Source organism: Zingiber officinale, chromosome 6B (genome assembly GCF_018446385.1).
Source record: "Zingiber officinale cultivar Zhangliang chromosome 6B, Zo_v1.1, whole genome shotgun sequence".
Lineage (NCBI taxonomy): Eukaryota > Viridiplantae > Streptophyta > Magnoliopsida > Zingiberales > Zingiberaceae > Zingiber > Zingiber officinale.
In genome coordinates, this window is record NC_055996.1 from 48,350,549 (window position 1) to 48,422,478 (window position 71,930).

General features: G+C 38.2%; 3 protein-coding genes, 1 long non-coding RNA gene and 1 pseudogene across 6 annotated transcripts; 2 read left to right on the forward strand and 3 right to left on the reverse strand.

The window, feature by feature from the left end:
* Positions 1 to 5,719: 5,719 nt before the first annotated feature.
* LOC121992406 (cleavage stimulating factor 64-like) lies at positions 5,720 to 10,792 on the reverse strand. Of its 3 annotated transcripts, XM_042546732.1 has the most exons (8): positions 10,660 to 10,792; positions 10,259 to 10,496; positions 10,091 to 10,168; positions 8,247 to 8,285; positions 7,604 to 8,164; positions 7,442 to 7,522; positions 6,398 to 6,595; positions 5,720 to 6,284 (listed from the first exon to the last, which is right to left on the reverse strand). In XM_042546732.1, exons 2-8 carry the CDS (start codon positions 10,376 to 10,378, stop codon positions 6,162 to 6,164), a joined length of 1,200 nt encoding a protein of 399 aa, XP_042402666.1. In that variant the 5' UTR covers positions 10,379 to 10,496; positions 10,660 to 10,792; the 3' UTR covers positions 5,720 to 6,161. The 3 variants fall into 3 exon arrangements, with proteins under 3 accessions (XP_042402666.1, XP_042402669.1, XP_042402668.1); XM_042546735.1 differs by lacking the exon at positions 10,660 to 10,792 and having other exon boundaries at positions 6,398 to 6,589; positions 10,259 to 10,578; XM_042546734.1 differs by lacking the exon at positions 10,660 to 10,792 and having other exon boundaries at positions 6,398 to 6,592; positions 10,259 to 10,578.
* Positions 10,793 to 30,319: 19,527 nt separating this feature from the next.
* LOC121990138 lies at positions 30,320 to 48,501 on the forward strand. The gene is made up of 3 exons (XR_006114473.1): positions 30,320 to 30,466; positions 30,800 to 30,863; positions 48,444 to 48,501. It is a non-coding gene; the product is annotated as an uncharacterized LOC121990138 (long non-coding RNA).
* An 18,011-nt stretch (positions 48,502 to 66,512) lies between these two features.
* Positions 66,513 to 68,233, reverse strand: LOC121992407 (2-methylene-furan-3-one reductase-like). Its single transcript, XM_042546736.1, has 4 exons — positions 67,720 to 68,233; positions 67,302 to 67,625; positions 67,060 to 67,219; positions 66,513 to 66,991 (listed from the first exon to the last, which is right to left on the reverse strand). Exons 1-4 carry the CDS (start codon positions 68,128 to 68,130, stop codon positions 66,726 to 66,728), a joined length of 1,161 nt encoding a protein of 386 aa, XP_042402670.1. The 5' UTR covers positions 68,131 to 68,233; the 3' UTR covers positions 66,513 to 66,725.
* A 40-nt stretch (positions 68,234 to 68,273) lies between these two features.
* Positions 68,274 to 69,893, forward strand: LOC121992409 (carbonic anhydrase 2-like). Its single transcript, XM_042546737.1, has 6 exons — positions 68,274 to 68,657; positions 68,743 to 68,908; positions 69,075 to 69,128; positions 69,264 to 69,349; positions 69,441 to 69,546; positions 69,632 to 69,893. Exons 1-6 carry the CDS (start codon positions 68,437 to 68,439, stop codon positions 69,764 to 69,766), a joined length of 768 nt encoding a protein of 255 aa, XP_042402671.1. The 5' UTR covers positions 68,274 to 68,436; the 3' UTR covers positions 69,767 to 69,893.
* An 8-nt stretch (positions 69,894 to 69,901) lies between these two features.
* LOC121992408 lies at positions 69,902 to 71,234 on the reverse strand (annotated as a pseudogene).
* Positions 71,235 to 71,930: the final 696 nt, after the last annotated feature.

Below are 71,930 nucleotides of genomic sequence, written 5' to 3' on the forward strand. Positions count from 1 at the left end.
AAATTAGGAAGTTTTAATTTGTTGATTGAAACTCTCCTAATTTGCTCTTTTGATTGTGGTCGGCCATTACAAGTTGATTGGGAAATTTTATTTTATTTTTCTCAATTAATTCATGTCAAGGAAAATTAAGGAAATTTTATTGTAATTAAATTTCCTAATTTGCCTAGGCCAAGGAATATAAAAGAAGGGGTGAGGGTGCCTTCATGAGAAACAACATCTATTATTTCTCTCCCTCTTTTGCTCCTTGGTGTGGCCGGCCATCATCTCCTTCTCTTCCTCTTGTGGTGGCCGAACCTCTCCCTCTCCCTTGGAGCTCTTGTGGTGGCCGGATACTACACGGAGAAGAAGAAGAAGAAGGAGAGAAAGCTAGCATCTCTTGGAGCTTGGTTAGTGTTTTGATTTTCTTCCTTGGTGAAGCTTCCTCTTTGTTGGCCGAACCTAGCTAGGAGGAGAAGAAGGTGATTGGTGGTTTCTCGTCTCGGAAGATCATTGCCCACACAACGTCCGAGGTTAGAAGAGGAATACGGTAGAAGATCAAGAGGTTTTTCTACAAGGTATAACTAGTAATTTTTCCTTTCCGCATCATGCTAGTTATTTATGGAAATAATACCAAATACAAGAGGCTTACGTTCTAGAATTTCGAATATGTTTTTCGAAGTTGTGTTCTTTTGTCTTTTCTTTTCCTTGTGATTTGATTGCTCTCTTTGGTTAACCTAAAGTTATTTTAGGAAATTAAATATTATCTTTCTATAAAAGGTTTTGTCTAGTCGGTGGTGGTTGCTCCCATATCCAAGAAGGTCATGTGCCTCGCCACGTTAGTACTGGGAACCAATTATGGAAATTAATATTTAATGGAATTAATAACTTAAGGAGACTTGGGTCAAACGTGTTAAGTTCCGCAGGAGATCCAAGTCAAAACCTAAAAGAACAAATAGATTAAGTTTTGGATCAAACGTGTTAAGTTCCGCAGGCGATCCAAAATTTAATTTAAAAGAACACATGGTAGCTAGGAAAAGGTTCAGACCTTTGTACAAAATTTTTGTACAGTGGAACCTATAGGTTTTCCGAGTAGCAACCAACAATTTACTTCAAGGATAAGATAATGACCCGTTTCTGTGAAAGAAGAAGAAAAGAGAAGCTAGGAGGGAGGAGAAACCAGAAAAGGCTGTAGTTTAGAAGATGCACAGGCTGTTTAGAAGATGCAAAGGTAAAGAAGACGTGCTCCAACAAAACATGATATTTTGTACTATATGTGTGATATATATAAACTTTTGGCTGTGTAAACTTTTGTGATGTTTGAATGTTGATGTTTGGTACTTTAATGATGTTTGGTACTTTAATGAAATTTGCATTGTAAATATTGATTATGTAGGTTTTTTATCAATGAAATTTGCACTGGATGTTTTTTATAAACCATTGAGTAGGAAAAGATTAATAAGTTTTTTATTTATTGTCAAAATGTTGTATATTGTACCCAAAGACATCAGTTTAAATATGTCAAACTGTTGTCAATGGCGTTAAAAGACAATAGTGACAAACTGATGTTATTTAACATCGTTGCCTAAAAAGACAACGGTTTTTAACCGTTGTCAAACCGATGTCATTGGCTAAAAAGACAACGCTTTTTAGCCGTTGTCGTAGACAGTTCAAAACTGTTGTTGAAGAGCCTAGGCATATGCTCAAAGACAACGGTGAAAAACTGTTGTCTTTGTAGGAAAAGACAACAGTTTTTCACCGTTGTTAAAATGTTGTCTTTGCCTTCACAGACAACGGTTAAAAACTGTTGTCGTTTGCCACCCCTTTTAACAACACAGCCTTTAACAACAGTTAAAAATGGCCTACGACAACGGTGAAAAACCGTTGTTGTATGTCTTTTTTCTTGTAATGAGAAAAATCTCCGTTGGAATTAGTCACCAAGATTAAACCAAACATCTCATACTTGAAAGTATTTGACCAAGTTTGTTATGTACATGTACTTAACAACTTAGGGACAAACTTAATAAAAAGGGTAGACATTGCATTTTTATAAGGTATGTCTCATTTCAAAAAGGATATATACACCTTAATCCTATTACTAATAAGATACACACATTGAAGGCTATGATATTTATAGAAAATAAATTTTACTTTGCATGTCAAGAAAAGGGAAAAAATAGGGAAAGGAGAGCTTACAAATGTTCTTATATACTCCACTAGAGCCAACTATTCCTCCTCTACAATCAAGTGAGGAGGAAAATACATAATCAAAAGGGGGTAACTCGAAGATGAGAATATGGACTCTATGGTAGGAAGATATGAAACTTTTGAACAAAGAAAAGGTAGTAAACCTAACCACCCTCAAAGACTAAGGCAAGAACTAAATAAGGGGGGGATCAATCTCAAATTGACTCAACTCCTCCAAAATTAGAAAAATGAAACTGGTGGTTTACCATTTCTACCTTCCCTCAAAAAATCCACAAGGCAAAGGTTTCCTCCTCTAAATGGATAGATTATTACAACATTAAGATTCATCTCTTCCAATTGCTAATTATTATACTACTTATAATATTTTCTTAAGTCACCAAGCATTAATAAGTGGCATTGATCAAGTATAATAACCCATGGACTTTAATGAGACCAATAAGCATCCAGAATAGAAAAAAGTAATGCAAGAAGAGCTAGATGCTCTTACAAAAAAATAAGACCTAGGAAATTATAATCTTACCCTAGGGCAAGAAGGCAATAGGGTATAAATGGATCTACAAAGTTGAGTATAAAATTGACGGTTTAATAGATCACTTCAAAGCTAGACTAGTGGTTAAAGAGTTTACCCAAACTTATGGTGTTGATTACATAGAAACATTTTCTCTTGTACCTAAGATGAACATTGTAAAGGTCCTTTTATCATTGACTTCCAAAAAGAGATGGCCAATGTACCAAATGGACATCAAAAATATTTTTCTTCAAGTCAAACTAGAAGAAGAAGTATGCAATTACCTCATGGGCTCCATCAAAAAGAGGAAGGAAAGGTTTATCGACTAAGAAATGTTATCTATGGGTTGAAACAATTTCCTCAATCTTGACATGCAAAATTAAGTTCTGCACTTATTATTATCAATTTTTAAAAAAATACAATAGTGACTCTTCTCTATTTATTAAAACCAATGATAGGGAAATCGTCACAGTACTTATATACGTAGGTGACATTCTTGTTACTAAAAGTAGCATGAAGTGCATTAATTAAGCTAAAAGTTTTTTATTTCTAAATTTGAAATTAAAGATATAGGAAAAAGTATTTTCTAGGTATAAAATTAGCCTATTCTCCTAAGGGATTAGCTCTGTCTCAAAGAAAATATGCTCCTATCTTTTACAGGAGATATATAAATTGGGAGCAAAACTAGTTAACAATCCATTCTTTGTGTATAACGAAGGGAAGGATAAGGATGAGCTCTCCACTGACATATAGGGGTACCAAAGGTTAGTTGGGAGACTTATTTACTAGACTATTATCAAGCTAGATATGGCATATGTTGTTATCCAAATCAGGTAGCATATGCATGCACCCAAGATGAACCATTGAAAAATAGTTGAAAGGGTCCTCAAATATCTCAAGAGATCTCCAACAAGAAGAATTTGCACGAGAAATAATAAAAACTCATATATTATAGGCTAATGTGATGCATACTAAGCTAGAGACTCTTAATACAAGGAATCAATTATTGAATACTATATGTTTGTTGGAGGAAATGTAGTGTCCTAGAAAAGTAAGAAGCAATTAGTGGTGGCACAGTGACATAATATAGGGTTGTGGCAACCGCAAAAAGTGAAATAATTTGGTTGAAGACTCTAGTTGAAGAGTTGGGATTTATGGTCACAACTCCTATCAAACTATATCACGACAACCAATCAACCATCCCCATTGCTTCAAATCCCCTTTTTTATAAGCAAACTTAACATATTGAAGTTGACTGTCACTTTGTGTGCCAAAAGAAAGGGAACTATAGTCAACCATATGTAGAGCATTCTCATCATGTTGGACTCCATAGATATTTATTCGCCAAATTCAAGGGGAGTGTTGAAAATAAGAAAGATAATCCAACTGAAAACTAGTCATTATCTAGCTTGAAATCTCTCATTAGCTAACTAGTTGACCATCCATTGTTTGATTGTAAAATTAACCACTATTTGACTAGTCTATCAGTCATTACTTAGCTTTAAAATCAACTATTATTGCCCGCCATTATTTGGCAACAATATAGATATTATTTATCTAGTTTACAACCGCTATTTAATCATCCCTCCTCCTATAAAAAAGGGTTTTCTGTCTCTTTGAAATCATCAAGAAATCCTCTTCTTGTAGAAAGCTTGTAAGCCATTCATCTACTCTTCTTATTCTCAAACAAGTGAGACAATCTTCCTCTCTTGCAAGAGAAGTTTTAATTTCTTTTATTACAATACTGTCTTTGTAACATATCTTGTCAATATAAGAGTCAGTTTTTTGAAGAGCGATGCTTGGTCTTACGCAAATAATGCTAAAATAAGGATATTTTCAAGATGAAAAATATGCTAAAATATTATTTTGACATTTATATATATATATATATATATATATATATAAACAAAAATGATAACAAAGGGTGCCTTTTATTTTTATTCTGAATATTCATTTTTAATTTTATAATAAAATAAATTGTTTTATATTTTATATGATTTCTAAAAAAAAGTCATTTGTCTTCATTTTTATTTTCCTTCCTAAATTCACCTATACATATTTTATACACATATACGTAACAATATACCAACATGATCACAAATTGTGAGATTGAGGGAGTAACTAGTAACTCCTTTTAATAGGTGATCATTCTTTGATATGCAACTTGTGTGGTTAGAGCAAACTAGTAGCATAATGATAACTTTTAGAATGCGTATGAAAATATAAGCATTAAAAGCATTGAAATGGTATAATTTTTTCTTGTGAATACTAAAATATAAAACATTTGCAAACTTTCAAATAGCAATAACTACCCCCTCTATGTTAGTCAACCATTTTCGCAGTTATTATTAGGGCACCATTGAAAGAAAAAGGGTACTTGATAATATCTTTTGGGGCCAAACTAATCTATCCGGGTCAAACTAATCTATTTCATTCTTTGGGTCAAACTAATCCTACTTCATCATCAAGTTATTGATGACATCTTTTGTTTCTTTCACACGAGGTATGCTTGATGGACTCGTGCCAAGGCTGGATGTTCAATTCAGTGTTGTCATTGATTGATGGAGAGCACTCAAAGCGTCTCTGCTTTTTATTTATTTCATATTTTTTAATTACTAAAAGGGGCTCCCTATATCCTTAAATATCGTCCTATTTGAACTCTTGATGCCATTGGCAATCTAGGGGATGAAGGCCATCAAGACAAAAAGGAGGGCAAGGTCGATACCATGACGATGCTGGGCTGCATAGAGCAGTGACCTCTGAGCTAAGACACATGTCGAAAAGTGCAATAGAGAGGTGATGGGAAGGAGGTCTTCGACTACAAGATTGACGTAGGAACTATAACGGACATTTCAATAATGTGAACTATGGAAGATTCTCTCTACCACTATTTTCTCTAGGCACGGACATCTTTGGGGTCATTAGAAAGCATAAAATGTGACGTTAGGAAGGATGACAAGAAAAATACACATATTGGAACACATTTCAAAACCATATGCCAAATGCATTTGATTCATACCATCACAATTCTCCATCAATTCTAGTTCCACTACCATAGTAATCACTTGCTACAGTTACAGTTCATCAAACATCTGCAAATACAATTTAAAAACATTACAGGTGGAAGTCATCCCTCTAATTCAATTAGTGTTACATCAGGAGGACAAAAGCTCCAAATTCCCAAGTCCAAAGCAAACAAGAACAAAAGAAACTCATGAAACAAAATGGTGATATAGATAGTAGATTTGCCGCAGTCTTGGCGGAGGAACAAAGTAGTGACACGTCTCATTCAGGTTAGAATTCATGATCTAAACCAATCTAGTTATTACCGTCAGACCTCCCTCCGTCTATCAAATGCAGCCAAACACATCAATGCAGGAAGTTAAATCATCAATGACGACTCCGATCAAGTAGGGAACAGGCTGGCACCATAAATACATGAATCCTTAAAGGGATGACTGTATCACCACTATCTTAGCATGTCCTGAAGTTGAAACACTTGATTCCTCTGCTCTGGAGGTAAAAGATGGATCTGTTCTGGAGTAAGGCTCATAACTTGCTGAAGCAATGCCTTCTCCATTTCTGGAGTCAACTGCAGACAATGAACTATAGATCAAGCGTGGTCTTTTTTTTTGTCATAATTAAAGAAACTAGCTCAGACTTGTGAAAGAGAATAAACAAAGGCAGCATCATAAAGCCTATTACCGGTGGAGGGCGAGGTGGCTGACCACTTGAGCCTCCAGCCATCTGACCAGAAGCCATTAGCGGAGCTAGTCCTGGCACTTGAGCACCCATTTTTGATAATTCTGATGGGCCAGGTGCCCAAGGGGTTCCTCTATCAATTTGCATTGCGTTGCCAATTTGGTTGCCATAGTCTGGACCCAAGTGAGAACCTACCTGCTGCTTAAAAATTACCAACTTCGTTCAGTAGGATAATTATGCATTAAAGCAACTACATATGATGTGTTGATGTTACTGAGTTGCTTTGATTTAAATATAACGGATGGAAGTGATATGTAGCCATATATCCCAATCAAACTGCTTATGCCAACTTTTTGAGGTCAACTAGGTACATTAAAAAATTAAGAAAATTTTATTCTATGTCTACCACATAATATAACAAATTAATATCAGATAGATTAGTTTAAAAACAACATGAAGCTAAGATTAATGACTACTGCTATATCTTCTGACAGAAAACATAGGGTTTGTAGAGAAAAGGAAAAGTAATTTGAGATGTAAAGTTATCAAGATTAGATCCACAAAATCAGTCTAGTAACACATTTGGGCTGCCTATAACATACACAGCCTGAATACCTTAACATAAAGGTAGTCCTTCTACATGTGTAGTGCATATAGTTGCGGCCGCATAATCAATTTTCTAAACCATGTATTCCACCATATGCACCCTATACAAGATGATGGGTCTATCATGATGCTGCAAAGAAACCAATGTTAGGTTGATCTGATATATGCAGCCTCTCATTGCCCTCAACCTAGAAGTGGCACTGGTGCAAAATGTGAGATTCTTTACTCTCTCTTCATCTTCATCCTCTCCCTCTTGGATGTATATATCGACCAATACATGTGCAGTTCAAATAAAATATGGTCGATTAGATTAAAAAAATGATATAAAAATTAAGTTTTGGCTATCATAATTGAGTCAAGAAACCACTCTTATGAGTATGATCAACGCTACATTAAAAGTTAAATTGTTATCCTGAGCAGATGAGCAGAATAGAAATGCACCTGATAGATATGTTGAGGCAGCAGCTGGTTAGGAAGTGGAAGTTGTCCTTGCAGGAAGGAAGCTGAAGGGCCAGCACCAGGCTGAATAATTTGAAAAATGTCAAATTTTGTGACATCATTTAAACTGGAAAAAAAAAAGCAACAGACTAGTGTTTAACTTACATTGAACAAGTTGTGTAATGGAAGTTGATGAGGCACATTTGGTGGCTGAAAAGCAAGAGAATGAGCCATATGTGGTTGAAGTTGATGGTTAAAAGTTTGCATTGGTCTAGGCTGCAGCGGTAATGGTGGCTGCAGTGCCTGGTTGAATATTCCAGGATTTTGCAAAGATTGTTGTGGCTGCACAGAAACCATTGGCATATGGGATGGAAGGGTAGAATTGTGTGGAGGACCAGGAGCAGGCAAAGTCAAGCTTGGATGATGGGAAGAATGTGCAGGTACTGAAGGAATTTGCATGGGCGGAAAGCCCTTGGCTTGTGGTGCTGAAGGTGGCAAAGGAATCTGCAATGATTGGCCAGTCAATGAAGGAACAGATGCAACTGGAAGTGGCTGGGAAGGTTGTGTTAGTTGTTGTGGCCTAGCTGATGGCGGATTCTGAGATAAACTAGGTTCACCCTGTCCTACAAGTTTAGCTGACTGCTTTTGCGAATCTTGAGCATTAGATGGCTGTCCAATCTGTGCAGGTTGTGGCTGTGATATCTGTTGCTGTTGAAGGTTGGGCATCTATGAAAAAGGAAGGCAGTAATTCTTAATAAAGAGTCTTTATCAAACTGGCTATTAAAAAATTAAAGAGTATTAATATTACCACTTTTGGAGGCTGCACCATTCCAAGCATTATTTGTGCCTGAAATTAACCAAAAATCAGTCCAAACCTACAAGTATTTTATCTGCAGAAAAATAAATTATATGAAACGAAGATGTGAAAGTTTATCATAGCTAAAGTGCAACTATTGATTTCCCTGTCATCTTTTATTGAAGCGAAGGACCAAGAGAATCAGTTCTCTCAAGTCAACACGAATATTTATTAGTGCTATCACAGACCCTTGTTGGTACAACAGAAATCCAGTTTGGTAAATTGATTAGCTAACAAAGTGAAAATCTTAAATGTAATGTATTATAGAACACATAGCATCAAAACACTGACCTTCACAAAACATTGGGTCAATGTTTTATTAAATAAAAAATCTTGATTCAAAATCTACTGCCACCCAATTATAGTTCAGTTTACTAGGTCACTCACAACCATGATACTAATGAGGATCCAAAAAATAAGGATAGGTTCGGATAGATCATAAAATCTTAAATGAATACAGGACACGTTACTCCAGAAGACACTTAAAGCGAAGTGCAGAGCAACTTATATGTCCATAGACCAATACTTGAGTTTTACACAGCATAATTAATGTTATCAGGTTAAAAAGTATATTCTTCCTCTTAAGAATCTGATATCTAAATTGCTATTATATTACAGTTATTAAGCTTTCTTTTGACAATTATTTTTTAGCACATTAACACAACATATGCAACACAGAGGAGTCCTCATAAAGTAGCATTGCTTTTTTCAATCGATGAGTACAAAACCAATTATCTCTCCTTCAAGTAGATTTTTTATTTTATCCATCTAGCAACAGTAAATAGCAAACAAAAAGTGAATCTCAACTATTTGGTTTTTTCTGCACTCGGACTCTATGTAAGGCCTATCCATCTACATATCACTATAACACAAATCATCTTAAACTTTGCCTCACCATGAGCCAGCACTAATCAAGTATAACACCATGAATCCGAATATCAAACTGACTGGACATGCATTCTATTTTTTTTTCATATGCTCATAAAAATAATTATAAATGTTCCAAAACAATGTGTGCAGTTTGAAAATGTTTATGGAGCACCTTAAACATTTAAATAACACTGACAAAGCGACACCTTTTTCTTAAATTTTTCAGGTCCTAATTATAAATTAACATTTCCACAAAAATGGCTGTAATTTTTGTTAAGAATCATCTAATGCAAGGTAAAGTTTATCAAACTTAAAAATTTTGAGGGAATTATATCATACAATTTAATCTTTTTTCTCAATGTGAAAGTGATTTGTAATGCAACTTTGAAAAATACAAACAAAATTTACTAATTTATGTAGCCATAACAAAGCATACTCCACCTAGTAGGATAAGGTTTGGTTGTTGTTGTTGTTGTATGCAGCCATAACAAGCAAAATAATCAAGAAGAGTTGGCTAGAAACAGACAACAATTACTTTTCTCACCAGTAATTATATATGATGACTTTACTTAGAAACCTAATCATGGTTCCATGATCAAACCAGTAATTATTAAAATTTGTGTTGGGTTTGGCTCCATGATTTAAAATAAGATTAATTTGATTCTAGAAACTTTGATATCAACATCATCACTAGATTATGAATAAAACGAAATAAAAAGAGTAAAAGATCACCAAATGCATGAAGCACATTATTTGCAAGTAGAAAATATTATATAGAAGAATAAGTAATCACAGGATTAATGCCCGTGCAGAACTTGGATCAACTTAATAATTCAATCCCAAGCTATAAAAAAATAGATAGAAACTTGCTTTACTTTTATGTGACAGAAGGTCAAAAGGGAAGCAAGTTACAGTAGATAACTAACCTGGAAGAGAGCTCGAGTTAGCTGAGGATTATCAATGAGAATTTGCCTCGCCTGTTTTTGATTCTGATCTATTAAAACCTTCAAAAATAAGAATAAAAATATTAATGAAAAATAATTTCCTTCTTGAGTACATGAAAAAGAAAAAAGAGAAAGGGAACAAGAGCATACTTTCATTTGAGACATGATCTCATACAATTGAGCTTTTGGCAAGTTAGCGAACTGGGAAGTGAGGCCATCGCCAGCTGGCATTTGCTGTTGCTGCTGCTGTTGCGAATGCTGTGCAGCCATTGTTCTAGGCCCTTCCACCTTTCTCTCGCTGGTTTGCTCACGAACGTTCTCGTTTCCCAAAATTTATAACTCAGAAATTTATGAATTGCATGCTTGGGTAAGACCAGGACAAACCGAGCTATCAAAATCCAGAACAAAAAACTAATTGTGAACAATGCATAAGAGGAGTAAATCAAAGCCTACCCTAGTCCCAGACCCCCTTCCTGGCGTCTATCAACAGAGGAACAGGAGTGTCAATAATACGATAAAATAATTGAAAAGAAAAGGAGCAAAGAAAGTGCCTATCGTCGTCGGCGAACTAAGGTTCGATTTGGCCGGCGCTACGGAGAGAGCGTGGCGAAGAAGAAAGAGGAGAAGACTAATGGGGATTAGGGCAAAATCGGGTTCATCGGATGGTTTTATAGAGTATCGGCCTATCGGGTCGAATTGGTGCGTCCTTGTGAACCGTTTCACCTAAAATATCACGGCTTTTTACTTAGATAAGTTTGTGAAATTATTAGATCACGTAGGTTAATTTGAAAATATGGAATCATCTATGCTGTACTGATTTTATCCCTATTATTATTTCCAAACGAATCGGTTTTTTTATCAATCGAACTATTTTCATCAATAGATTTCAATTAAAATAAGTTGATCAATCAATTTAGGGATAGAGATCTTGAAATTATATGAAATTAGTTTATATATGTTTATCTAGTTATCTTGATTATATTCATGCTATTAAATATCAATTTAATCGATATATTGAGAGCAATGAGTTTTTGAATATGAAAATATATTCAAAAAATTAATTTGTATTCAAAAAGTCATTACTCTCAATATATTAGGTCAAATTGATGTTTGAAGACATGGATATAATTAAGAGAACTAAACGAACACAGAAAAATTGATTTTGTTTGTCCATCAAACAATTTTTCCCAAAATAAATTTTTCAAAAATCAACTAGAAAAAACTCAATCGAATCAATTTCGAAAAATCCATTGTGAATAATAATATTTTTTTAAAAAAATTGATTCATGTTGAAACGAACACTACGCTCAACATATTATGACAAATTGATATTTGAAAGTATTTATATAATTAGAAGAACTAGACCAACACATAGAGACATATTTCATATTATTCCGAAGTCTTTAAGTCCATCAGCCGATTTCGGACAATTTTGGCCGAAAACGGCTCATGGACCTAGAGACTTTAGAATAATATAAAACTAGGTCTCTATGAGTTCGTCTACTTCTTCTGATTATATTCATGTCCTCAAACATCAATTTGATCATATATATTAAAAGTAATAATTTTTGAACTTGAAAATGTGTTCGAAAAACTAATTGTTGGTCCTTTATTATTAAAATAATTTCAAAATTTGTTCTTAGAAATACCTTCATTTGGTGCTTCCAGTGTGCGAACTTCCTCTTGAACTTTGGTAGGTTAAGGCTTAGTCTGACCATCGATTTTTTTTGCTTCGGTCAACTATTAGTCCTTTTGAAGTGTCCTTACTCTGATACCAATTGTTGGTCTCGTATGACTGGCAAGAGGGGGTGAATTGTCCTGAAAAGACAAATATACCCTTCTCGGAACTTACGACTTTGATTAATACAAACACTTTAGAAACAAAACTGAACCGCATAAAAAGAAGTACGAGACAAAAAGGATTTACTTGGTTTACAACCAGGGAGGTTACTAATCCAAGATAAATGTAGCTCAACTAGAAGACTCCTTCTTCGACACAAGTCAGAGGTGGAGAAGCCTTGTACATGACATTGACAGTGCAGAAACTTGAGAACAGAATAAGAATTTTGAGTACTGAAATTGTTGTACTAAATCTCGAGCTCCAAGGCTCCTTTTATAGGCTCACTAATTGAAGTGACCATTTTCTAACATGACGCGGTCCTAGTACCCGGACCCTCTCCGGGCATCCCCAACTGGTCGCCTACTGGTCGTCTTAATCTGCTTCACAATGATAAAGGGATAAAAATTTATCCACTCCCGGGCACTTGAACCATCTCCGGGCGCTCGGACTGATGCCGACGTGGACCCAAATTTGATCCACTAAGAAGAGGCACTCGTTGGGCACTAAAATGGTCTTGGCACCCGTACCATCTTGTTCGAGCACCCAGAAGGTCCAGGTACATAGATTGGTCAGCTTTATGTTGATCATCCAGCACCTTCTTCGGTCGCTGGCTTTGTCTCCAGTCGCTTGGGTAATGCTTCGGCCTTCCAGAGTTGAGCTCACCGTAACTCAACTCTAGCCTTCTTCTCGTCCCTCAAAAGTGTCGTGCACGTCCTTCTGGCTCTACCGATGTACTCTTCCACAGCTTTTCATCTCTTAGAGACATTGAGCCCATCAACTTGATTCTCGTGATATCCTTCTCGTCCGTTGCGTCTTTCACTCGACTTCTTGTGATGACAAGCTCCTGCACACTTAGACACAAGAATCAAATACACAGGATCTAACGTGATTTGGTTGACCATATCAAAACCAACATAGGTACTTACACCATCAACGTGCCCTCACCTCAACTTACACCCGTCCGAGAAGCCACCTCAGCCCAATCCTCTGAGCGGACTTTATCCGCTCTTCCTTCCATTAATCTAACTCTAGAGGAGGCCATCTCATAGCCAAACGACTCTCCGACAACCTATGGACATGTATCCCCCGCTCTCCCCGCTACTCCTCTCGCCTAAGCTCCACTAGCCATAGCTTCCAACATTGAGCCAAAAGGTTTTACCAATTCTCCACCACCTACAAGCTACCATCCGCACAAGCTATATCTTCTCCATCTACTTCCCAACTGATCAATGGCCGAATATTATTAAGGGGCCTGTTAATAGAAGCCTAGAGCAAGCTATGAGCTGGCTGGATGAACACACACTAGTAGAGGCGATGGACAAGTATTTATATGATTTGACCATGGTATGCTTTAACTTTCCGATTATCTTTTACTTTGAACGCCTCTGATGATGTTTTTTCTATAACAGTGGGCGATTGGGATGGGACTGGCACAAAAATTATCTCAGCTAACCCAGGAAAATCAAGCTCTGAAGAAGCCCTTATTAGAGGTAGGCTCCATCTATGCTCCAGCCCGCTTGCCCTAGGGAAGTCAAGTGCCACTCGACCAACTAAACGAGTTGGAGAGCTAACTCCAGGAGGCTCGGTCGTCAATAACTGTTGGGGTAAAGCGAGCATAGAAGGCTAAGGTTGCTTTAAAAACTTCAGAGGATAAGCTCCACTCAGAATCAGTCCGCCGACAAAAATAGTGGTCAAGTTGGATGAGAAGATTGTAGAAGTCCAGCGCATCTCCATTCAATTAGAGGAATCAAAGGCTGCACATATTGCAGAGATGGCTACTAAAGAATCCGAGCTAGCGACCCAAACACAACTTGCGTCTAAGTGACATCAAAGTTTGGATGCCAAAAGAATGGAGCTGAAATCTTTGCGGACAGACTTAGAAGCCAGCCAAAATGCTCTGACCACCTCTAAATCTGAACTAGCTGGTTCTTCTTCTGAGCTGACAGCTGCCCAGGCAAAGCTAGTTGTCTATCAAGAGGGGGAAGATGAGCGGTTCGAGACAAAGAAGACATTCCTCTTCCAATCACATGACTTTAACTTGCTGATCGTCGACTCCATTACCAAGGCTCTCCTTCTTGGAGCTGATGGTGCGGTTAAGCAACTTAAAGAGAGGGGTTACTTGGCTTCTGAACCTCTAGTTTGTTTCCTCGACTACCAAAGGTTAATCAAGGAGTGCTCTCCCTACCTATTCCCAACCTACTATAATTCATTTCGTATTTATGCCCTTTTTTTGCGGCAAATGAAACTTTGTAATTAAGACTTTCTTCTCCTGTAACTGTGATTTTATTAAGTTTCAATGACTATTGATTTATACTTGATTGTCTGAATGTCTCTATTTCTCTCAAGTATTTGCGATGACTCCGTGCGCCTAAGTGAATGGTTGTCCCACTCCAATTTTATGTATTAAGTGACTTAGAAGTCCTATTACTCAACTATAAGTGATAAAACTTCAACGGTCTAACTAGTATTTAACCAATTAGATGTAATGTAAAGATTGCTTATGTAAGGGTAACGCCCTAACGAACCACTCAAAGTTAAGTTCGTTTAAAATAAAAGCCAGTTGAACTGTAGATCATTACCATACATTGAAAAGGTTCAATCGGTTCTCACATCAATCGAATAGGAGTCCAAGACTGCTCTCAAGATACAGGAAAGGAAAAGCCTAAAAGACTCGACCGGGAGTCGATCGACCGAGATTCTAAATGACTTACACAAAAAACAAGTTTCACCTTGATGTTTACATTGGCACTTAGGAATAATGATTTACTTGTCACATATGTTATAAAAGCGTGTCTCCTATTGGTGACACATATATACACACCTCATTCTTCTGGCACAATAATCAATGTATAATTTTTCATACGCCTATCACTTCACCTTCTCATCTAATCAGTGTCTTGGGCATTAGCCCACCTTTTTATTACCATGATCCAATGATCCTGCTTTAAAGGGGAATTTGAAGGGTTTCCTTAAAAACCCTAATGCCTTCATCCTTAGCTTGAATGAACCCCCTGAATTGTAGTGAACTTGTTTCCCCTTTGCATACTCTTCTTTGATCTCATTCCTTGCTTTTTACCATGGATGCTCCTAGCACATGGTATACACTCCTCACCTCATACTTCAATAAGGTGGACATCAATGACCTACATTTCACCTATGGGATTCCTACTCACATGCACATAATCATAGCAACCAAGCAAGAATACCCCCATCTCCCTCCCAAAGGTTATGTGCCTATCTTTAAAGAACAAATCTTGACAGGACTACATTTTCCTATTCCCCCTTTCTTTACTGAGGTGTGCTAATATTTTCACATTCCCCTCTATCAGCTAGTCCCCAATTTCATCCACCTCTTGTGTGGGGTTGTTATCATTTTTTGTTTGTTTGGAGTCTCTTTGTTCCCTCACTTGTTTCACTACGTTTTCTACCCTCAACAAGTAATGGAGGGTGTATTTCACTTTCATACTCACCCAAAGATTGCCTTATTCAATAAAATCCCTCCTCAAAGCGAGTAGAGGTATAAATATTTTTTTATCTGACTCCCCACTCCACTATCTTGGTCTATATCTAGCAACAACGTCTTCCTCTTATCCTAACCTTAGGCAATCTCAGCAGAGACTTATCTTTATGCAAAGCCATAGAGAAATTGAGTGGTCTGAAGTTTGACATTTTTGAGTTGTTTCAGGATAGACTATTATACATCTTTGGGCTAAGTTCTGTCAAAATTGGGTTGAACTCCTCCTTTGGTAAGAAATATTTCTCCTCTTCCTTCATTTTTATGAATGAAAACTCCTTTACCTCATGGTATTTAACCTTATTTTTATAGTAGAAACTATTTCCAAAACTTTTCTTTTCAAGAGTGCCCGGATAAGGGAAGAAACCAGCTAGGCCACACACTTTTGAAGAAGCGTGAGGTCGAGCAGGTATCTTCGTCTTCTGGCCTCCACCTATTAACAACGGCTTCCTCTGAGTCTACAAACTCAGATACACCACTCGCCTTTAGACATAAAAAGTGTCGATCGGGCGCTCTTATTTTGTCTGAACGACCAGTGGATGAGTGGGCTATTGTTGATACAACCTAGGCTCCTTATACTCGAGGAAAAGATCCAATCATAGCGGAGCATCCTTCGCCTAAGTCCATTATTTCAAGGTCGCATGATACCACTTCTACGCCTTCTGCATTCGTGTACGTAGGAATCCAGGCCAGCTGAGATGATACAGAAACCTTCATCATTCGTTCATTTGGTACCACCAATAGGCAGGGTTCCGGACCCCCCCTTCTTCTAGACCAAACTCTCCCCCTAACTTGAATTGCCAGTTTCACCTCACCTATGGGTTACCATCCCAATAGAGGATGATTACCACTCAACCCTCTTACGGGGTGGTGCTCTTTGGCTGAAGCTAGGACAACTACAAGAAAGCAGCCAAAGGATTCCTCAACTTTTGAGCGGGTCGACGAATATACTCAGAATGCAACTGCAGTAAGTGCTTAATTTTGATTTCTTTCATTAAATAGAATCTTTCATTGCTGTTCTTTTTAGCTTTATGTGGTTAAGCTGAATTTAAGCCACCTAGTGGTAGACTTGGAGTGGGATAATAAAATCCTACGAGAGCATGTAGAGGAACTAGAAGCTTCCACATCTAATCCAAGCACGGAGGTGGATAATTTGCAGAAAGAAGTAAGCTATCAAGCCGGGTTGCTATTTGACATGAAGAAGCCGATGAGGGACTCCCAGCAACTAGTGGAATCTTAATAGGTAGAAAAAAAGGAAACTAGAAATCCTATTGCAGACCAGCAAAACCAAGCTCCAAGCGGAATGCACACTGCAAGCCAGGGTGGTCTCCGACCTGGCGTAAAAATCTACCCTGTTGGAGGACCTGAAGTTTATTCAACCTTTGGGATCCACTGAGTGAGCTAAAGAACTATCGTCTAAAGACCTGTTAATATTAGAATAGCAGTGCAACTTGGATACATAGGAAGCCCGTCTGGAATCAATGCAGGCTGAACTAGAGTCTGCTAAATTTGGGTTGGCATCTTATAAGGCCTGGAAGGATGAGCGTTTCAATATTAGGTGGAAAGCTTATCACGAATCTCGTGAATTTAGCCAGCAATTTGCTGTACACATTGTTAGAGTGTATACTAAAAGTCTAACTTTTTATAAACATTTATTTTGAAATAAAGAATCATATTGGTCAAATGTCTACATTTATATGCTAAGTGTAGTTGTTCAAATAATTTATATTGTAGATAACATGGTGTGTGGTGTCACACACAGAAGATTATGTTATCGGTTCCTTATAATTTATAAATAGTAGCTCACGACTAAGATAGATAGGAACAAACCATTGGAATAGTCGTAGTCTAATTTGGTATTAGTTTATCTTGACTATAAAATTACACTAGTACACTATGAGTGTATTGAGTAGAACCATTTAAGGAAAGTTCTTTTTATACCGACTGTATAAAAGAATAAGACCTATGTTATTATGGAAGGGTGTGCTCTTAATCATGATATAATAACAAGCACATATACTCAATATTCATTTCTTTAATTTATCAAAGGATGTGATTTAGTTCGATAAATCAATATGCTCGATAAGTTGGGAAATTATATTATTTATATGGTGTGTTGTTGATTATAGAATGAAACTGTGTCCTAGTAATCTAGGTTGATGATGTCCCCAAGAGGAGCTCATAAGAATTATCATATAAACCCTGTAGGTAGACTTAATCTGACATGACGATAAGGTTGAGTGATACTACTCTTGGAGCTAGATATTAATTAAAGTGAGTTGTCAGTAACTCCTTTAATTAGTGGGCATTCTATATCTTAAACACAGGGAGATTAACACACTCATGATAAGAAGGAGCCCATATAGTAATATGGGATTGGTGTGGTAGTTCAATAATAACTCTTTAGTGGTATGAGTTATTATTGATGAACTCGAGTTGGGTGTTCGGGGCGAACACGAGAAGCTTAAATTCATCGGAAGACCAAAACCAATTCCTCCTCTCGGTCCCTATCGTAGCCTCTTAATTATAAAGTCTTATACCCACCTATACCCACCTTCTTACCCATCCTTACGTGGTCGGCTAAGCCAAGCATGGAGCCCAAGCAAGGGTCGGCCAAGACATGACTTGGATGGGTTGAAGTGTGGCCGGCCCTAGTTTGAACCCAAGCTTAGGTGGCCGACCACAATAAATTAAAAGGATTTTATTTTTTAAAATCTTTTTTATGTGGAAGCCATGGTTTTAAAAGAGAGTTTAAAATTTAAATCTTTCCTTTTTTAGTTTTCTACAAAAGATTAAGAGAAAGATTTGATCTTTCATTATTTGTAGTTAAAAGGAAGATTTTATTTTTTGATAAAACTTTCCTTTTTTAACCATCCTCATGATTTTAAAAGAGAGTTTTAAAATTTAAATATTTCCTTTTATAGTTTCTACAAAAGATTAAGAGAAAAGATTTGATAGCTTTCCTTATTTGTAGATTAAAAGGAAGATTTTAATTTTGAGAAAACTTTCCTTATTGTAATCATCCACATGTTTTAATAGAGATATTTTAATTTATAAATATTTCCTTTTATAACCAATCATGAAGGGAATTTTTAAAGAGAAATTTTTATTTTAAAAATTTCCAGAAACAAATTAGAAAGTTTTAATTTTGTATTTAAAACTTTCCTTGTTTGGAAGAATTGAGGTGGTCGACCACATTGATAGAGAAAAGGAAAAAAAAATTTAATCAATTAAATTTTCCTTTCTATGGCAAAGAAAATAAGGAAGTTTTTATTAAAACTTTCCTTATTTGCCAAGACCAAGGAATATAAAAGAGAAGGTAGAGGTGCCTCACCTTAATCGAACATACATCTAGTATTCCTCTCTTCTCTTCCTTGTGGTGGTCGACCCTCCCTCTCTTCTTCCTCTTCCCCTTTTCTTCTTCCTTGGCCAGCGGCATCAACTCTCTAGGAGATCCTTGGTGGCCGGATTTTGCTTGGCGAAGAAGTAGAGAAAGGAGACTTTGTTTCTTTGCATCCCTTGGAGCTTGGTTGGTGGCCGAAGACCTTCATCTCTAGGAGATTCTTGGTGGCCGAAACTTGCAAGGAGAAGAAGGAGGCTTGGGTGGATTCTCGTCTCGGTAGATCGTCGCCTGCACAACGTCCGAGATAAGAAGAGGAATACGACAGAAGATCGTGAGGTCTATAAGCTATAAAAGGTATAACTAGTTATTCGTTTCCACATCATAACTAGTTCATCCTTTTATTTAGATATTGAAATATCAAACACAAGAGGTTAATGAATCTAGGTAATCGAATTTATGTTTTCGATTTTGTGTTTCTTTTGTTTTTTGAACTTGTGATTCGATTATTTTTTTTGGTTAAACCTAGGGTTACTATAAGGAAATTAAATATTAAATTTCATTGAAAGGCTTTGTCTAGGAAGTGGTGGATGCTCACATACCCAAGAAGGCCTAGTGCCTCGCCATGTTTAACCTGGAAGCCGATCTCTGTAATTAATATTTAATTGAATTTGTAACATGAGTGGATTTGGATCAATAATGTTAAGCATCGTTTGCGATCCTAGTCTAAACCACTAAGAACAGATAAGTTGAATTTGGAATCAATAATGTTAAGTTCTGTTTGCGATTCCAAATTTAATTTCTAAAGAACACAATAGGTTGTTAGGAATGGTTCAGAACTTGTACAAAATTTTTGTACAGGGGAACCAGTATGATATTCCGAGTATCGACCAACAATTGATATCAGAGCTAGGGTTTGTCTCTGTGTGTTTGGTTTTCAGTTTAATTATGCACATGCCATACATAATTTAGGTAGGATAATAGTAGGATATGCTAACTCTGTGGTTGCAGTCTCCAACTATTATGGTTTATAGAGATTGTGTGTGATTGGACCCTTGGATATGTCAAGGGCATTTTATTTATGTGCATAATTGTATGTATTAAATACAGCAAGAGTTGTATTAGTTTTAGGATTTTATATTTTTGTTTTGATTTAGATTATATTTACATTCCTTTGTGGAATATAAGATCGATATATGTAAAATTTTATTTTTGTCGTGGATCGTATCCTTGCGAGGCGTGGTACTATTTGTGGACCAGAGGCGCAGTGGAAAAATAAGCAAGATAGATGCGGCGACTAGACCCGATTATGGTGGCTAAAGATGACAGTAACACGTTGGCAGCACACGGAGGACAGTGATGGAAAATGTCATAATAGTTGAAAAATTATTTTTCCATATTTATTGCTTTATTTGCTATGATGTGTGTGTGCATGTTAAAATTCTTCACCTTAAATAACTAAGTGGGAGAGGGATTAGTAAATAAATTCCACGGTCTCCATTACTGGTTTGTAAGTGATGCAACAAACTTGTGTGTTGGCTCTGAGTGCCTTCCTCCACAACGGATGAGTTTGTTTGCAAATCACTAGATTAAACTTCCTTTATGGTTGGTTATAGGAAATTATTTAGGAGCGTGTGATCTTCTCCAACTGAAAGGGCACCATCCTATTTAATGGACTAAATATTAAGTAATGGTATACACTTAGACACATTTAATAGTATCCTCCCCAACGGAGTCACTGCTATTATTTGTGTGACCAAAGGAATACCAACTATTAATTTTATTTGTCATAAAGTTAGAATGACAAAATTATAAAATTAATGGGTAAAACTTCCTCTTACAAATGTTGAATTTGTATACGTCCACACTAACGTGACATGCAAAATTCACAGTGTTTTGAAGTGTTGGAAATTTTAAATAATATTGTTTGAGGAATCAATATTATTCTAAATTTAAAGTCTTGACCAAAAAGTTTTTTTGTGATCCTTAAGATGACTTTCAACCCAATGACTATTATACTGAAAGAGAACAAACTTACTGGTCCCAATTACATAGATTGGAAAAAAAATCTGGATATTGTCATAACTGCTGAAGGCTATAAGTTTGTACTAATGGAGGTCTTCCCTAATGTGCCTAATAGCGATTCTAGTGAAGAGGATATTGAGTATCATAGGAAATGGGTCAAGGCAGATGAGATAGTGCGGAGTTACATTTGACTTTTATATCAAATGTGCTACAACATCAGCATCAGACTATGCCTACTGGCCATGACATGATGTACAATCTCAAGGAACTCTTCGGACAATAGAATCAGGCTGACAGGCAAGATTGTATGACCTCTAGGTACTGGACTAAAAGTGGGAATGAAGAAGTCAAAAGACAAGTGCTTCATTTGCAAGCAGTCTGGACATTTGTAGGTGGTCTGTCCTCGTAGGAAGAGAACAATATAGGTATTCTCTAGTAGTTGGAACATGTTTAGTGGTGTTATCTACCGGTACCTAGCGTGTAGATATGAGAACCACTGATCATGTCTGCAAATCTATGCAAGGGTTCCAGGAAACCCGACAACTACACGAAGGAGAAATCACTGTTTACATGGGCAATGCTACTGAAGTAGCAGTTGTTGTAGTGGGAGTTGTTTATAGGAATAAAATATTAGTTTTGAGAAATTGTCTTTACGTACCAAGTTTTAGAAAGAACTTGATTTCAGTTTCTAAATAATACAAGAATGGATATTCTGTCTATTTTGATAACAAATGTATTATCAAGAAAAATAAGAAAGTTATCTATTCTGGTACGTTGGTTAGCAATTTGTATACTCTAAAACCAATAACTCCCATAAAGCAACAAATGGAAATTAATAACATATCTTCTAATTCTAATAAGAGAAAGGAACTTTCGGAAATGAACCAAACATATCTTTGGAATCTAAGGTTTGGTCATATTAACTTGAGTAGGATTCAAAGCTATATAGCCGATGGACTCTTGGGTTCATTAGTGTTGAAAAACTTTCCAACTTACGAATCTTGATTGGAAGGTAAAATGACCAAGAGACCTTTTAAGGCCAAGGGGTATAGAGTCAAAGATGTGTTGGAACTGGTTCATTATGATTTGTGTGGTCCTATGTCTATCCAGGCAAGAGGTGGTTTCGAATATTTTATCTTTTTTATAGATGACTATTCGATATATGGATACATTTACCTGATGCGCCGCAAGTCTGAATGCTTTGATAAGTTCAAAGAGTATAAGGCTGATGTGGATAAATGTCATGGTAAAAGTATCAAGACACTAAGGTCTGATTGTGGTGGCGAATACCTCTTTGGAGAGTTTAGAAATTACTTATCAGAGGTTGGGATTCAATCCCAATTATCTACACCTGGTACACTCCAACAGAATGGTGTGGCAGAACGAAGGAATAAGACTCTTATGGAAATGGTTAGATCGATGATGAGTTATTCAGAATTACCAAATTTGTTTTGGGAATATGCTCTGGAAATAGTAGTGTACATTCTAAATATGATATCTTCTAAATCAGTACCCTTTACTCCCATGGAATTGTGGAATGGGCGTAAGCCTAGTCTGAGTCATATTCGGATATGGGGTAGTCCAACACATGTGCTGAAGGGAGATACTGACAAGTTGGAATCACGTATAGAAATTTGTCTGTTTGTAGGATATCCTAAGGGAACGAAAGGTGGTTTGTTTTATAATCCTAAAAATCATAAGATCATTGTTAGCACCAATGCTCAACTTTTAGAGGAAGATTATGTAATGAACCATAAGCCCTTGAGTGAAATTGTTCTAGAAAAATACGAGAGGACACGCCTACTTTAGTACCAACAGTGCAAGATGAAATATCACAAGAAACTGTAACACGTATCACAAATGATACACAACAACAGACAGTGCATCGTCGTAATGGGAGGGTTGTTAGGTAACCTGAAAGATTCATGTTTTTGGGAGAGCCATCGGACTTCGTCCCAGGTAAATATGAACCTGATCCTCGAACATATGACGAAGCACTCCAAGATATAGATGTAGAATCTTGGTAAAGAGCAATGAATTCAGAAATAGAATCTATGTATTCTAATAAGGTCTAGGAGCTTGTAGAACCACCAAATGGTGTAAAAGATGTTGGATGTAAATGGATCTACAAAAGGAAAAGAGAGACAGACGGGAAGGTGGAAACCTTCAAAGCAAGGCTTGTTGCGAAGGGGTATACTCAGAAAGAGGGAATCGATTATGAGGAAACCTTCAAAGCAAGGCTTTTCACCAGTAGCTATGCTTAAGTCTATCCGGATACACTTATCTATTGCTGCTCATATGAATTATGAGATTTGGCAAATGGATGTCAAGATAGTTTTCCTTAACGGAAGTCTTGAAGAAAACATCCATATGAAGTAACCAGAGGGGTTCATTGAAAAAGGCAAAGAGTATCTAGTGTGCAAGCTAAATCGGTCTATTTATGGACTGAAGCAAGCTTCAAGATCTTGGAACTCTGGTTTAATGAAGTAATCCAGTCATATGGATTTATTCAGTGTCCGGATGAGTCTTGTGTATACAAGAAGTGTGATAGAAACGTGGTGATATTTCTTGTACTATATGTAGATGACATTTTGTTAGTTGGAAACAATATCAAAGTGTTGTCGGAAGTAAAGGTATAGTTGTTCAAGCAATTCGATATGAATGACTTAAGAGAATGTACACATATTATTGGGATCAAAGTAATAAGGGATCGCAAGAAAAGGATGTTGTGCTTGTCCCAAGCTTCATATATCAATACAATCATTGCTCGTTTTAGCATGCAAAACTCCAAGAAAGGCTTTCTACCTTTTAGGCATGGAGTAGCTTTATCTAAAGAGATGTCTCCGAAGACATCAAAGGAGATAGAGGACATGAAGGCAGTTCCTTATGCTTTGACTGTTGGAAGCCTAATGTATGTTATGTTGTGCACGAGACTGGATATTTGTTTTGCTGTGGGTATGGTTAGTAGATATCAAAGTAACCCTGGACAAGGACATTGGACTGTTGTAAAGCAAATATTAAAGTACCTGAGAAGGACTAGAGATTATATGCTAGTTTACCAAGCAGATGATTTGCTCCCTGTGGGATACACGGATTCTGACTTCCAATCAGATAGGGACAATAGTAAGCCTACATCAGGCTATGCGCTTACTTTAGAAGGTGGAGCCATTGCATGGAGGAGTGTTAAGCAGAAATGCGTTTCAGACTCAACCATAGAAGCCGAGTATGTGGCAGCCTTTGAGGCAGCCAAAGAAGTTGTATGGCTTAGGAACTTCTTAATGGACTTAGATGTGATTCTTGGTTTGCCTAAAATCATCACAATTTATTGTGATAATAGTGATGCAGTAGCAAACTCGAAGGAACCACGAGCCCATAAGGCGAGTAAACACATAGAGCGCAAGTACCACCTGATACAAGACATCATAAAGCGAGGAGAAGTTGTTGTTACCAAGATTGCATCAACAGATAAGCTGGCAGATCCTTTCACTAAGGCTCTTCCGGCGAAAGTTTTTGATCGGCATATTGAAGGAATGAGAATTAGATGTATGACAGCGTTTATGATAGCATAGTCTTTTAGTATAAGTGGAAGATTGTTAGAGTGTATACTAAAAGCCTAGCTTTTTGTAAACATTTATTTTGAAATAAAGAATTACATTGGTCAAATGTCTACATTTATATGCTAAGTGTAGTTATTCAATTAATTTATATTGTAGATAACATGGTGTCACACACAGAAGGTCATGTTATCGATTCCTTATAATTTATAAACAATAGCTCACGACTAAGATGGATAAGAACAAACCATTAGAATAGTCGTAGTGTAATTTGATATTAGTTTATCTTGACTATAAAATTACACTAGTACACTCTGAGTGTATTGAGCAGGATCATTTAAGGAAAGTTCTTTTTATACTGACTATATTAAAAAATAAGACCTTTGTTATTATGGAAGTGTGTGCTCTTAATCATGATATAATAACAAACACATATACTCAATATTCATTTCTTTAATTTATCAAAGGGTACGATTTAGTTCGATAAATCAATAGGCCCGATAAGTTGGGAAATGATATTATTTATATGGTGTGTTATTGATTATAGAAGGAAACTATGTCCTAGTAATCTAGGTTGATGATGTCCCCAAGAGGAGCTCATAAGGATTGTCATGTAAACCCTGTAGGTGAACTTAGTCCGACATGACGATAAGGTTGAGTGGTCCTACTCTTGGAGCTAGATATTAATTAAAGTGAATTGTCAGTAACTCCTTTAATTAGTGGACATTCTATATCTTAAACACAGGGAGATTAACACACTCATGATAAGAAGGAGCCCATATAGTAATATGAGATTGGTGCGGTAGTTCAATAATAACTCTTTAGTGGTATGAGTTATTATTGATGAACTCGAGTTGGGTGTTCGGGGCGAACACGGGAAGCTCAAGTTCATCGAGAGACAAAAACCAATTCCTCCTCTTGGTCCCTGTCGTAGCCTCTTAATTATAAAGTCTTATACCCACCTTCTTATCCATCCTTAGGTGGCCGACCAAGCCAAGCTTGGAGCCCAAGCAAGGGTCGGCCAAGACATGGCTTGGATGGGTTAAAGTGTGGCCGGCCTTAGCTTGAACCCAACCTTAGGTGGGCGGCCACAATAAATTAAAAGGATTTTATTTTTTAAAATCTTTCTTATGTGGAAGCCATGGTTTTAAAAGAGAGTTTAAAATTTAAATCTTTCCTTTTATAGTTTTCTATAAAAGATTAAGAGAAAGATTTGATATCTTTCCTTATTTATAGTTAAAAGGAAGATTTTATTTTTTGATAAAACTTTCCTTTTTTGTAACCATCCTCATGATTTTAAAAGAGAGTTTTAAAATTTAAATATTTCCTTTTATAGTTTCTACAAAAGATTAAGAGAAAAGATTTGATATCTTTCCTTATTTGTAGATTAAAAGTAAGATTTTAATTTTGAGAAAACTTTCCTTATTATAATCATCCACATGTTTTAATAGAGAGATTTTAATTTATAAATGTTTCCTTTTATAACCAATCATGAAGGGAATTTTTAAAGAGAAATTTTTATTTTAAAAATTTCCGGAAATAAATTAGAAAGTTTTAATTTTGTGTTTAAAACTTTCCTTGTTTGGAGGAATTGAGGTGGTCGACCACATTGATAGAGAAAAGGAAAATTTTTTTTAATCAATTAAATTTTCCTTTCTACGGCAAAGAAAATAAGGAAGTTTTTATTAAAACTTTCTTTATTTGCCAAGACTAAGGAATATAAAAGAGAGGGTAGAGGTGCCTCACATTAATCGAATATACATCTAGTATTCCTCTCTTCTCTTCCTTGTGGTGGTCGGTCCTCCCTCTCTTCTTCCTCTTCCCCTTTTCTTCTTCCTTGGCCGGCGACATCAACTCTCTAGGAGATCCTTGGTGGTCGGATTTTGCTTGGAGATGAAGTAAAGAAAGGAGGCTTTGTTTCTTTGCATCCCTTGGAGTTTGGTTGGTGGCCGAAGACCTTCATCTCTAGGAGATTCTTGGTGGCCGAAACTTGCAAGGAGAAGAAGGAGGCTTGGGTGGATTCTCGTCTCTGTAGATCGTCGCCCGCACGACTTACGAGATAAGAAGAGGAATACGACAGAAGATCATGAGGTTTATAAGCTATAAAAGATATAACTAGTTATTAGTTTCCTCATCATAATTATAACTAGTTCATCCTTTTATTTAGATCTTGAAATACCAAACATAAGAGGCTAATGAATCTAGGTAATTGAATTTATGTTTTCGATTTTGTATTTCTTTTGTTTTTCGAACTTGTGATTCGATTGTTCTTTTTTGTTAAACCTAGGATTACTATAAGGAAATTAAATATTAAATTTCGTTGAAAGGCTTTCTCTAGGAAGTGGTGGATGCTCCCATACCCAAGAAGTCCTAGTGCCTCGTCATGTTTAACTTGGAAGTCGATCTCTGAAATTAATATTTAATTGAATTTGCAACATGGGTGGATTTGCAACATGGGTGGATTTGGATCAATAATGTTAAGCATTGTTTGCGATCCTAGTTTAAACCACTAAGAACAGATAAGTTGAATTTGGAATCAATAATGTTAAGTTCTGTTTGCGATTCCAAATTTAATTTCTAAAAAACACAATAGGCTGTTAGGAATGGTTCAGGACTTGTATAAAATTTTTGCACAGGGGAACTAGTACGATATTCCGAGTATCAACCAACACGCATTTCAAGGAAGCTCACCCTTAGAGCTGAAGGAGCGTCTCAACAATTGTGGGAGGATGACTACTTATCGGCAGAACCTCCCCAATGATTCATAAAACAACAACAACTTTTTAAAGAGCTCTAAAAAGTATCTCTTGAGTAAATTTGATTGAATGTATGACATACTTTTCTTTATACCTTATAATTGCTTAAGGGATTGAGACTCAAATGCTAAACATGTATTGATTATTATTAAATCATACTTGTCATCTTGTGTATATTCACACTTTCATGAATACCTCTTTTGCAAGATAAAATCTGAATGAACACTCTCTTATAAGCGATTATCATAATTAAATCGAACTGAATAATAGGTTGAGCAGGATAATGACGCTGAGTAGATTAATCAGGCAAGAAGAAATAATGAGACTCTTGTACAAGATGAAATTCAAACGAACACTTCCTCATAAGCGATTATCATAATTAAACCAAGCTGAATAATAGGATGGGCGTGATAATGACATCGAGCAGAATAATCAAGCCGGAAAGAATAATGAGACTTTGGTACAAGATAAAATTCGAATGAACACTTCCTCATAAGTGATTATTATAATTAAATCGAGTTGAATAATAGGTTGGGCGGGATAATGACATTGAACAAAATAATCAAGCCGGAAGGAATAATGAGACTCTTGTACAAGATGAAATTCGAACTAACACTTCCTCATAAATGATTATCATAATTAAACTGAGCTGAATAATATACTGAGAGAGATAATGACTAGATCTAATTTAGTTAGATCTTGCTGGAAAGGGAGACTAATCATCTCATATTTTTCAACAAAATCATAGGGATTTCTTATGAAAGAATTGACTAATTTATAGTCTGAAGAAGAAGGAACTTCTCCCACATCTTCTATAGAAATAATCGAATAGATAGAAGATACATCGTCTCTGGTATAAAGATTTTTTTTTTTATTTGGATAAACATAAGATAAGTGTTCATGTTCATTACATGCAAAACATATTATGATGTTGGAATAAGTTTTGTTTGATTTGTATTTCCTAACATGTTTGTCTGTGTTAAGATATATATGTCATTTAAGCCTTGCTCTTTCTTAAATAATACTTTGTTTTTGGCTAGCTTTTGGGTTTTGCCATTATAGCAGGCCTTGGTTTCCTATGTGGACGATGGACGATTTGTCCCATATTGTTGAGAAGTACATATTTGGTTAAAAAAAAAATCATATTGTTGATTTTTAACTGTTTTTTATCCATATATAAGTGCATTTCTATTTCAGTTTATTGATAATATGTTGTATCCTTAGCTTACTTCTATGTAATGATCAATGATACGACATATCTAACATTATTCTAAACTTCGCCTTTGATGGAAGAGAGCAACAACTAGAAGCAGGATATGAGCTACTATTTGAAGGTTGAATCTGATCTATCGCTGGAAAGCACCATAGATATATAGAAGGTTGCAGTTTTGTTGGCTGAAATGTGTTAGAGAAGATGAGAAAAGTAAGAAAATCTGCTAGCCTGGGAATAACCTGAAAGAAAAAGCTTGTTATTGGCCGGCTAGAAAATAGATGAAAAGAGACAACACTTGAAGGAGGAAAGACAATTGCAAAGCGGCTGTTGTTGGAGAGGAAGAGGTATAAAGAGAAGAGAGGGAGAGGAAGACAAAGAAAGGGAAGAAGCTTGTTGTCCTTGAAATTAAGCAGAAGGAAAGTGATGTTGCTCATGCTATAAGGAAATATAGGAAGAGGAGGAAGAAGAAATTGCAGTTGTGACTATGGGAACTACATATCCTAATCTGAATCCCAAAAGCTTTCTACAATAATCCTACTTTCTCCCTCTAATAGAGGAGAAGGGAGACGTCGCAGCGGTAAAGTATATGTTTGCAGCCGGAGGAAGAGGGATACTTGTAGCTGGAAGATGAGGGGATATATAGAAAGATGCTTGCTTGGAAAAAAAAATAAAAGAAAAAAGAGTTGTTTGCTAAAGAGAAGAGAAGAATAATATAGTAAGAGCTGCAAGAGAGATCTAACGTTGGAAGAGAGGAAGACGGAGAGGAAAGGAGGGAGAAGGGAGAAAGAGATTGAGAAAGAGGTGTGTTAAGTGGAGATATCGAACAACGGATGGATGAGAAAGGAGGAGGTAATATACGTAAGATAGAAATAAAAGGAAAAAAAAATCAAAGATAGATAAAGAAAATAGGAAATATAGTGTGAAATAAAGGGCATGAAAAGGAAGACAAAAGAGTGAAGACAAAAAAGTTGAAAGAAATTTTTTTCAAGAAGAGAGGGCGCACAATAGAGGAAGGAAAAAAGAGCATTTGGATTAACCTCCTTACTCTTAGTAGAGGAAGGAGGGAGAGGAAAATTTTCGTAGCACTCTGGACGTAAAAGAGGTGAGGGACATTGAAGATGTGGTAGGTAGTGGTATATTGAATTGTAAGAATTCTTTGAGGAGAAAAGAAACCACTACTGTAGGTGAGAGAGGCAGGGAAAAAAACAATTGAGAGAAGGTAAAAGCAAGGAGAGATAGATAGGGGCGAAGGATCATGATTTTAATATCATGTTGAAATACAAAAATAAAGAAGAGGAAAAAATAGAGAGAAAATATTACTTTATTGCAGTAAAAGATGACAACTCTCATCTTGAGTGCCCCTCCAAGACTAACAAGTCTATTAATATAGATTGTCCAAATAATACATAAAAAAAATATTATAATAAATATGATAATATATTATAATAAATATGATAATAATAAATATGATTACAATTGCAATCCAAATATGATAAGCCATTCTTAATTGAAATTAATTTCTAATTAATATCCTGAATGATTATCCTTAGGCTAAGGTGGACTCCAATCCCACTAAATTTTAAATATATATATATAATAATAAATCTAAATTTTTTAAATAATTTTTTCAGCCCCCACTACTAATTCATTAATATTCCCGTCAGCCCCTTTCATTGGTCTATTTTTTCCTCCTTATATAATTTGATTATTTCAAATGGAAATTAATTTAGATTTGACATAGTTTAGTTATAATTGAACCTAATGAGTTGTAATCGAACATAGGGTATTTTGTAGGATTTGTTTTTTTGAGAAACTTCTCTTACCTCTTTTTCTTTTCTTTATTTCTCTCTCACCATACCACGTATGCTAGCAATTCCCACTGCCGACGCCAACCTCGACCACGACATCTTTTCTATTTTCCCTTCTCTTTTTCTTCCTTCCTTCTCCCTTTCTTTTCCCATTGCAGCCTGCTCCTTTCTTCTCCAACAGCAGCAACCTTGTTATTGTTTTTTCTTCTTCTTTTTTTTTGTAGCAACACAACAACAACAATAGCCCTAATTGCGATCTCTCTTTCTTCCTCTCCATATTAGCAGTGTCTGCCCTCTCCCAGCGGCCGGTGAACAACACCTTGCTACCCTTTTTCAACCGCAAATAATTTTCAACAACTTCTTCCAAGATTTTATTTATTCTTTAGCAAAAGCAAGAATAGTGGTTTTTTTATTAGTATGAGAGTTGTAAAGTATAATCTAGGTTGCTAGTTAGATGAGTTAATTAGAAAGCATTGATTGTTAGTAGTAGGTCTTGTATAGGAAATGAGAATATATTGATACAGCGATATTACAAATCAATCCATCAAGTTGAATTTTAGTCATTTCTTATGATTGCATGTTATTATCATTATTAAATATTATTTTAAATTTTCTGAGACATTTTCAAATTTTATTTGTAGATACAATTAAGTTTAAGTGGAGCTTGTTAACTTATGAGGTTTGAAGCTTTTGCTGTAAATGGAGGTGAGAACATCTATCTTTAGACTCTTATATATTTATCTTTTGCATGAATAAAGAGATAAAATAGATAATATATGCTTGCATAATTTCATTGGGCTTGTATTGTGATTTTTTTAGTTGGAAATAACCAAAATTTAAATAATTGTGAAATTTAGAAATAAATCTTCATTGGAAATATTTTGAATCATTAGATTTTTCTAGTTAGGTAATTTTTGCATTTATTCGCTTTAATATAGAAAACAAAGAAAATAAAAACTATTAACTCATTTTTTAAACCAAAAAATAGACATCGACAAGTCAAGGGCATTCTCCATCCAATATATTGATATTTCAAGTTCTAGTGATCAATAACCTAACAAATTTCCTGAAATTGATATTCATGTTAGTTCTTTTGAACCTAATCTGACATTGCATATTCTAATATGAAAATATCCTGTTAATTAAAGGAATGAAATTAGATGAGCTTATATTAAGTTGGGGGCATATCAACCTATTAAGAATAAATATTCATTGACCAAATTCGGAAGTTAAAATTGACAATTTCAAAGTCATTGGTTTAAACAATTTACTTAGTTTGAGTACTCTTCTTTGAAAGATGTTGCATTATGCTTTCCATGCTTCTTGTTTGAACATAAACATTCTCGCAATCCTACATTTATGATAGATGAATTCAAATATTGATAGTGAGTTAATGATGGGGATAAATATACATTTATATATATATATATATAGGATGCAATACTATTGAATATCTTGATAATTTGATGAATATATCTTATCATATTGACAAAGTGATGAATGCATAATCTTTTTAAGAAAAGTAGTAGAACAAATTGTAGCTTACAACAACTATTGAAAGCATTCGATGGCTCAATTTGCACGCATGTGCATTTAGAGGGCATGATGAATCTCCATCTTTTAATAATTGAGAAAATTTTATCGAGATGATAAAATTTATGGGGAAAAATGAATGAGAGTATTGGGAGCATCGTCTTAGAGAAATCTTCAAAAAATACAAAGTATACTTCACCAGATATTCAGAAAGATATTTTAAATATTCTTGTCATCCAAGTGAGAACCAAGATTCGTAAAGAAGTATTGAGATTTGTTGATATTAATGATTTTTTTTCCATTGTATATATGACTGATACAATTGCTGCAACACTTAAAAAAGAAATATCTGATGCTCTTGGTTGTTATGACTTTCATATTCACAACATATGAGGACAATGATATGATGTTGCTAGTAATATACGTGATTCTTGGAATAGATTATAGGCTCTTTTCTTCAAAGATTGTTCATGTCCATATTATATATATTGTTTCACTCATCGACTTCAGCTAGCCTTAATTACAGCTGTTAAAAAAAGAGGTATCTGTAGGATCGAAAATATTTTAGATATCTCCACAATTGCATGATATTATCCACTTTGGGCCTAAGCCATCATGGTTTTGCTCTTGGGCTCTCCCCAAAAGGTCTCATGCCAAATGGTTTTGCTCTTGGGTTTTCCCACGTCTGATCCTCGACCTACCAGGTCTTCCTACCCCTCGGTCCACTCGACCCACTAGGACTTTCTTGCCTAGCTCTTGTGCGCAGTCGACGGTTAAACCTTCTGGCAGTCCGGGCTCTGATACCAATTGTAGGATCGAAAAGAATTTAGATATCTCCATAATTGCATGATATTATCCACTTTGGGTCTAAGCCCTTATGGTTTTTCTCTTAGGCTCTCCCCAAAAGGTCTCATGCCAAATGGAGATATCTTTCTCTTATAAACTCATGATCCTTCCCATGTGTTTTCAATGTGGGACTATGTTTGGAACCTTGCAATCCCAACAGTATCCTTTTGGTTATTCTTTTTAAAATTGAATTCAATTTGTAATCTCATTAATGCATCTCCTAAAGGTCATGTTGAGTTACATTATGCTCAAAGAATTGAAGTTGCGCATATGATAGCTACCGATGAACATGATACTAGTAGAGGATGTAATCAAATTGGCAATTTACTACAACCTGGAAAGACTTATTAGAGTTCTAATTTTGACTTAATTTGTTGCATAATTGATATATATGCAACACTCTTTGATTATCGTGTTTGAAAACTTGGTGGCTGATGGGTCTTCTAATTCTATCCGTAGTGAAGCTAGTGGTTTGTTGATTTCAATGGAGTCTTTTGATTTCATATTCATATTACAGTTGATGCAAAAGATAATGGGGATAACAAATATGTTTTGTCGAGCATTGCAAGAGAAATCTCTAGATATTTTAAATACAATGGACTATATTTAAACTACTAAAACTTTATTTCATATTTTGAGAGAAGAAGGTTTTGTTATTCTACTTAATTATGTGAAAGAAGTTTGTGTCAAGTATGACATTGAGATACCTCATATGGAAGCTCTTTATATGCATGCTATAGGTAGTTATTGTCAATAAAATGATTCAATCACAGTTAAGCACTAGTATCAATTTGATGTATTTGTTGCTATAATATATTTTCAAGTTGAAGAGCTTAATAGTAGATTCAAGGATTACGCAGTCGAACGTCTTAAACTTAGTTGTGCTTTAGAATCTAAAGAAAAATTTAAGCTTCTTAATGTTGATCACATTTATCGACATGCTGAGAAATTCTATCCTCTTGATTTTGATACACAAGATTTGCACCATTTGAGAATGCAATTAGATCACTATAAGTTTAATGCTGCTAGCCATGAAAGATTTCAGAATTTATCAACTATTTTTAAATTATGTCAAAGATTTGATATAAGTCAGGAACATACAATTTGATTGACAAGTGGTTTTTTTTTTCTCATGTATAACAATTGCAAACCTTTCTTGACTTCCAACTCTAATTAGTAGCACAGTTATAACAACAAATTAAATGAACAACTTTCAAAAGAAAGAGGAAAAAGAGTTACTTGTTTACAGCCTAGATGGTTGTTAATCCAAGGCAAAAGAAAGCACTAAAAATCTTCTTCGTTGAAAGCGGAGAAGCCTCTTACACTATTTGAATGTTCAGGAATAAACTAGGAAATGAATATTTGAGTTGTTATATATTTTCTAGGTCTAGGGATTTTTTTTAGAGCTCCTAGAAAATCTTATCTGAGGCTAAAATGTGCCTCCAACAAGGTGGAAGACGCCTCCAGCAAGGTAAGTGAAGATAAGGTTTTATCCTCGCTAACGGTTAATTTTGCCCAGTCTAAAGTGCCTTCAAAGTGTTGAAGGCACCTTCCATGGGTTGTTGAAGGCGCCTTTAACCCTGTTGAAGGGGCCTTCCCACAGAAGGCACGTAGACACCTCTAACCATATTGAGGGCACCTCCAACAACTCCGCAGCTCCTTGTTGGCTCCCCTAGATTTAATCTTACTTCTCCCCCTTTGATCACATTAAAAAAATAGGATACTTTAAATGACTTAGAAGTCAGTCCAAAACAAAGTCTAAGGGCAAATACTATAATAATGATTATTCGTGAAATTATGAAAGTTTAAATTTCGACAAAATTTGGACTTTAATAAGGTATAAATGAATTTTGGAAAAAATAATTTGAAAAATATTTTTAAGTATTAAAAAAATTTAAAAAATTTAATAAGAGTTGAACAGACATTATAAAACAACTATAAAATTTTACACAAAAGAGTTAACTTAAGCAAAAGAATAAATTCCAAAAAAACTTAAATTTTAAAAACTACTTTTTTGAGTAATTAACAAATATTTTTAGATTGGAAAAAAATTTATAACAGTTAACTATTTAACAGTTAGTCTATTAAATATTCATTTCAATAATTGGCTTTTAAGCTGTGACGAGGCACTAGGTCTTCTTGGATATTGGAACAACAATCACTTCTAGACAACGTCTTTTAAAAAAAGTAAATATTTAATTCTCTTTTTGTAAATTGTAACTTTCAAAAAAAAAAATTTAATCTAAGTAGGATTTGGGAACCCAATATAGGTTTCTTTCTACTGGATTGATTAAGTATCTTTTAGGAACATATTTTGGTGATAACTTTCTAATTTGACCCTTATGGTATCTAAAATACCAATTGAATATTTGATAATATCTAGAATATGAGCATGTAGAATTTTTAAATTTTTCTATTTGTTTCTTTAAAATAGCATTTTTAATTTTCAATTTAACAAGCTCCTTTATTAAGCAAGATTTTGCTAAGATTCTTTTTATTTCTAAGTTTTCTTTTTTAAATTTTCCTTTTTGATTTTTAATTTTCACATTAATTTAGTCATATATTTAATGTTAAAGTAAAGTTGATTAGGAGATAAGAGACATATATCACTTACCATGTCAGATATGAAACTTGATTCTCTCCCCCCCCCGCTTCACTACATTCGTTTGATGTCACTTCCTCTTCATCGATGTTGGCTTATGAGGAGTTTTTTTCTTTGTGACTAGCCATCAACGCTAGTCCAGTGTATGCTTCTATTTCTGACTCAGATGATGAGCTTTCGTTCCAAGTGGCATTGAGATTTTTGTGCTTGTTTTGCTTGGGACTTTTGCCTTTTTTCCTTTTGAGCTCTGGGCAGTCCTCCTTTATGTGTCCTTCTTTTTGACACTAGTAGCATCGAACCTTCCTTCTATTTCTTTGATTTTTTTCTAATATGCAATTCTTTAAATTTATTAGACTTAAAAAAAAAATTTAAACTTTCTTAACATGTATACTTCTTGGTCTCCTTCTAGATCTGAATCTGACTCGGGTTCGTCCTTTTTGGTGGCTCTTAGTGCCAGATTCTAGCTTAAATCTACTATTGTACCTGCATATCAAGTCTCATGTAATTCTAAAGTTGAAAACAATTCCTCTAGGGTACTTACCTCTAGGTCCTTCGAGATGTAGTAGGTGTCTATGATCGAAATTCATTCAGGGGTTCTAGGAAAGGCGTTTAGTGCATAGGTTACCGAGTCCCAGTTGGTTACTGTTTCATGAGGTTGCCCAGTCTGGTGATCAGCTCCTTGATCTTCGCGTGCAGTTCGGCTACCTTCTCACCTTTTACTAGACGAATGTTCGTTAGTTTGTTCCAATGAATGCCCCATCATGCGAGCTTTGCTTCGGATGTTCCTTCGTGGAGTTCCAGGAACTTCTCCCAAAGATCTTTTGTCAATGTGTAGCTTCCGATGTGATTTACTTCTTAAGGCAGTAATACACTTAAAAGATGATATTCTGCTCTGCTATTGTCTATGAAATCACTTTGTTCCTTTTTTTGTCTAGAGGTACTCTTCTTTCTCTACACCTTGTTGATCTTTTGGAACTGCAAAACAATACTTAATTATTAAAATAATTTCAAAGTCAGTTTTTAGGAATACCTCCATTCGGCATTTCTAGTGTGCGAACTCCCCCTCGAACTTTGGTGGGATAATGCTTGGTTCGGCCATTGATTTTGCTTCCGTCGACGGTTAGTTCTTCTGCAGCATCCTTGCTCTGATACCACTTGTTGGTCCTTTGGAGACTGGCAAGAGGGAGGTGAATTGCATGTATAACAGTTACAAACATTTCTTGACTTCCAACTCTAATTAGTAGTACAGTTATAACAACAAATTAAATAAACAACTTTAAAAAGAAAGAGGCAAAAGAGTTACTTAGTTACAAACTAGATGGTTGTTAATCCAAGGTAAAAAAAATACTAAAAGTTTCTTTCATTAAAGGTGGAGAAGCCTCTTACACTCTTTGAACATTTAGGAATAAGCTAGGAAATGAATACTTGAGTTGTTATCTATTTCCTAGGTCTAGGGGTCTTTTTATAGTCTTTAGAAAATCTTATCTGAGGCTGAACGACGCCTCCAGCGAGGCAAGCGAATATAAGGTTTTATCTTTTCTAACGTTAATTTTACCCAATCTAAGACGCCTTCAAAGTGTTGAAGGCGCCTTCCATGGGTGGTTGAAGGCGACTTCATTCCCATAGAAAGGTGTGGAGGCATCTCCAACTACATTGAGGGCGCTTCCAACAGCTCCGCAACTCCCTGTTAGCTCTTCCACTACGCTGATCACTTGGGTGATTTCGTCCATCCGGAATTAGGCTCACTCGGATCCATCTTTTGGCCTTCTCCTCGAGCAAGCTTCCGCTTCTACTTCAGCTTCTCTTCCCTCGGAAACACCGCGCGCTCCCTCCTCATCCGCTAGCATACTCTTCCTCATCACCTTGTCCCTTGGACGCATCGAGCTCGTCGACTCTCTCCCTTGTCGTCCTTCTTACTAGCTGCACCTTTCACTCAACTTCCTATGCTCCTAAGTTCCAAATTCCCAAAAATTCCAAATTGCTTATCAATACCTACTCCGGTATTTCACAATATATATATATATATATATATATATATATATATATATATATATATATATATATATATATATATATATATATATATATATATATATATATATATATATATATTATCGGATTGTTTTTATTTTTAACTCTTCAGCTTCTATAACAACGAGCATTTTTAACTATGAAACTTGTTAAATCAACTCTTCGTAATAAGATGGAAGAAGAGTTTTTAGCAGATTCTATGGTCATCTACATTGAATGGGAGTTGGTTGAAAAAATTGATAATGATATAATAATGAATGAACTTGATTCTAAAAAAAATCGAAGAGCACGACTTCAATAGTATTTTTTACTCTATGCTTTTGAATGTATTGAATATTAAATACTTTTATTCTATAGTTTCAGAAAATTAATATTCACACTTTTTTGTTTATATTTTTAAATTAATTAATTTATTATATCAATTATTATTGATGGTAAGCCCCAAGTAAATTTGGATCCTGGCTATGCCCCTACATCTAATCACACTTATAGAATCTAACATAAAAAGAAGTAAAAAATGGGTATTATATCATAAAATTTATTTGTAGGATTGTAGAAGATAAGAGAGGAGGTTGAATCTCATTCATTTAAAAACTTTTCTTTTTCGTTTCTTCTAGCAAAATCGAAGTAAAGTAATAGCAGCGGAAAATAAAGTAAAGGACACGATTTAGTTTTACTTGATTCGTAGTCCTACTACTCCAAATCTCACGATCCTTGATCGTTTCCGATAGACAATCTAATACAATTCTTCCAAAGAAGTAGAATCATATAGACGAAAATCGAAGGATAGTAACAACAATATATCTCCTTATAATAATGCAAGCACTAATAAAACTATATTGACAACAAAGTGTTGAAGATTAAGTGTAGATTGTCGTAGAGCCTTCTTGCGTCATAGTAGCAGTAGCTTGCACGAGTAGTAGTAGAGATGAACAAAAGCACAGACAAAATTGATTTCAAACAGAGAAGTGATAATCAGCGCAAACTCCAAAGCCTTCTTTTATAGGCACTATTCAATCGACTGAAACCACATTCCGTCGACTAAACATTTCCATCAACAAAACCTCCTATCCATTGACTAATCTTCACACCCTTTCTTGTTTGCCACAATCTGATCTATCTAATCCCATAAATCTCACCGTTCAGTTGACTGATCTAGCTTATCCATCAATGGAACCCCTGAGTATTTTTTTACTGTGTGATTCAATCTGATCGTCTGTCATTTCCTTTTATAATTCAGTCGATTGATCACCTTGATCGTTTAACAGAACCTACTGTTTACCATATTAGCCAAACTTTGATAAGATCTATGCCATGTTGGCTAGATCAATCGACTAGTCCCTATGTTCAGTCGACTAAACCCTCGGAAACTCGGGACTTTGTTTATCTGCAACACAAAGTTAGCACACGAAGAAATAATAGTAATAGTAGTCTTGTAAAATAGAATTAGATAATACTATAAATATATGAATATGATAGTTACGACTGTCTTGATCTCAACTTAGACCCCCCCCCCCCCCCCCCCCCATTGATTTCTTTAGTTAGATCAGTGCCTAAGGTTTGTCTCAACTGAGAATAACCTCACCACTCAACTCTAGGAGTCTATCTCAACTTACCCGCAAAATATCTAGTCTTCCATATCTATTTGAACTTTATTTGTCTACTTAGTGTCTGATCGACTCAATTCACTAAGACTTTCCTACAACATTGAAAGAGAGTGGAGAAGAATGGTATGTGACATCCAAGGGACCGTTAGACAAGAAATATCAAAGTGCAATTGAGACATAGAAGATAACTATGTAAACGGAGTACGAAGGATAAGATGTGGAGTGAATCAAGGGCTTAAAGTATCCTAGGGATGAAAAACTTGATGGGAGACACCTCATGATGATGGAGTTTCAAGTTAAACTTTTATGTGAGTTGAGAGATTCAAATGAGTTGAAAGGTTGTACTTAAGAGAAAATGGTCTTTAACTTATGTGGAGACTCAATATCAAAGTGCAATTGAGACATAGAAGATAAACTATGTAAGTGGAGTATGAAGGATAAGGTGTGGAGTAAACTGAGGGCTTAAAGTATTCCAGTGACAAAAAATTTGATGGGAGACAAGCTCATGATGATGGAGTTCAAGGTAAACTTTTGCATGAGTTGAGAGATTAAAAAGAGTTGCAAGGTTGTACTTATAATAAAATAGTCTTTAACTTATGCAGAGACTCAACCATTATAAGAAAATAGTTTTTAACTTATGCAGAGACTCAACCATTATAAGAAAATAGTTTTTAACTTATGCAGAGACTCAACCATTATAAGAAAATAGTTTTTAACTTATGCAGAGACTCAACCATTAAGATACCATTAAGATGACTGTAATGACAATCTAATCGATTGATGGACATTTCTAAATTCTAATGGTGCTCAATCGACTAATGTCCAAATCTAGTCGACTAATGCTAAAAAAAAGCTGGAGAAAGTTGTTGATTTGAAAAATGTCAGCGATAACTATTTGATTCATAGATGTCATTCGACTAATCAACGTCATCACAGCAGAACACTAAGAAACACTATCATTCTTGAGCAAAGGTGTTTGAAGCTTACATATAGAGGAGCAAAGGGATCAATGTTTGAGCTAACATTTACAATATATATTCTTGATCAATGAAGCTCTATTATAACGTCACTCCTCTCATCTCTTTGCTTCATTGTATTAAGAATTTGTAAGTGTTAGAGTGTATACTAAAAAGTCTAAGTTTTTTATAAATAATTATTTTAAAATAAGAATTATATTGGTCAAATGTCTATATTTATTCTAAGTGTAGTTGTCCGTTTAATTTATATTGTAGATAACATAGTGTGAGGAAACACACAGAAGTTCATGTTATCAGTTCTTTATAAATTATAAACAGTTGCTCACAACCAATATGGAATTGGACAAATCATTGGAGTGGTTGTAGTGTAATTAGATATTATTTATCTTGACTAATAAATTACACTAGTACACTATGAGTGTATTGAGCAGGATCATTTGAGGTAGTTTCTTTTTATACTGACTCTTTAAAAGAACAAGACCTTTGTTATTATGGAAGTGTATACTCTTAATCATGATATAATAACAAGCACGTAAACTTAATATTTATTTCTTTAATTTATCAAAGGGTGCAATTTAGTTCGATAAATCAATAGACCCCGATAAGTTGGGAAATAATATTACTTATATGGTGTGTTGTTGATTATAGAATGAAACTGTGTCCTAGTAATCTAGGTTGATGATGTCCCCTTGAGGAGCTTATAAGGATTGTCATGTAAACTCTGCAGGTGGACTTAGTCCGACATGACAATAAGATTGAATGGTACTACTCTTGGAGCTAGATATTAATTAAGTGAGTGTGAATAACTCATTTCATTAATGGACATTCGATATCTTAATCACAGGGAGATTAACACACTCATAATAAGAAGGAGCCCATAATGTAATTTGGGATTGGTGCGGTAGTTCAATAGTAGCTTTTTAGTGGTATGAGTTATTATTGATGAACTTGAGTTTGGTATTCGGGGCGAATACGGGAAGCTCAAAATCATCAGGAGACCAAAACCAATTTCTCCTCTCGATCCCTATTGTAGCTTCTTATATATAGTCTTATATCCACCCAAAGCCTAGCCTCTTAGCCCATGCTAGGGGTCGGCCCCTATCCTTGCTTGGAGCCCAAGCAAGGGGCCGGCCAAGCCAAGCTTGGAGCTCAAGCTAGGGTCGGCCAAGCCTTGCTTGGTGCCCAAGCAAGTGGTCGGCCAAGTAAGGAAAAGAAAGGGAATTTTATTAAAAATAAAATTTTGATAAAATCTTTCCTTTTATGTTTTTGACCACATGGTTTTTAAAGAGAGTTTTTAATTTTAAAATATTTCCTTTTATAGATTTTCTACGAAGAATTAAAAGAGAGATTAAATATCTTTTCTTATTTGTAGATGTCTATAATGTTAAAAGAAAGATTTTAATTTTTAAGAAAACTCTCCTTTTTTGTAACCATGATATAAAAGAAGTTTTATTTTTAAATCTTATCTTTTATAGATATCCATAAAAGGATTTAAAAGAGAGATATTTTAATTTATAAAACATTCCTTTTATAGCTAACCACAAAAGGGATATTTTAAAGAGAGATTTTAATTTTTGTTTAAAATCTTTTCTTGTTTGTTTTACAAGAGGTGGCCGACCATATCATATATAGAAAAGGAAGTTTTATTTTTGTTATAAAACTTTCCTTTTTTGGATTCACCAAGGATTATAAAAGAGAGGTAAAGGGTGCCTTCATGGAACACAACTTCTATTCTATTGTTCCTCTCTCTTTTCCTTTGGTGGCCGACCTTCTTCCTTTCTCTCTTCTCCTTTTGTTTTCCACATTGTGGCCGGTGGCATCAAGTCTACTAGGAGTTTTGGTGGTCGGTTACTAGGAGAAGAAGAAGAGAAAGGAGACCCTCTTGTCTAGATCCCTTTGGTGGTCATAGCTTGGAGGAAGAGAAGAAGGCTTTGGTGGATTTCTTCTTGGTAGATCGTTGCCCACACGACGCCCAAGAGAATGAGAGGAATACAATAGAAGGTCAAGAGGTTTTTGTTAACAAAGAAATGTATAACTAGTTGCTTTATTCCGCATCATACTAGTTTTTCTTTGTACAGGTTTTTGAAATACCAAACACAAGAGGTTAACGATTCTAGGCAATCGATTTCATGTTTTGATTATATGTTTCTTTTATTTTTCGATCTTGTGATTCGATTGTTCTTAGTGGTTAAACCTAGGGTTACTATAAGGAAATTAAATATTGAATTTCGTTGAAAGACTTTGTCTAGGAAGTGGTGGATGATCTCATACCCAAGAAGGTCTAGTGCCTCGCCATGTTTAACCTGGAAGCCAATCTTTGAAATAAATATTTAATCAACTTTGTAACATGGGTGGATTTGGATTAATAATATTAAGCATCGTTTGCGATTCAAGTCTAAACCTCTAAAAACAGATAAGTTGAATTTGGAATCAATAATGTTAAGTTCTGTTTGCGATCCCTCTAAAGAACATAATAGGTTGTTAGGAAAGGTTCAAGACTTGTATAAAATTTTTGTACAGGGGAACCAGTACGATATTCCGAGTAGCAACCAACAATTGGTATCAGAGCTAGGATATTGCCTCTGTGTATTTGGTTTTTCAGTTTAATTATGCACATGTCATACATATTTTAGGCATGATAATAGTAGGATGTGCAAATAGATTAAATCTGTGGTTGCATGCATCCTAGATTCAACTATTATGGCCCTAATGTATTTGTGTGTGATTGGACCCTCGGACATATCGAGGGTATTTTTATGTGTGTGCATGATTGTATTTATTAAATACAACATGAGCTGTATTAGTTTTAAGATTTTACATTTTTATTTCGATCTAGATTACATGTACATTTCCTTGTGGAATATAAGATCGATAAATGTAAAATTCTATTTTTGTTGCGGATCGGATGCTTGCGAGGCGTGGTATTTTTTGAGGACCATAGGCACAGCAGAATAAGAAGCAAGATAGATGCGATGACTAGACCCGATTGCGGTGGCTAAAGATGGCAGCAGCTAGGGTTTGCAGCACACGGAGGGCAGTGATGGAAGAGTCCATAATAGTTGGAAAAATATTTTTTCCATATTTATTGCTTTTATTTGCTGTAATGTGTGTGTGTGCATGCTAAAATCCTCATCTTAAATAACTAAGTGGGAGAGAGATTTATAAATAAATTCAATGGTCTTCATTACTGGTTTGTAAGTGATGCAAACAAACTTGCACGTTGGCTCTGAGTGCCTCCCTCCACATCGGGTGAGTTTGTTTGCGGATCACTAGATCAAACTTCCTTTATGGATGATTATAGGAAATTATTTAGGAGTGTGTAATCTTCTCTAACTGAAGGGGCACAATCATATTTAATGGACTAAGTATCAAGTAATGGTATACACTTAGACACATTTAATAGTATCCTCCCCAACGGAGTCACTGCTATTATTTGTGTGACTAAAGGAATACAACATTAATTTTATTTGTCATAAAGTTAGGATGACAAGAATAAAATTAATGGGTAAAACCTCCTTTTATAAATGTTTGAATTTATATACGTCCACACTAACATGACCTAGAAAATTCGCGGTGTTTTGAGGTGTTGGCAAATTTAAATAATATTGTTTGAGAACTCAATATTATTCTAAATTCTAAAATATTGACCAAAACTTATTTTATGATTCTTAGGATGACTTTCAACCCACTTCTATTATTCTAAAAGAGAACAAACTTACTGGTCCCATTTATATATATTGGAAAAGAAACCTGGACATTGTCCTAACTGCTGAAGACTATAAGTTTGTACTGTTAGAGGTCTGCCCTAATGAACCTAATAGTGATTCTAGTGAAGAGGAGATTGAGTATCATAAGAAATGGGTCAAGGCAGATGAGATGACGCGGTGTTACATTTTGGCTTCTATGTCAAATGTGTTGCAACATCAGCAACAGTTCATGCCCACTGCCTATAACATGATGTACAATCTCAAGGAACTCTTCGGACACCAGAATCGGGCTACTAGGCAATAGGCTATGAAAAATTTAATGACAGCCATCAAGTCTGAGGGGACACCTGTAAGGGATCATATCCTAAAAATGATGGCTTACTTGAACGAGATACAAATCCTTGGAGCTGAAAATCAATGGGGAAACCCAGGTCGATATTATTTTCCAAACGCTACCCAAAAGTTTTGAGCAGTTTCACCTGAACTACAATATGAATAAAAGAATTTATTCATTGACGAAACTACTGACAGAACTTCAGACAGCAGAAGGGTTATTTCGTTATAATTCTCAAATTCACTTTGCTGAAAATGTTTCTACTTCTAAGTCGAAAGGCAAGAAGAAGAAAAAGAAACAAGCTAGCTCGGCAAAGAAAGTGAATCGATCTCTAGGTACTGGACTAAAAGCAGGAGTGAAGAAGCCGAAGGGCAAGTTCTTCATTTGTAAGCAGTCTAGGCATTGGAAGGTGGACTGTCCTCGTAGGAAAGAGAACAATAAAGGTATATCTTATTCTCTAGTAGTTGAAATATGTTTATCGGTGTTATCTACCAGTACCTGGTGTGTAGATACAGGAACCACTGATCATGTCTGCAATACATTACAGGGGTTCCAGGAAACCCGACGACTATATGAGGGAGAGATAACCGTCTACATGGGCAATGCTACGAAAGTGGCGACTGTTGTAGTGAGAGACGTCTACTTATCATTCGATAGGAATAGAACTTTGATTTTGAGAAATTGTCTTTATGTACCAAGTTTTAGAAAGAATTTAATTTTAGTTTCTAAACTATTTTTGGATGGATATACTGTTTCTTTTGATAACAAAGTTATTGTCAAGAAAAATAGGGTAATTATCTGTTTTGGTACATTAGTTGACAATTTGTATACTCTAAATCCGATAACTCCCACAAGGCAACAAATGGAAATTAATAACACATTCTCTAATTCTAATAAGAGAAAGGAACCTTCAAATATGAACCAAACATATCTTTGGCATCTAAGACTTGGCCATATTAACTTGAGTATGATTCAAAGGCTAATAGCTGATGGACTCTTGGGTTCATTAGTGTTGGAAAATTTTTCAACTTGTGAATCTTGCTTAGAAGGAAAAATGACCAAGAGACCTTTTAAGGCCAAGGGGTATAGAGCAAAAGATGTGTTGGAATTGGTTCATTATAATTTGTGTGGACCTATGACTATCCAGGCGAGAGGTGGTTTAAAATATTTCGTCTCTTTTATAGACGACCATTCGAGATATGGGTACATTTACTTATTGCGCCGCAAGTCTGAGTACTTTGATAAGTTCAAAGAGTACAAGGTTGATGTGGAGAAACATCACGGTAAAAGTATCAAGACACTACGGTCTGATCGTGGTGGCGAGTACCTCTCAGGAGAGTTTAAGAATTACTTATCAAAGGTTGGGATTCAATCCCAATTGTCTGCACCTGGTACACCCCAACAGAATGGTGTGGCAGAACGAAGGAATATGACTCTTATGGAAATGGTTAGATCGATGATGAGTTATTCAATATTACCAAATTTATTCTGGGGATATGCTTTAGAAACGACAGTGTACATTCTGAACCTGGTATCTTCTAAATCAGTACCCTCTACTCCCATGAAATTGTGGAATGGACGTAAGCCTAGTCTGAGTCATATTCGGATATGGGATAGTCCAACACATGTGCTGAAGGAAGATACTAATAAGTTGGAATCTCGTACAGAAGTTCGCCTGTTTATAGGTTATCCCAAAGGAACGAAAGGTGATTTGTTTTATAGTTCTAAAGATCAGAAGGTCATTGTTAGCACGAATGCCTGATTTTTAGAAGAAGACTATGTAATAAACCACAAGCCTATAAGTGAAATTGTTCTTGAAGAAATGAGAGAGGACACATCTACTTTAGTACCAAGAGTACAAGATGAAATATCACAAGAAACTGCAACACGTATCATAAATGATACACAACTACAGACAGTGCCTTGTCGTAGTGGGAGGGTTGTGAGACAACCTGAGAGATTCATGTTTTTAGGGAAGTCTTCAGACTTGATCCCAGGTAAACATGAACCTGATCCCCGAACATATGACGAAACACTCCAAGATAAAGATGCAGCATCTTGGTAAAGAGCAATAAATTCAAAAATAGAATCAATGTATTCTAACAAAGTTTGGGAGCTAGTAGAACCATCAAATAGTGTAAAAGCTATTGGATGTAAATGGATCTACAAAAGGAAAAGAGGGACAGACGGAAAGGTGGAAACCTTCAAAGCAAGGCTTGTTGCGAAGGGGTATACTCAGAAAGAGAGAATCGATTATGAGAAAACCTTTTCGCCAGCCGCTATCCTTAAGTCTATCCAGATACTCTTATCTATTGCTGCTCATATGAATTATGAGATTTGACAAATGGATGTCAAGACAATTTTCCTTAACAGAAGTCTTGAATAAAACATCCATATGAAGCAACCAGAAGGGTTTATTGTAAAGGATAAAGAGCATCTAGTGTGCAAGCTCAATCGGTCGATTTATGGACTGAAGCAAGCTTCAAGATCTTGGAACATCCGGTTTAATGAAGTAATCTAGTCATATGGATTTATTCAGTGTCCGGATGAGTCTTGTGTATATAAGAAGTGTGATGGAAACGTGGTGGTATTTCTTGTACTATATGTAGATGATATTTTATTAGTTGGAAACAATATCAAAGTATTGTCGGAAGTAAGGGTATGGTTGTCCAAGCAATTCGATATGAAGGACTTGGGAGAATGCGCACATATTCTCGGGATCAAAGTAATAAGGGATCGCATGAAAAGAATGTTGTGCTTATCCTAAGCTTCATATATTGATACAATCCTAACTAGTTTTAGCATGCAAGACTCTAAGAAAGGTTTCCTACCTTTTAGGCATGGAGTATCTTTATCTAAAGAGATGTCTCCGAACACATCAAAAGAGATAGAAGAAATGAAGGCAGTTCCTTATGCTTCAGCTGTAGGAAGCCTAATGTATACTATGTTATGCACGAGACTGGATATCAGTTTTGCCATCGGCATAGTTAGCAGATATCAAAATAATCCAGGACAGGGACATTGGATTGCCGTAAAACATATATAAAAGTACCTGCGAATGACTAGAGATTATATGCTGGTATACCAAGCAGATGATTTGCTCCCTATGGGTTACACAGATTCTGACTTCCAATCAGATAGGGACAATAGTAAGTCTACATCAGGCTATGTGTTTACTTTAGGAGGTGGAGCCATTGCATGGAGGAGTGTTAAGCAGAAGTGTGTTTCAGACTCAACCATGGAAGCTGAGTATGTGGCAGTGTAACGCCCGAAAATTCTCAAACTTGCATTAGAATTATTCTATGATTTTTCTGGAATTTTTAGAAATTTTTCCGGAATTTTTCCGAGTAGCGGAAGTAGCAAAAATAATTAGAACCGCAAAATAGCTTAGGCGGGAATCGAACCTGAGACCTATGGTGTAAGGGATAATGCTAGTAACCAGTTGAACCCAGCAGGGCCGTGCTGAAAGAAGAGGGAATCAATTATATTTATAATTGATTTTTGGATGAATTAATTAGTAAATATAAATAAGGATTTAAGTGAGAAGTTTTAGATTATTTCTCACCGTAGTTTTTCCTCACCCGAAACCTAAAACCGCCGCACCTCTCTTCTTCTCCTCTTCCTCACGCACGACACACCAAGCCAAGGGTCAAGGGAACATCTTCCAGCGACGACTCCAACACGAAAAAGGTTCTTCTCCGCGAGAGGAACGCGAGGACGTAAGTGGTTCGTCGAACGGAGCAATTTTTCGGAAAACCTAGCGGATAGAATCGTAAGAAAACCTTGCGATTGAGGTAAGAAACCCCTCACCTGCAGTATAATTGCTCTCGCTTGTTAGTTTCGGCGTTAGTTCAGTAGTTTTACAGTTTTCAGTTATAAGGTGTGCTCTCAGTGCATACCAAGCATTCGGTAGAATGCCCAGTTCAGAAGGATGCACCAGTAGGCGTCCTAACAGCATGTAAAATGTATTAGAAATATTTTATTCAGTTTATTATCAGTTATTACAGCTATATGGATCAGATATCCATTGGGTGGGCTCCCACAGTAGCCTCTAGGTTCAGATAACAGCAAAGTAAAATAAAACAGTATTCAGTATTTTACTTTTATTCAGTTGGCACTGTACTTGGATCAGATATCCATGGGCTGGACTCCCACAGTCGTCCCTAGGTTTAGATAACCTAGTAACCCTGCTGGATTCGGAACTTGCAATCCCGGGTCTCGTAGGGATGCGCGCACAGTAAGTACAGTTGCCAGGGCCCCAACAGCATGTTTAGTATTTTCATCTATTATATGTATAGTTTTCAAATTTGAAACTAGTGATGAGAACACTAATTTAGCTTTCAGTTCAGTTCAGGTTCAGTTTACATGATTTGAGTTCATGTACAGATTTAGATATATGCATGACTAGTTCAGTTTCATACTCAGTTTATAAGTATGCCATGTTCAGTTTAAAGCATGTTCAATTTATATGCTATACATGTTTCAGTTCCAGTTTATGCTTTTATATGTCATGCCATGTTGCCATGCTCAGTTCAGTTTTCAAACAGCGTGTTTTAAAAACATAATCGCATCGTTGCATGTTTTTGTGAGGTAGATGGTTTCTTACTAAGCTTCTTAGCTTACAGATGCTACTTTTCTTATACTGCAGATACCGGTAAAAGAAAAGTGGATTAGCGGAGGCTGGAGGGCGATGCTACGATGATGTGTGTGTGCAAGGGGTTTGGAATAAAGATCCTTGGGATCTATACGCTTTTATTTCAGTTTTAGTACTTAACATGCCTAGTTTTATGACTTAGTCTTGTTACTAGGTGTTACAGCTTAGTAAACTATGTCTTGTTTAGTTTATCATGTTTAGAATGTTAGTATTTACATGCTAGAGTGTTTTCATGTATCTAGAACTTTTGTATGCGATTTTTGGCACAATCGGTGTTGGAAATCAGAAATTCAGTGTGAAATCAGACACCCCAATCGATCGGTGGATCGATCCGGGGGAGCTGTCTCTGATCGGTCAGCGACCGATCAGTGAGCAGCTGGATCGGTCGGCAGACCGATCCAGCCAGCGTTCCTGTGCGCGATCAGTGAGCCACTGATCGGTCCGCCGACCGATCAGTGAGCAGCTGGATCGGTCGGCAGACCGATCCTGCCAGTGTTCGCGTGGGTGTCAGTTGATCGTTCCACGGACCGATCCAAAGCTCCAGTTTCACCTCCTCAGTATAGCTATGAATATCTAGAAGGTAGTTGGATATGAAATCTCACTCTCACAGAGTTAACAGAGGCAACTACAATAGTTTAGTAAAATTTTATTTTACCCAGTCTTCCGCACAGTACAGCACAGTAGCTACAGTAGCGTCAGTAGTTAATGTAGCGATCCAGCTGGGTCGTTACAGAGTGGTATCAGAGCAAGTTCCTTACTTCCTACACACACATCAGCATTGTGCCTACAGCTTCCAAGTAAGAACATCTCTCACTCAGTTTGTTTTCAGCTTTCATATCAGTTATATGTGCTTTCATGTTTGCTCTCATGTTGGTAGTTAATTAATTCATGTTTACAGTGATAGTATTTAACATGTTACCAGTAGTTAACTATAACATGATAGCCTAGTTATATATATGTGTTCTCTGCTATTTAGAAAATGGTACGAGGACTTCCAGCTCAGTGCCTCCCCCAGACCTTACAGCACTAGTGGCTCAGCTACAGCAGCAGTTAGCTGAACAGCAGCAGGAGATAGCCTCCTTAAAGGCTAACCAGCAGACTACTCCCCCAGTCACTCCAGTACCGAACCTCACGACTCCAGTAATCACAGAGGTTGTACCAGCTCAGCCTGCAGTAGCAGAGGCTAAGAGAGAAGCTTACCTTATCCGGTGGCAGAGAATTAAGCCCGAGAACTTCTCGGGCACCAGTGAACCATGGGATGCCATGGTTTAAAACACTGGAAAGCACGATGGAGCTTCTAGACCGCCGAGCATGAAAAGGTGAAGTGTGCCTCCTTCTAACTGAGAGCACGCATGTGGTGGGAGCGGATTAAATCGAAGTGGCCAGTAAACCAGATGACATGGGCCAACTTCGAGAAAGAATTCTTCGAGGAATTCTTTCACATGCAAGTCACGAACCGACACTATGACGAGTTTACAGAATTTCATCAGGGCAACCTATCAGTTCAGGAGGCCGTGAAGAAATTCAACAGGTTGGCCCGTATGTGTCCAGAACTAGTCAGCTCAGAGAAGGAACGAGTACACTTGATGCTGAAGATGCTCAGACCAGAGATCGTAATGAATGTGGCTGGTGGCGTTCATAGGCCACAAACCACAGAGGAGCTAGTGAGTAGTGCTCTGATCACCGAGCACTATCAGCACAGCATCACCCAGCAGAAGCAGGTTTCCACAGAGCCCAAGGTACTCAGCAGAAACAACAGGGACATAGCTCCAACTGGAAGGGGAAACGTAAGGCAAGCAGTGACCCAAAAGGAGGACCAGCTGGAAAACATTCCAGACATCCCAAGTGTGCTACTTGTGGGAAACATCATCCAGGAGTTTGCCGCAAGGGTATGCGAGGTTGTTTTGAATGTGGATAGGAAGGGCACATGGCTAAACAGTGCCCGAACAAGAACAGCCTTCCTCAGCCTCAGCCGATACAGTATGGAGCTCAGCCAGCGCAGCTACATCAGATGTATGCTGCCTTAGATGGTCCACAGATCAGTCAGGGCAGATTAGAAGCCCCCACAGCTATCCCGAATGCCAGGATTTTCTCACTGACCAGAGAGGACATAGCAAATGCCTCGACAGTTGTCACAGGTCAGATCAGTATTTTACAGCATAATGCAACTGTCTTATTCGATACTGGGGCAACCCACTCTTATGTATCCAGGGCGTTTGCCGAGAAATTAGCAACACCTCCAGAGGTACTCAATAGTCAGTTTCTGACAACACTACCCTCAGGAGACATTATGGCATCTACACACTGGCTCAGAGCAGTGCCAGTCATTATAGCAGACAGAGAACTTTTTGGTGATCTGATAGTGCTAGAAATGACTGACTACGATGTCATCTTTGGAATGGATTTTCTGATCAGATACGGCGCTTCTATAGAGTGCCGTAAACAGAAGGTCATATTCCAACCTGAAGCAGGAGTACAGTTTGAGTTCATAGGAAAACCAAAGAGAAAAGCCAGGAAGTTTCTCTCAGCATTGAAAGCACAGCAGCTATTGGATTCAGGATGCATGGGATTTTTAGGAAATGTAGTCAACACCAGCCAGACAAGAACCAACAGCTATCGAGGTTCGAGTCGTTTGTGACTAAAGAGTTACCAGGCTTAGCACCAGACAGGAGATTGAATTTGAGATAGAGCTCATTCCGGTACAAATCCAATTTCCAAGGCACCGTACCGCATGGCTCCAGCAGAACTGAAGGAACTTCAGGAGCAATTACAGGAGCTTCTTGACAAGGGTTTCATACGCCCTAGTCACTCACCATGGGGAGCACCTGTGTTGTTCGTGAAGAAGAAGGATGGAAGCATGCGCTTATGCATAGACTACCGTGCCTTGAACCAGGTCACAATTAAAAACAGGTACCCTCTCCCCAGGATAGATGACCTGTTTGACCAGCTAAAGGGAGCCACAGTGTTCTCTAAAATTGACCTCAGATCAGGATATCACCAGGTTAGAGTCAAGAAAGGTGATATACCTAAAACAGCTTTCAGGACCAGATACGGACATTATGAGGTCGTAGTCATGCCTTTCGGCGTAACAAACGCTCCAGCTACTTTCATGGACCTCATGAACAGAGTATTCAGAGAATACTTAGACAAGTTTGTCATCGTGTTCATCGATGACATTCTTATCTATTCAGGCACTCAGGAGGACCATGCAGAGCATCTGAAGACAGTTTTGCAGATCCTTCAGCAGAACCAGCTGTACGCCAAATTCACGAAATGTGAATTTCGGCTAGACCAGGTAGCCTTTCTAGGTCACATCATCTCAAAGGATGGTGTTATGGTAGATCCCAGCAAAATAGAAGCAATAAGTAACTGGAAGAGACCCAGGAACGCCAGTGAAATCAGAAGCTTTCTGGGATTAGCAGGCTACTACAGGAAATTCTAGAGGACTTCTCCAGGATAGCCACCCCACTGACAGCTCTCACCAGGAAGAACAAGAAATTTCAGTGGACAGAGGACTGCGAGAACAGCTTCAGCGAACTAAAACGGAGATTGACCAGTGCTCCTATTTTAGCTATACCAGAAAACACAGACAGCTTTGACATCTACAGTGACGCCTCTAAATTGGGATTAGGAGCAGTACTGATGCAACAGGGCAAGGTGATCGCCTATGCCTCCAGACAACTCAAGGATTATGAGAGGAACTATCCTACTCACGACCTTGAGCTTGCAGCAGTGGTGTTCGCTCTCAAGATTTGGAGACATTATTTGTACGGAGCTCAGTGCAGAGTGTATACAGATCATCAAAGTCTGAAGTATTTCTTTACTCAGAAGGATCTGAATATGCGACAGCGCAGATGGTTAGAGCTGGTCAAGGATTATGACATAGATATCCTCTACCATCCAGGGAAAGCTAATAAGGTAGCAGACGCACTCAGCAGGAAGTCCAGTGCTACCTTATTATCTTTAGCAGCTATGTCACCACCCCTAAGGAAGGAGATTACAACTTTTAGTCTCGAGCTTATAGTCGGGCAGCTTTCCGCTATGTCCTTAGCATCTACCTTGCTTGATGATATCCAGACAGCTCAGGAGCAGGATCCTGAAATCCAGAAAATCAAGCAAGGGTTAGCAGAATCAGAAAGTGGAGAGTTCAGAGTGTCCGCCAGTGGGGTAGTGTACTGTGGTGACAGACTTTGTGTTCCAGATCAAGAGGAACTATGAAAACAGATTCTAGACGAGGCTCACAGGACTCCCTATGCGATGCATCCTGGTTCCACCAAAATGTATCAGGATCTAAGGAAACGATTTTGGTGGCTTGGGATGAAGCGAGATATCGCTAGATACGTCAGCATCTGTCTAACCTGTCAGAGGGTTAAGGCAGAACATCAGCGACCAGGAGGAGTTCTGCAGCCGATCCAGATTCTAGAATGGAAGTGGGAGGATATCTCTATGGACTTCATAGTGGGATTACCCAGAACCACGAATGGTTTCGATGCCATCTGGGTAATAGTCGACAGGTTGACTAAATCAGCCCACTTCTTAGCTATCAGAATATCCTATTCCATGGAGCAGCTAGCTCAATTGTATCTCAAGGAGATTGTCAGGCTGCATGGAGTCCCACGAACCATTATATCAGACAGAGACATCACTGGAAGTGTGTACAGTCAACTATGGGCACCCAGTTAAAATTCAAAGATGACCTTCCATCCTCGGATGGTCGACGGAGCGAGTAAATCGTGTACTGAAGATATGCCCGGCTTATGCCCTAGATTTCAGGAAGTTGGTGCAAATATCCGAGTCTAGCAGAATTTGCATACAACAACAGTTATCGAGCCACTATCGGCATGGCACCTTATGAGGCACTCTATGGGCGGAGGTGCGGATCTCTGCTGGTATAAGAGTGGTGAATAGAAGGAACTAGAGCTTCAGACAGATCTAGTAGCAGATATACAGCAGATTCGCCAGAGGATAGAGACAGGAGTCGAAGAGCTATCGATACACCACGCACCCTAGAGTTTTCTGGGGATCAGATTTTCCTCGGTAGCTCCCATGAAGGAGTCATGCGTTTTGGAAAGAAGGGCAAGCTGGCTCCCGGATATGTGGGACCATACCTTATCACGAAGAGTGGGCAAGGTAGCATATGAGCTAGAGCTACCTCGGGAGATCCAACCGTCCACAACGTATTTCATGTCTCCAGTGAAGAAGCATATTCGACGCCACCGGTGATTGAGCCCCGGTTGGTGCAGTCCGTGATGATCTCAATGATCGGCCTATTCGGATAATAGACCGAGCAGAAAGAAATTACGGAACAAGAAAGTACCATTAGTTAAAGTCAGCAAAATCACACAGCAGAGGCGACTTGGGAGACAGAGGCCAGCATGAGACAGAGGTACCAAGTTCGGGGACGAACTTTTATAAGGTATGGGGATTGTAACACCAAAATTCTCAAACTTGCATTAGAATTATTCTATGATTTTTCTGGAATTTTTAGATATTTTTCCGAAATTTTTCGAGTAGCGGAAGTAGCAAAAATAATTAGAACCGCAAAATAGCTTAGGCGGGAATCGAACCCGAGACCTATGGTGTAAGGGATAATGCTAGTAACCAGTTGAACCCAGCAGGGCCGTGCTGAAAGAAGAGGGAATCAATTATATTTATAATTGATTTTTGGATGAATTAATTAGTAAATATAAATAAGGATTTAAGTGAGAAGTTTTAGATTATTTCTCACCGTAGTTTTTCCTCACCCGAAACCTAAAACCGCCGCACCTCTCTTCTTCTCCTCTTCCTCACGCACGACACACCAAGCCAAGGGTCAAGGGAACATCTTCCAGCGACGACTCCAACACGAAAAAGGTTCTTCTCCGCGAGAGGAACGCGAGGACGTAAGCGGTTCGTCGAACGGAGCAATTTTCCGGAAAACCTAGCGGATAGAATCGTAAGAAAACCTTGCGATTGAGGTAAGAAACCCCTCACCTGCAGTATAATTGCTCTCGCTTGTTAGTTTCGGCGTTAGTTCAGTAGTTTTACAGTTTTCAGTTATAAGGTGTGCTGTCAGTGCACACCATGCATTCGGTAGAATGCCCAGTTCAGAAGGATGCACCAGTAGGCGTCCTAACAGCATGTAAAATGTATTAGAAATATTTTATTCAGTTTATTATCAGTTATTACAGCTATATGGATCAGATATCCATTGGGTGGGCTCCCACAGTAGCCTCTAGGTTCAGATAACCTAGCTCAAGGTTCAAATAACCTAGAACAGCAAAGTAAGATATCCATGGGCTGGACTCCCACAGTCGTCCCTAGGTTCAGATAACCTAGTAACCCTGCTGGATTCGGAACTTGCAATCCCGGGTCTCGTAGGGATGCGCGCACAGTAAGTACAGTTGTCAGGGCCCCAACAGCATGTTTAGTATTTTCATCTATTATATGTATAGTTTTCAAATTTGAAACTAGTGATGAGAACACTAATTTAGCTTTCAGTTCAGTTCAGGTTCAGTTTACATGATTTGAGTTCATGTACAGATTTAGATATATGCATGACTAGTTCAGTTTCATACTCAGTTTATAAGTATGCCATGTTCAGTTTAAAGCATGTTCAATTTATGCTTTTAGTTCCAGTTTATGCTTTTATATGCCATGCCATGTTGCCATGCTCAGTTCAGTTTTCAAACAGCATGTTTTAAAAACATAATCGCATCGTTGCATGTTTTTGTGAGGTAGATGGTTTCTTACTAAGCTTCTTAGCTTACAGATGCTACTTTTCTTATACTGCAGATACCGGTAAAAGAAAAGTGGATTAGCGGAGGCTGGAGGGCGATGCTACGATGATGTGTGTGTGCAAGGGGTTTGGAATAAAGATCTTTGGGATCTATACGCTTTTATTTCAGTTTTAGTACTTAACATGCCTAGTTTTATGACTTAGTCTTGTTACTAGGTGTTACAGCTTAATAAACTATGTCTTGTTTAGTTTATCATGTTTGGAATGTTAGTATTTACATGCTAGAGTGTTTTTCATGTATCTAGAACTTTTGTATGCGATTTTTGGCATGAATCAGTGCTGGAAATCAGAAATTCTGATTTCGTATCAAACTATCAGAACCTAGATCGGTCAGCAGACCGATCCAGTGCTTTTCCTTCTCCTGGATCGGTCAGCCGACCGATCCAGATGGATACAGTAGCTTACTGTATCTCCCAGGATCGGTCAGCCGATCGATCCCTCCGCGAACAGAGAGTTCGGGACGAATTCAGCAGTCACTGATCGGTCGCCCGACCGATCAGTGAGCCACTGATCGGTCTCACCGACCGATCAGTGAGCAGCTGGATCGGTCGGCAAACCGATCCAGCCAGTGTTCGCGTGGGTGCCAGTGGATCGTTCCACGGACCGATCCAAAGCTCCAGTTTCACCTCCTCAGTATAGCTATGAATATCTAGAAGGTAGTTGGATATGAAATCTCACTCTCACAGAGTTAACAGAGGCAACTACAATAGTTTAGTAAAATTTTATTTTACCCAGTTTCCGCACAGTACAACACAGTAGTTTCAGTAGTTAAGGTAGCGATTCGGCTCACAGCTTAGTACCTAGGAGTTGGGTCGTTACAGGTAGCCTCCGAGGCAGCCAAAGAAGTTGTATGGCTCAAGAACTTTTTGATGGACTTAGATGTGATTCCTGGTTTACCCAAAATCATCACAATTTATTGTGATAATAGCGGTGCAGTAGTAAACTCGAAGGAACCACGAGCCCATAATGTTGGTGCAACCTTAGGTCAAGGTTGACCTGGTTGACCCAACTCGAGGTAACTTGACTCGAGTTGTATTTTGATGTTTGACTTGGGAAGATTGTCGGTGCAACCTTAGGTCAAGGTTGACCTAGTTGAGTTGCATGTTGATGTTTGACACTCGTGGAAGAGTTGTATTCTTGATATGGGACAAGAATAGATGTTTGGGAGATTGTAGGTGCAACCTTAGGTCAAGGTTGACCTGGTTGACCTGAAAAGTCCAAGTGTGGAGACTTGGCAACGGAAAAGTCCAAGCAGGGAGCTTGGCACGCGAAAAGTCCAAGTATGGAGACTTGGCACGGGAAAAGTCCAAGTATGGAGATTTGCTGGAAAGTCCAAGTATGGAGACTTGGCACTTCAAGCAGGGAGCTTGGCACGAGGAAAAGTCCTAATCGGGATGTTAGGCAATGGGAAAGCCCTAAGCTGGGATGTTAGGCGGTTGGAAAGTCCCGTGAGTGAAGCCGAGCAGTGAAAGTCCTAGCTGATGTTAGGCAGTGAAATCTGGTGAGTGAAGCCGTGGAAAGTCCCGTGAGTGAAGCGGGCAAGGGAAAATCCAGATGGATCAGGGATGATCGGACGGTGTTGGAAAGTCCAAGTAGGTCAAGGGAGTGATCGGATACTTGGCACGAAGAGGAAAATCCAGATGGATCGGGATGATCGGACATCCGGTGTGGAAAAGTCTAAGTGGGTCAAAGGATTGACCGGACACTTAGCGGGAGTGCTAGCAGGTCAAGGGAGTGACCGGATGCTAGGCATGATGTACCAACAGTCAAGGTTGACCGGATGTTGGTGTGGAAGCCTTAGGTTTAGGGTCGAGAAGTGGTCGGCAGACCGATCCAATGATACATAACAATTTCCCTGATCCGCGGTCAGAATCGATCGGACCTCAAGGTCAATCGAGCTCAATTTTCCTCCACTCTGTTCTAGGAATGTGTCGAGTGAGCACCGAATTAGGTGTTGTACCCCATGAGACCGATCAGGCATCCTCCCGATCGGTCCACGACCGATCGAACTGCGAGACCCATACATTCTTCTTGTACTCGTTTGAAAGTTTATGTCACTAGCAACAAAGCATTTCCAGCCTTCTTCTTCGGTATAAAGGGCCGAGGATTCTGAGGTTTCTTCTTCCTTCCGAAGTACTCTTGCTTCGCTTCTTCTTCTTGAGCTTTGTTGAGCTCGTTGGGTGCTAAAGCTTCGCGTGAGCTTCTTCCTGTTGCTGGTTTTCTAGCTAAGCTTGGATCCAAGAAGCTGCTGCTTCACCAGGGTTCCTGCTGACTTCAAGAAGGCAAGCAAGTGTTGTTTACATTTCTGTTCTTGTTTTCTTGTTCCTATTTGTACTCCTATTGCTGTTGCAAAGATTGTGGTGAGGTTTCTCCACCCACAAGGAGTATCTATTAGCCGGGTTTCCGGGGACTCATCCACCGACGGATTGGTAGGCTTCGTCCACCTTACGGACACGCCGAGGAGTAGGAGTTCATCTCCGAACCTTATTATATGGTTTGTCTTTCTTCTCCTGTTTTCTTTCTACTTTGTATTTCCGCTGCGCTAACCTAATCGTAGGAAGAAACGAGAAAGATTGGGGTCGGCTATTCACACCCCCCTCTCTAGCCGTACGAAGGATCCTAACAAGTGGTATCAGAGCCCGGACTGCCAGAAGGTTTAACCGCCGACTGTGCACAAGAGCTATGGTCTGATTGAGTCATGTGGGTACAATATTGACCTCGAACAAAGAAAGTGGGGGCTCCCATGTTAGGATCAAGAGGACCAGACACCAGGCAGGAAGTCCTAGTTGCGATTAGGCAATGAAGTCCTAGTAGGTCGGGTGGACCGAGGGGCAGGAAGACCTGGTAGGTCAAGGATCGGATGTGGGAAGCCTATGGTCCTTTGTTTGAGGGGGGGATTGTTGGGGTTGCAAGGTTGCAAACATAGTCCCATATTGAAAACACATGGGAAAGATCATGGGTTTATAAGAGAAAAGATATCTCCATTGGCATGAGGCCTTTTGGGGAGAGCCCAAGAGCAAAGCCATGAGGGCCTAGGCCCAAAGTGGACAATATCATGCTATTGTGGAGATATCTAAATTCTTTTCGATCCAACAATTGGTATCACGGATCAACACCCGGGGGAGCACGGGCTAGAGATGGATCTCTATGGAGAAGACGTCACCATTCCACCCTTCTACGAATGCGGCGACTTCGCGTATTGGAAGGTAAGGATGAAGTACTTTCTTATGACTAACATAATGAATTGGTTTTGTGTACAATAAGGTTTTACTCCTCCGGTGGATAAGGAAGGAAAACCTCTTGAGAAGAAGGAGTGGACAAGAGAACAAATTCACAAATCCGAAATCAACGAAGAGGTAACGAGAATAATTGAATTTTCATTGCCTACTAACATCTTGTGTAAGATAGGTTACAACAATGCCAAGGAATTATGGGATAACTTGGCCAAGTTCCATGAGGGAAGCTCAAATTCAAGCCATGAAGAGGAGCTAAGTGAGCCAAGTAGCTCACATCATGGAGGAGAAGATTTAGAAGTTGAGGGTCACTCAACATCTAAAGAAGAAGAGGAGGAGAGTTCCTCTTCAAGGTCGGAGCAAGAAGAAGAAGCTTCTACCTCCGGAAGGGATGAAGATGAGAGCGTTCATCCATCCTCAACCCTAGGTAACTCAAGCATTTTAATTTCTAGCAAATTACACATAATGTGCTTCGAGTGTAGGGAATTTGGGCACTACAAGAGCAAGTGTCCAAAGAGGGTAAGAAAGACTCCACCGGCGCCAAGGGTCAAGGAAGCCGGAGTCCCGAAACGCAAGGGCAAGGAGCACATCGTGTGCTTCCAATGCAAGCAAAGGGGACACTATAGGAGCCATTGTCCGAGGGGGAGGCAACCTCACAAGGGCAAGAGACCGAGCACATCGATAGGGGGAGCTAAGGCAAACTCTAAGGTAACCTCTAAGGTTCATTTTTGCAATTCTAATAAAATTCATGCTAGGAATTTTATTGCACTTGTCGATAATTACAAGCATGATAACCCTAGGAATCAATACATGTGCTTAGGAGCTAAACATGTGAGTCTAGATAAGGATAATTCTAGAAAGGCTAACCCTAGGATCAACCCATCTAAGGCTAAGGATAACCTAGGTAGGAATCCCAAATCAACTAGACATATGCCTAGGAATACCTCAAGGAAGAGTGATAAATCAAAAATTGAGGTATTAGAGAAGGAAAATCAAGTCTTGAGGTCAAGACTTGATACTTTGGAAAAGACTCTTAAAAATTTGGAGAAGTCATCTCTAGGCTCTAAGGATCAAAAACCAATGTTCAAGGACAAGAAAGGTTTGGGTCACAAACCTAAGTCCCAAGTGGTCAAGCCCACTTACCATAATGTTCCATTCGATTATGGAACAAAAACTAGGGCTAGGAAGACCATCACCAAGGTCACAAGGGGAGTCACCCCTAGAGTTGATCTTGATGAGTCCCAAATGACCAAGGCTTTAAAGCCTAAGAAGGTCATTAGGAGGGTTGCTAGGGAAGTTATCCCTAGTGAATATTTAGTGAACCCAATGAGCTCTAATAGGTATTGGGTTCCTAGGAGCATTTTCTCTACCCCATAGATGGGTTAGAGAGTGTCAACTCCAATAAGAAGGGTAGTTAACCCAACTTTGAGGAGACTCAAGGAGCATTTTCAAGGTTTTGATAACCTTTGAAAATGAAAAAGAATTATTATTTACTCCTTAAAGAGTAAATTGTGTCATATTTGAAAAATATCGATTTCAATCTTATTTGGCACAATTTAAGAAAACCTAGAGAAATACCATAATTGGGATTTTAGTTTTCTCTTAGGGATATATGGGCAATCTAGGGTTAGATTCTAAGTTAGCTAAGGCTAAGGATACTTAGATAGGGAATTTAGGTATTTTATTTGTGCTAACTTACCATGATTGGTTGCCATATGCCATGCCATGACATCATATTTATTTTATTATCATTTGAAATGTCATGATAATGCTTAGGCTAGTTTTATGTCATGTTTATTTAAGTTTCAAACTTTATGCCATGACATCATGACATTGGCACATGTTTTCATTTATGATACCATTTTATGCCATGTCATCATCTCTTGCATTGAATTGATTTAAGGATGAAAAACACACTTTGATATTGAGATCAAATTTGTATTTAGAAAATGCATGAGACCTTAGTCTAAGATATCTAAACCCATATCTCACATCAAAATTGACTTGGATGTGTTTGATGCACTTTAGATGTGTGTGAGATATTAGGATCATGAGTTAGGATCAAGGTGCATAGTTTTTGTACCTAGATGAGCCTAATTCAAGAAAATGGGGATCATAGGGAAAGCTTGTGTACAAGTCATGTGCATATAGCCCTAAGATTGTGGTCCCAAATTAAAGAGTTTGAAATCATTTCAAAATTATTTTGAAAAACCTTGATGAAGCTTTCCTAGTGATAGCATTCATCATTGACCAAAGTGATACAAAGTTGGACTTAACTTTGAACTATTTCAAAGTTTTTGAATTTTGTATCAAGATTTGAAAATGGAAGTTATTTTCATAGAAAACTATTTTTCCATGATAGTGTATGATATGAGGAATGTATCCTCAAAGTTTCGTAATTTTTGGAATTTTCTTGAATTTATTAGGAGTTTCTGAATTTCCGGAAGGAGAAATCAGAAATTCTGATTTCAGTGTCTGGATCGGTCCGGGGACCGATCCAGGGAAGCTCTGATCGGTCTGCGGACCGATCCAGAGAGTTGTGGATCGGTCTGCAGACCGATCCAGTGAGTTCCAGTAGCACGAGTGCGATCTGGTGAAGGGCTGATTGGTCTGGGGACCGATCAAGGCGTGCCGAATTTCTGATTTTTCAGCTGTTGTCTGAAATTTCATTTATGGAAGTGGTGTTTTTGGATTTATAAAGGTTTGGAACTCTCAAAGACATTGTTGGTGCAATGGTCAAGGGGGAGTTGACCTCTAGGGGGAGTTTTACCTAATTGTCAAGAGGAGTTGACTTTTAGGGGGAGTTTGTACTCCTTAAGACTCTTGAGGATTAGTGATATGGGATTATCACTAAGTTGATTGTTGAGTTTAGTATCAAGGGGGAAATTAAGAGTTTCAATGAAAGGTATGGGACTTTCATTAGGAAGAAACTCTTGATCTTGATACTCTCCTTTTTCTTTTTGATGTGTGTCAAAAAGGGGAGAGTGTTCATTGGAGAATTATTGGAGAACCTAAGTTAGGTTATCGGGTTAACCTAAGCTAGGGGAAGAATGTCAAGGAATGTTCAAGGAAGAACATTGGAATTCTTTTTGATGTGTGTCAAAAAGGGGGAGAATTATTGGAGAACCCAAGTTAGGTTATCGGGTTAACCTAAGGGGAGAATGTCCAGAGAATGTTCAAGGAAAGAACATTGGACATTGGAAGATGGTTGGAAAACCTAAGTTAGGTTATCGGGTTAACCTAACTTGATTATGAGTTTTGTCAAACATCAAAAAGGGGGAGATTGTTGGTGCAACCTTAGGTCAAGGTTGACCTGGTTGACCCAACTCGAGGTAACTTGACTCGAGTTGTATTTTGATGTTTGACTTGGGAAGATTGTCGGTGCAACCTTAGGTCAAGGTTGACCTAGTTGAGTTGCATGTTGATGTTTGACACTCGTGGAAGAGTTGTATTCTTGATATGGGACAAGAATAGATGTTTGGGAGATTGTAGGTGCAACCTTAGGTCAAGGTTGACTTGGTTGACCTGAAAAGTCCAAGTGTGGAGACTTGGCAACGGAAAAGTCCAAGCAGGGAGCTTGGCACGCGAAAAGTCCAAGTATGGAGACTTGGCACGGGAAAAGTCCAAGTATGGAGATTTGGCACTGGAAAAGTCCAAGTATGGAGACTTGGCACGGAGAAGTCCAAGCAGGGAGCTTGGCACGAGGAAAAGTCCTAACTGGGATGTTAGGCAATGGGAAAGTCCTAACTGGGATGTTAGGCAGTTGGAAAGTCCTGGTGAGTGAAGCCAGGCAGTGAGAAAGTCCTAACTGGGATGTTAGGCAGTGTGGAAATCCTGGTGAGTGAAGCCAGGTGGAAAGTCCTGGTGAGTGAAGCCGGGCAAGGGAAAATCCAGATGGATCAGGGATGATCGGACTTCTGGTGTTGGAAAGTCCAAGTAGGTCAAGGGAGTGATCGGATACTTGGCACGAAGAGGAAAATCCAGATGGATCAGGGATGATCGGACATCTGGTGTGGAAAAGTCTAAGTGGGTCAAAGGGATTGACCGGACACTTAGCGGGGAGTGCTAGCAGGTCAAGGGAGTGACCGGATGCTAGGCATGATGTACCAACAGGTCAAGGTTGACCGGATGTTGGTGTGGAAGCCTTAGGTTTAGGGCTGAGAAGTTTGGATCGGACTGCAGACCGATCCAATGATACATGGCTCATCTGATCGGTCTGGTGACCGATCAGTGACCGATCAGTATGCTACTGATGGTTATCTGATCGGTCTGGTGACCGATCAGATACCGAACAGAAGCTCTCTGTTCGGTTACTGATCGGTCTGGTGACCGATCAGTAAGCGAACAGAGGCGAAAAGAAAGCAGGCTGATCGGTCCACAGACCGATCAAGCCATGTCCTGATCGGTCTGTGAACCGATCAGAGACGAGCATCACGAGAAGGGGAAAGGAAGGGGATCGGTCTGTGAACCGATCCACCTCCTCTCTGATCGGTCCACAGACCGATCAGAGACGATCCACCTCTTCCCTGATCGGTCTGCAGACCGATCAGAGTTCTAGCCGTTGCGACGCAACGGCTAGTTTCTTCGCTGTTTCTTCTTCGCAGGTATAAAGGGGCTGAGGGATTCTACAGGGTTTCTTCTTCTTCCTTCTGGAAGTACTCTTCTGCCTGAAGCTTCTGCTTCTTCTTCTTGCTGAGCTTTGTTGAGCTCGTTGGGTGCTAAAGCTTCGCGTGAGCTTCTTCCTGTTGCTGGTTTTCTAGCTAGGCTTGGATCCGAGAAGCTGCTGCTTCACCAGGGTTCCTGCTGACTTCAAGAAGGCAAGCAAGTGTTGTTTACATTTCTGTTCTTGTTTTCTTGTTCCTATTTGTACTCCTATTGCTGTTGCAAAGATTGTGGTGAGGTTTCTCCACCCACAAGGAGTATCTATTAGCCGGGTTTCCGGGGACTCATCCACCGACGGATTGGTAGGCTTCGTCCACCTTACGGACACGCCGAGGAGTAGGAGTTCATCTCCGAACCTCGTTATATGGTTTGTCTTTCTTCTCCTGTTTTCTTTCTACTTTGTATTTCCGCTGCGCTAACCTAATCGTAGGAAGAAACGAGAAAGATTGGGGTCGGCTATTCACACCCCCCTCTCTAGCCGTACGAAGGATCCTAACACATAAGACAGGTAAACACATTGAGCGCAAGTACCACCTGATACGAGATATCATAAAGCAAGGAGAAGTTGTTGTTGCCAAGATTGCATCAGTAGATAACCTGGCAGATCCTTTCACTAAGGCCCTTCCGGCGAAAGCTTTCGATCAGCAAGCTGAGGGGATGTGAATCAGATGTATGACATCGTTTATGACAACATAGTCTTTTAGTATAAGTGGGAGATTGTTAGAGTGTATACTAAAAAGTCTAAACTTTTGTTAAACAATTATTTTGAAATAAGAATTACATTGGTCAAATGTCTACATTTATGCTAAGTGTAGTTGTCCGTTTAATTTATATTGTAGATAACATGGTGTGAAGGGACACACAAAAGTTCATGTTATCAATTCTTTATAAATTATAAACAATTGCTAACAACCAAGATGGAATGAGACAAACCATTGGAGTAGTTGTAGTGTAATTAGGTATTAGTTTATCTTGACTAATAAATTACACTAGTACACTATGAGTGTATTGAGTAGGACCATTTGAGGTAGTTTCTTTTTATACTGACTCTTTAAAAGAACAAGACCTCTGTTATTATGGAAGTGTGTACTCTTAATCATGATATAATAACAAGCACATATACTTAATATTTATTTCTTTAATTTATCAAAGGGTGCGATTTAGTTCAATAAATCAATAGATTCGATAAGTTGAGAAATGATATTATTTATATGGTGTGCTGTTGATTATAGAATGAAATTGTGTCCTAGTAATTTAGGTTGATGATGTCCCCTTGAGGAGCTCATAAGGATTGTCATGTAAAGTCTGTAGGTGGATTTAGTCCGACATGACAATAAGGTGAAGTGGTACTACTCTTGGAGCTAGATATTAATTGAGTGTTAGTAACTCATTTAATTAATGGGCATTCGATATCTTAAACACAAGGAGATTAACACACTCATAATAAGAAGGAACTCATAATGTAATTTAGGATTGGTGCGGTAGTTCAATAGTAGCTCTTTAGTGGTATGAGTTATTATTGATGAATTTAAGTTGGGTGTATGGAGCGAACACGGAAAGCTCAAGATTATCGGGAGACCAAAACCAATTCTTCATCTCGGTCCCTATTGTAGCCTCTTATATATAATCTTATATCCACCCAAAGTCTAGCCTTTTAGCCCATGCAAGGGGCCGACCCCTATCCTTGCTTGGAGCCCAAGCAAGGGGCCGGCCAAGCCAAGCTTGGAGCTCAAGTTAGGGTCGGCCAAGCCTTGCTTGGTGCCCAAGCAAGTGGCCGACCAAGTAAGGAAAGGAAAGGGAATTTTATTAAAAATAAAATTTTGATAAAATATTTCTTTTTATGTTTTTGTCCACATGATTTTTAAAGAGAGTTTTTAATTTTAAAATATTTCCTTTTATAGATTTTCTACGAAGAATTAAAAGATAGATTAGATATCTTTCCTTATTTGTAGATGTCTATAATGTTAAAAGAAAGATTTTAATTTTTAAGAAAACTCTCCTTTTTTGTAACCATGATATAAAAGGAGTTTTATTTTTAAATCTTATCTTTTATAGATATCCATAAAAAGATTTAAAAGAGAGAGATTTTAATTTATAAAACATTCCTTTTATAATTAACCACAAAAGGGATATTTTAAAGAAAGATTTTAATTTTTGTTTAAAATCTTTTCTTGTTTGTTTTACAAGAGGTGGCCGGCCATATCATGTATAGAAAAGGAAGTTTTATTTTTGTTATAAAACTTTTCTTTTTTGGATTCACTAAGGATTATAAAAGAGAGGTAAAAGGTGCATTCATGGAACACAACTTCTATTCTATTGTTCCTCTCTCTTTTCCTTTGGTGGCCGACCCTCTTCCTTTCTCTCTTCTCCTTTTATTTTCCACATTGTGGCAGGCGGCATCAAGTCTACTAGGAGTTTTGGTGGCCGATTACTAGGAGGAGAAGAAGAAGAGAAAGGAGACCCTCTTGTCTAGATCCCTTTGGTGGTCGGAGCTTGGAGGAAGAGAAGAAGGCTTTGGTGGATTTCTTCTTGGTAGATCGTCGCCCACACGACGTCCAAGAGAAGGAGAGGAATACAATAATAGGTCAAGAGGTTTTTGTTAACAAAGAAAGGTATAACTAGTTGCTTTATTTCGCATCATACTAGTTTTTCTTTGTACGGATATTTGAAATACTAAACACAAGAGGTTAACGATTCTAGGTAATCGATTTCATGTTTCAATTATGTGTTTCTTTTGTTTTTTGATCTTGTGATTCGATTGTTCTTAGTGGTTAAACCTAGGGCTACTATAAGGAGATTAAATATTGATTTTCGTTGAAAGACTTTGTTTAGGAAGTGGTGGCAAGAAGGCCTAGTGTCTTGTCATGTTTAACCTGGAAGTCGATCTCTGAAATAAATTTTTAATCAACTTTGTAACATGGATGAATTTAGATTAATAATATTAAGCATCGCTTGTGATCCAAGTCTAAACCTCTAAGAACAGATAAGTTGAATTTGGAATCAAGAGAAAATTACATTTTTAGTCCTATAACTTGCACTTTTTTCAATTTTAGTCCTATTATGAGTTAATTTACGTTTTTAGTCCTGTAACTTGTAATATTTTTCAATTTCTGTCATTTTTCCTCTAAAATTAAAATTTTTCAACGAAAAATGTTCAGTAGTTGGTGATTGGAATATAAAAAACACATGGGTCATAAAAAATCAAAATTCCCAAATTCAATTTACAACTCATCATTTTCCGTTGAAAAATTTCAATTTTGGAGGAAAAATGATTGAAATTGAAAAATATTACAAGTTACAGGACTAGGAACGTAAATTGACTCATAACAGGATTAAAATTGAAAAAGGTGCAAGTTATAAGACTGAAAACGTAATTTTCTCTGGAATCAATAATGTTAAATTCATTTTGCGATTTCAAATTTAATTTCTAAAGAACACATTAGGTTGTTAGGAAAGGTTCGGGACTTATATAAAATTTTTATACAGGAGACCAGTAAGATATTCCGAGTAGCAACTACCAATAAGCACCCTAGAAGATATTTGAGAAGGAGAAAAATTAGTAGAATCTTCAGAAATGATCAACTGAAGGGTCCTCAATCTCATTCATGGAATTGGGTAAATGACGACCTTTCCTGTTGCCCTCCCAGTTTCAAGATAAGTAAATGCCTCAACCACTTGAGAGAAAGGGAATGGTCCCTTCGGATCCACCACTGGCTTAATTTTCCCTTCTTCAATGAAAGGATTCAACTTGGTCAAGGAAGCGCCATCAGAGGTGACAACGAACCTGAAGCCCGGCGGTGTCACTGCGCCCGTAAGCACGACCACGCAGCCGCCTTCTTTCACTGCCTTCACTGCTTTATCTCCCTGACCTGCTCAAGAAGTTACCAACCATATCCACAACAAGAGTAACAGAGATCCTTCGTGCTTCAATCCTTACCGACAGTATCAAATACGACGTCGAATTTCTCAGGTAAGTCTTCGAAGTTCTCCTTTGTATAGTCAATTGCCAAATCAACTCCTAGGCTTTTCAGTAACTCCAGTTTTCCGGTGCTGGCTGTTGCAGCAACTCTCGATGCTCCAAGAACTTGCTTTGCTACCTGAAAAGAACGATGGATCCGGCAGAGTTGGCTCGGTAAGTTAAAGAAATCATGCAAGACGACAATTCTGTATGTAGGTGACCTGGATAACCAGAGAGCCAACTCCACCTGCACCACCAAGAACGAGAATAGTTTTACCGGCCGAAAACCCTGCTTTCTCGAGCCCTTCGTAGGCTGTTTCGATAGCCAGTGGCAAACCTGCAGCCTGTGCAAAGTCTATTTTTTGGGGCTTTAAAGCCAGCAATTTCTCCTCCACGGCCGTGAATTCTGCCAGCGATCCAGATTGCTTGGGGCTCTCCAGAGTTTTCTCGTTGATGTCCCCGTACACTTCATCTCCTTCCTTCAGGATCTTCACTTGGCTCCCCACTTTAACGACAATCCCAGCTACATCATAACCTGGAATAGTCTAATTAATCGAGCACAGAAACCCAATAAGTGACTAGGAACTGCGCCATCCATCTCGATGAAGGAAGAGAAGAGAAGGAGGAACGTCGACGCACCGGTAAGGGTGAATCAGTGGCCTTAAACTTTCCCTGCATACGCTTAAAATCCACGGGGTTCAGCGCGGCCGCCACGACCTTGACGAGGACCTGGTCCTCCTCCACTTGAGGGACCAAGACCCCATCTTCGGCGCGCAGCACACTGACGTCACCGTACTCGTCGTAGACCCAGGCCTTCATCTTCGAAGGCTCCCCGGAAGAAGCAACTAGTGTGTCGGTGGAAGAAGAAGCTGAGGGGTCGGAGCTCGCCTGAGGCCGACGGAAATTACCTGGAGCAACGGCGGTTATTGCTGCACGTTGGCTTGTTGTTGGCGTGATGGGAAGAGAGGGGGAGGATCTTAAAGATGGTCTTGCGATGGGGAAGGAGAAGGGGAAGGTAGTGCTAATGGGCGAACCGAGCAGAGCTTCCATTAATTCCTACCTTGAGTGACGGTGTTGGTCAAACGTTTCTCGTTCCCCAATTATATATATATATTTATATTCTATTATCACCTTATCCTTTACTTGGTGATTCACAAGCCTTATCTTCCGCTCAAGAGCCTTTTTATAAGGCCATCAATTGTAGCACAATTGGGAGCGGCAACGATCATGGACCATTGATCAATCGGACTGCCATGCAAGATCACCGTTGATGAAAAGTAGGAAGCCTTCATAAGCAACGATGCTCGAATTGCAGTAAAAGAAGCAAACTGTCTGTTCAGCTTCCGTAGGAGGAAGATGTTGAACCGAGCGAACAGGTGGAGGGTGGCTTTGAGACCCGCCCTCATCTTCTCCGCGTCTTCCACTGCTCCCTCTGCCTGCCAGAGATCATTCTGCCGACACGGCCGGCAGCCGCCTCCTGTTGCTGATCTCCCAAGTAGAACGACTCCAGCCGGGATTGGTGATCCGGTGGAAAGGTTGGCCGCAGGATTCCAGCACTTCAAGGAGGAGGTGTATGAGTAAGTACCCCCTCAAAGAGCTTTCCTGTTCAATTCTGATCTTTAAATTGAAGGCCTACTGATAGCTCATCTGTTTAATTGACAGGAAGAACCATGCTTTGTTCACCCAACTTGCAAGTAGTCAGCAACCCAAATTCATGGTGTTTGCTTGTGCAGACTCCCGAGTGTGCCCTTCTGTTGTGTTCAACTTCCAGCCTGGGGAAGCCTTCACTGTCCGTAACATCGCCAACATTGTCCCGCCGCAAGATAAGGTCTCTACTCCTTTGTCAGAGCACAATTTCTATGGACGATCCTTCTATATTTGTATGATCAACAATGTAGTGATTAAAAGGGCCTTCTTTTGTAGCAATTTTATGAACTGTTCTTATTTGGTGGGACTTCTTGTGCCCTTCATTATGTCTTTTGCTATTTCTCCAGACAAGATACTCAGGCGTTGGGGCTGCTATCGAATTTGCTGTCCTACAACTCCAGGTAACGACCCAATTCCTTGACAAAAGTAATGTATATTTCTTTAACTCATTGATGTGTTTCATGTGGTAGAAAGAGCATGCTATAAATTGATACATTTCAATGATCTTGAGGGCCTTCACTTTGTGCTTAGAACAGGTGGAGAACATTGTGGTGGTTGGGCATAGCAGGTGTGGTGGAATTGATAAGCTTATGTCCATCAAAGAAGATGGCACAACCAGCAGGTAACAAATAATGAGTTGCTCTGTTGTGAATTTCCTTTTTATCTTCTTAACTCTGGCAAATGAATGATGCTCTTTAATGGACTGCAAACAGTGGCTTCGTAGAGGAATGGTTGAAGATTTGTTTGCATGCAAAGGAAAAGGTACAGACCCAGCACGCTGCCTTGCCTCCTGAGGATCAACTGACCCTTTGCGAAAAGGTAATCCATCCATCAATTGTCTCTCATTTTATCAAATACAGTCGTTTATTTAATCAATGTAATTCATACCTTTGACGTTTCTCAGGAGGCCGTGAATGTGTCTCTCCAAAACTTGAAGACCTATCCGTTCGTGAAAGAGCTACTGAACAAGAAGAAACTGAGATTGATTGGGGCATACTACAACTTCGTTCTTGGCACCATTGAAACTTGGGAGATTTGAATTACCTTTTGCTGTTAATCTACTAGTCTCAAAATAAAAATGTATTCATTTTGTTGATAATTTGCAAAGACTGACACCAGACGGAGCAATTCTTGACGAAATCTACATTGACAAATTAAAATAGCAACACCCAATTTTCATACAGTGGACAAATTTATTTTTGATTGAAACTTGCTAAACCATCCAAAGAAACTAAGCTTTAGAGCACAACTCTGGTGAGATGGAAGTGTTTGTCTTCGTCCCATTCATGGAATTGGATAAATGACAACCTTTCCAGTCGCCCTTCCAGATTCAAGATAAGTGAATGCCTCAATCACTTGAGAGAAAGGGAATGGCCCCTTTGGATCCACCAGTGGCTTAATCTTCCCTTCTTCTATGAAAGGATTCAACTTGGTCAACATTGCGCCATTTGAGGTGAGAACAAATACGAAGCCTGGTGGAGACAGTGCGCCCCAAATGCCGACGACTCTGCCGCCTTCTTTCACTGCCTTCAATGCTTTATCTCCCTGCCCTGCACATACAATCAAGAACAATCAAGTGCATCCTCCTTGATGCTTGAGATTTAGTACTTACCGACAGAATCATACACCACATCGAACTTCTCTGGCAAATCTTCAAAGTTCTCCTTTGTGTAGTCAATTGGCAAATCAACTCCGAGGCTCTTCAGCAGCTCCAGTTTTCTCGTGCTGGATGTCGCGGCAACTCTCGATGCGCCAAAAACATGCTTTGCTATCTGGATGACTAGGGAACCAACTCCACCGGCGCCACCGAGGACAAGAATAGATTTTCCTGCAGAAAACCCTGCTCTCTCCAGGCCTTCGTAGGCTGTCTCGATAGCTGCCTAGCGGGAGACCTGCAGCCTGAACAAAGTCTAGGTTTTGGGGCTTCAAAGCTAGCAATTTCTCCTCCACCGCTGTGTATTCCGCCAGGGAACCGAAGCGCTTGGGGTGTGTCAAACCATTCTCGTTTATGTCGCCGTAGACTTCATCTCCTTCCTTGAAATTCTTCACTTGGCTTCCTACTTTAATGACGATCCCAGCTACATCGTAACCTGGAACAGTCTAATTGAGCGCAAGAGAGTACTTACTATCATGAATTTGAGCCAAGTCAGAGAAGAGAACAAGGAAGGGAAGTCAACTCACTGGTAAAGCTGAATCAGCAGACTTGAACATCCCCTGCCTGCGCTTAAAATCCACGGGGTTAAGCGCGGCGGCTACTACCTTGACGAGGACCTGTTGGTCCTCCACTTCCGGGACCAAGACTCCGTCGTCGGCTCGCAGCACGCTGACAGGTCCATAGTCGTCGTAGACCCAGGCCTTCATCTTCGGAGGGACATCCGAAGCAACCGCGATGCTCTCGGAAGCCAGCGCAGTTGCCATAGCTGCTCCTTGGAAGCGGCTTGGGTTGTGAAAGATCACTGAATTATATCTGGACAAGTTCAATGTGTGGGGGACAACCAATTAGACTCGGTATCAATGCCATGTTTACTATCAGAGGGCTGGCCTTGCCATGAATCACAATTACGCCATCAAGCTGAATGGAGTCTAAGCTCTTGACGCAGCGATCCAACGTCGTCGGTAGGTAGTACCAGCACTGTGAACATGTGATCTGCTGTACGAGAAGATCAAATCTTTGTTGCGTGGGTTATTCTTCACTCTGCCTTTTTACCTTTGTGCTGTGCCGAACTATTAATCCGATCTAATAAATTTTTTTTTTATAGCGATTAGGATAAAAAGTATTTATAGTATTCGGTCAACATCCTGTAATTATGTCTTATTTAAAAAAAAAATCTATAAATATATAATAATTAATAATTAAATCACGAATATCTATATGATAATTTAAGACTCTTCCGTTCCGTTGCACCTTAGGCTTAGGACATAAGTGTGCTGTTCTTCTGTTTAACATCAGATGGTCTGATAGAGAGGGAGGGATTTAGAGATTTGTGGACAATGATAGAAACATTATCAATGTTCGAAACTTTGGATAAGGAAGAATCAAAATAGCTGATATGTACTAGAAATGAAGTGATGTTTCGGCTGGGATGTCAATTTGTTTGTCTAAAAATAAACTTCAATCTAACCAAATCTTTGAAAGTTTTTGAGCATTTAGTATTAAAATATAATGCCCATGACGATTTATCCAGTTGTCAGTTAATTGGCAT

Excerpts from the sequence above, each read along its gene's own strand:
- LOC121992406 (XM_042546732.1), bottom strand. The coding sequence starts at position 10,378 with ATGGCTGCACAGCATTCGCAACAGCAGCAGCAACAGCAAATGCCAGCT. Across the intron at positions 10,169-10,258 it reads AGATCATGTCTCAAATGAAA|GTTTTAATAGATCAGAATCA; the intron begins GTATGCTCTTGT and ends TTATTTTTGAAG. Across the intron at positions 8,165-8,246 it reads TGGTGCAGCCTCCAAAAGTG|ATGCCCAACCTTCAACAGCA; the intron begins GTAATATTAATA and ends CCTTTTTCATAG.
- LOC121992407 (XM_042546736.1), bottom strand. The coding sequence starts at position 68,130 with ATGGAAGCTCTGCTCGGTTCGCCCATTAGCACTACCTTCCCCTTCTCC. Across the intron at positions 67,220-67,301 it reads TTGGCTCTCTGGTTATCCAG|GTAGCAAAGCAAGTTCTTGG; the intron begins GTCACCTACATA and ends CGTTCTTTTCAG. Across the intron at positions 66,992-67,059 it reads CGTCGTATTTGATACTGTCG|GTCAGGGAGATAAAGCAGTG; the intron begins GTAAGGATTGAA and ends CTTCTTGAGCAG.
- LOC121992409 (XM_042546737.1), top strand. The coding sequence starts at position 68,437 with ATGTTGAACCGAGCGAACAGGTGGAGGGTGGCTTTGAGACCCGCCCTC. Across the intron at positions 68,658-68,742 it reads TTCAAGGAGGAGGTGTATGA|GAAGAACCATGCTTTGTTCA; the intron begins GTAAGTACCCCC and ends TTTAATTGACAG. Across the intron at positions 69,547-69,631 it reads AACTGACCCTTTGCGAAAAG|GAGGCCGTGAATGTGTCTCT; the intron begins GTAATCCATCCA and ends GACGTTTCTCAG.